At 45.1% G+C, this 72,089-nt stretch overlaps 2 protein-coding genes across 3 annotated transcripts; one reads left to right on the forward strand and one right to left on the reverse strand.

Moving 5' to 3' along the window:
* The first annotated feature begins 14,257 nt into the window (after positions 1-14,257).
* Positions 14,258-35,663, forward strand: PTK6 (protein tyrosine kinase 6). 2 transcript variants are annotated; one of them, XR_010091283.1, is made up of 9 exons: positions 14,258-14,534; positions 19,531-19,652; positions 21,162-21,325; positions 22,553-22,718; positions 26,059-26,217; positions 28,365-28,546; positions 33,180-33,333; positions 34,186-34,755; positions 35,015-35,663. XR_010091283.1 is itself a non-coding variant. In XM_063459550.1 (8 exons), the coding sequence occupies exons 1-8, from the start codon at positions 14,299-14,301 to the stop codon at positions 34,422-34,424; spliced, it is 1,422 nt and encodes a 473-aa protein (XP_063315620.1). In that variant the 5' UTR covers positions 14,258-14,298; the 3' UTR covers positions 34,425-35,663. The 2 variants fall into 2 exon arrangements, 1 of the variants encoding a protein (XP_063315620.1); XM_063459550.1 differs by having other exon boundaries at positions 34,186-35,663.
* A 10,786-nt stretch (positions 35,664-46,449) lies between these two features.
* Positions 46,450-56,655, reverse strand: PPDPF (pancreatic progenitor cell differentiation and proliferation factor). The gene is made up of 5 exons (XM_063459553.1): positions 56,522-56,655; positions 49,444-49,536; positions 48,285-48,362; positions 47,398-47,494; positions 46,450-46,824 (listed from the first exon to the last, which is right to left on the reverse strand). Exons 2-5 carry the CDS (start codon positions 49,496-49,498, stop codon positions 46,716-46,718), a joined length of 339 nt encoding a protein of 112 aa, XP_063315623.1. The 5' UTR covers positions 49,499-49,536; positions 56,522-56,655; the 3' UTR covers positions 46,450-46,715.
* Between the last annotated feature and the right edge of the window lie 15,434 nt (positions 56,656-72,089).

Here is a 72,089-nt window from a genome sequence, read left to right on the forward strand (position 1 = left end):
GCGCTGAGCTGGAGCCATTCCAATTTTTTATTTGTGGTGGATGAATTCGGGCAGGCATTGCTGTTTCCATCGCCACGGAGTAGTGAGACTTATAAAGCGGGTTTTTATAGGGGCACTACAAGGGTGAGGGTAGCGCAGACACTATTAGTGGGCTGCTGTGTTGAGGGAGGCTGGCGGAACTCGGACCGGTGTCAGTTGTTTTCCGCGGCTGCAGGTAGTGGAGACACTACGGGGTTGAGGGAGGTGACTTTGGAGTAAGCACACGAGTAAAGGAAAGGAATTACTGTTGATTTCATTTGAACTGTGATGCATGCACTGTATTTCAACTGTATTGTTGTCTTGTTTGTTTAATGAGGAGTCTCATGTACTCCTGTGTCTGTCTCTAAGGATTTTTCCTTGCCTTTCATCTTTTCTACACTTTCTATATTATTATACTATCCACTCCCATTCCTCTTAAAAGAGAAGTGATTGGTCACACACTTCTCACCTCGCTCCAATCCGTGTCTACCATCCCGGGTAGGCGGATTCAGTGACTGGTCTACGTTTTGGGAAGACGCACCTGAGAAAGTCCCACGATTCTCGGGTGGCAGTCGAGCATTGTAGACGTTCCTGTTCAATTTTCCTTCTCTCTCTCTATATCTAGGACGCTGGTATAGGGGTAAAGGGACTATGGGACAGGATTTAGATAAGCCCAGCAAGGGCTGGTTAGCATGTGATTTAGTAGAGAACAGAGAGGGTGAAGAGATGGTTAAAGGTGTTGAGAAGATTGCAAAAGTATGTAAAATTGCTGTACCGACATGTGGAAGATTGCAACCAGAAAGCTGGCGCAAGTTACTGGCAGAAATGAAAGGCAAGCTTACAGACAATGGTTTATTAAAGACTGCTGAAGCATGGTACAGAGTAGCGAAGGCTATTCAGTTAGAAGGTTGGGTTGAGGAAGAGATAAATCACAAAGGTGTGAAATTGTTTGTGTATCATAAGAATTGTGTTGCTGGGGTTTACCCTCAGCCAGCGCCCCAAAATGGCGCCCAGGGGATGTCTATCCCCAAGGTTCAGTCAGCAATAGGTGATAGCCAGCTGACTATGTTCCCCACTCCCGATCCTCCCGAATCCCATCCCACCACCTCCCCTGTCTGCCCGGTCCTGAATTCTGACGGATCTTTCTTTACCCCTTCCCCTTCTCTAACAGTCCCATCATCCTCAGCCATCCCCACGCTCCCTTCCATGCCTAATCCTAACATCTCATCTGCCATTTCCTCCCTGCAATCCCTCTCCATGGCTAATCCCCTCCCGTCAGCATCCGCCCAACTAACTACCCCTCCCTCCCTTGCTACGACTCCTCTTTCTGCATCCATCCCTACTAATCCCGTCCTGTCCCCTCCCATAACCAGCTCCGCCCCAGTCCAATATCCTACCTCCTTAAATGTACCCACCCTACTCTTCTGCCCTCCCCTGCCTGGCCCTACCCCTTCCCATATCCCATGGCCCTGCCCTACCCCGGTTACCCTCCCTTTCCCCAAGCCACTCCCCAGGTTCCGGTCATGCCCAGTCCGGCTCAGTCTGCCCCGGAAGTGCCCATATCAAACATGGCCGCCACTTCTTCCCTTAATCCTAATGCAACTCCTTTCCCCGCCTCCAATATGGCGGCCCCCAGTTCAGCCCTGATGCCGGTAATCCCCGGTGACTACCTGTCCCCAGGTTATGACTCGCTGGCCACCCCTGCATCTGGGGCTCATTCCCAACCCCCGATCCTTTCACCTCACGCGGGCCCTGCACCGCGTAAAAGAGCCAATATCATAGAGTTCGATGACGAGGAGGAGGACAGGGTGTCCCATGTCTCATCGGAGGTTGCTGCGGGAGCCTCAGCTCATCGTTCTATCGATGACCCCTTTGGCCACAAGGGTCGGGGAGAACGGGCCCCTCCTAAATATGTTGCTTTCAACCCCACTCAAGCTAGTGCTCTAATGAAATCACTCCCTGACCCAGAAAAGCAGCCTATGCCCTTCTACCGAGGGATAGTTCAGATTCAAAAGACTTATTCCGCCGCATGGCGTGATCTACTGAGCATTTGTGCTATTAAAGCAGGGGATGCATATTGGCCAAGCATGGCCCGACACCTCAGTACAGATCTGCTCAGCAGTGACGTTGATTACCCCTCTGGAGTAACTTTTTGCACCCAATTAAGAGAATGGGCTAAGGACAAACTTGCAGATCAGGCTGCTGGCCTTACTGATGTTATTCAAGATAAAGGAGAATCAGTGGAAAGGTTTCATGCAAGACTGTATCAAATGTTTACAGATTTGGGGTTTGATCTTACTGACAAGATTCATTCACAAATGTTGTCTGGTGCGTTTGTCCAAGGTGTTAAAGACTCTATACGCAAGGGAATTATTGCTGCCCGCCCAGAATATAAGGTTGTTCCTCTGGATACCCTGCTCTTAGTTGCCAGAGGGTTAGAATCTGCTCAGACCCCAAGAAGACCCACTGCAGCTCCTCTCATGGTCTCCCGCTCTACCCCTGTTCCCAAGGGCGTCCGACCGGAGGATGGCCATTGCTTTAATTGTAAAGCTAAGGGGCATTTTAAAAGTGATTGCCCAGAACCTAAGAGAGAGCCAAGAAAGCCATCCAGGCCTGCCCCGGCCCCCAAGGCCGAGAAAGAGGTTCCGATAATTGAGGAACCCGATGATTAGGAAATTGGCAAGCCTGTGTCTGTAACCCCTGTAATGGCAGTGTCTACAGGGGATAAGGGGGGGCCACTTGCCACAGTGACTTTGCCCATTGAAGGCCACCCTACCACATTTCTAGTTGACACAGGTGCAGCCCGTAGTGTTCTGCGAGAACAAGACCTGCCAGACCCATCCTTTCTGTCAAATATTGATGTCTCTTGTGTTGGAGTAGATGGCCAGCCAAGACATAGCCCTTTAACAACTCCATTACGAGTTGGCTCTAGCCTGCTTGCTCGCTTTGTGGTATCCTCCACATGCCCAATTAACCTGTTAGGTGCTGATGTCCTCTCACGCCTGCAAGCATCCATCACCTTCACCCCGGATGGGCAGGTAGAAATGTCCACACCTCTATCTGAATCAGACACCTCAGCCTTGTGCTCCTTGCCTCTAATGCTGCATTTAGAAAAGCCCCGTGAGAAAGCAGCAGAATTAAGGTCCAATTTCCCAGAGGCATTAAAAACACAGGTGCCCGCCAAGTTATGGTCCTCAGGCCCAGAGGACATAGGTCACCTAAATGTTCCCCCTGTGGTGGTAAAGCTTATTCCAGGAGCTAAGTTACCAAGAAAACCACAATACCCATTAAAACCAGCACAGGCTGCTGCCATTTCTACCCACATCAAGGCACTCTTGGAGAAGGGTGCCCTGGTGAAATGTAAATCTGAATGCAACACCCCATTATTCCCTGTGAAAAAGAAAACTCCAAAGGGTGAGCCAGAGAAGTACAGGATGGTTCAGGATCTCCGTGCTGTCAATGAAGCTACCGTCCTGGACACCCCTCTTGTACCAAACCCCCATACTCTGCTCTCTGGAGTCCCACCATCTGCAAAATTTTTCACAGTCATTGACCTAGCAAATGCTTTTTTCAGTGTCCCACTGGACCCATCCTGCCAATACCTGTTTGCTTTCACCCATGAGATGCAACAGTATACCTGGACTGTCATGCCCCAAGGGGCACAAAATTCACCAAGTCAATTTGCAAAGGCCATGGCCACCATCCTTGACCCATGGCAAGCTGAGCACCCAGAAGTTGTTCTGCTCCAGTATGTGGATGATTTGCTGCTCTGTGGAGATGATATACCCACTACTGAAAAGTGCTCAATTAGTCTGCTTTGTTATTTGGCAGAACAAGGATGCAAAGCTTCGCTCATCAAGCTACAGTTCTGCCAACCCTCAGTAATTTTCCTTGGACATTGCCTATCTCAAGGTACCAGACATCTTACTCGGGACCGGGTAAGAGCTGTACTGGATATTCCAACTCCAAGGACTTCAAAATCTCTCCATGCCTTCCTAGGCCTCATTTCCTACTGCAGAGCATGGATCCCAGAAGCCTCTCTGCTTATGCAACCTCTTTATGATGCTCTTAAGTCTGACCCATTCTGTCTGACCAATGAAGCTCTGGACAATTTCAATGCTCTAAAACGTGCCATTGCTTCTGCTCCTGCCTTGGGCCTACCTGACTACTCCAAACCTTTCAAATTATTTGTCTCTGAAAGACAAGGCCACGCAACAGGAGTTCTCACCCAAACTAATGACTTAAGAGGCCGCCAGAGGCCTATTGGATATTTCTCATGTCAACTGGACATTGTGGCCAGAGGGACTCCTTCCTGTCTCAGGGCTGTTTTTGCTGCAAGAGAGCTCATAGAAAGAACCTCAGACCTGGTCCTTGGCCACCCCCTGGTTGTTTTGGCCCCTCATGACATTTCTGCCATCATCAACCAAGTCCAGCTCAAGCACGTGTCTCCAGCCAGACACCTACGCCTCCAGTGCCATCTTCTTCTACCTGACAACATTTCCATCCAAAGATGTCAAGTTCTTAACCCATCCACTCTTCTTCCACTCCCTGAGGGGGGTATCTATTATGGATTTATCACAGATGAAACCTACATTTACCTACTTTGTGGATGTATCAAGAAAGTCATGCATCCACATTTGACATTTTATGAAGATGAGAAGCCTCTCTGTGAAGGCCCAGATTACGCCTTCTGTACCATGTGGTACAAACCAGACATTACTCCCGAACCTTGCTATGAAGATGAGCTTTACCACTGGACTGATGTGAAGCTCACTGCTCAAGATTTCTATTGTGACTCTGAAGGCAATAGCATGGTCTTGGTCCAACTACCTCAACAACTTAACTACCTCTACCGCCATTGGGACACTGCTATCCCACATATTCCTGTTACCAAATTGAAGACAAGGTCATGGGATGATCTTGGGCCCATGGCAAAGCTATGGGCCACCATGGATGAAGAACAGCTACAGGAAAATGGTATTGTCAAATACCCAACAACTGACCTTCTGGAAGCGTGGCCACGCCACTTCCTAGAAAAAGAATTTCAAGATCTGGTCATAGTGAATGATTATGACCCTGAAACACCTCATGACTGTTTTGAACAGATGAAAATGGAGACAGTGCACCTACCAACTGTGCATGAGAATCCATTACTAGATCCAGATTTTACCCTGTTTGTGGACGGCTCAAGATATGCTGATGAAGAAGGAAGATATCATACAGGATATGCCGTAACCACAACAGAGGAAGTTCTCAAATCATCATCCTTACCGCCAGCAATGTCTGCGCAAGAAGCTGAATTACAGGCTCTGACTTCAGCATGCAAAATTTCCGAAGGAAAACGTGCCAACATCTATACAGACTCAAGATATGCTCTGGGCGTGGCACATGACTTCGGCCTAATTTGGAAGACAAGAGGATTTCTTACCACCGCCGGTACACCAGTCAAGCATAGTACTGCGATCAAGGAGCTAATGGATGCCCTCCTACTCCCTAAAGAAGTGGCCGTTTTGAAGGTAAAGGCCCATGGGAAATTGGATACAGATGAAGCAAAGGGCAACCATTTGGCTGATCAGGCTGCTAAGCTAGCAGCCAGGGATCTGCAGGAAGTGGATGAAGAAGTGTCCGGACAAGAAGAAGAAGAAGTTCCTATTTTTGCTCTGCAAACTCTTCCTACTGATTTGCGAATTTTGCGAGAACAGCAAGCTGCAGTCACTCCTGAAGAAATCCAGAAATGGAAAAAGAAAGGAGCCGTCCAAAAGGACGGAGTATATTACAACAACTTCAAATTTTGTCTTCCAAAAAATTTATATCCAGCAGTTGTCCAGTGGGCACATGGGCCTGCACACCTGTCAAAGGAATTGATGGCCGCCCTCATACAGAAGTATTATGAAGCACCCGGAATCACAACATTGATCAGCAGCTTCTGTAAGGCCTGTGTCATTTGTGCAAAATGCAATCCAGGAAGACCAATCAAGGTGCCTGCAAAACACCTGGCAAAGCCCATGTACCCCTTCCAGCGAATTCAAATTGACCACATCCAAATGCCCAAGAGTGGGCCCCATGAATATGCACTAGTCATAGTGGACATGTTCTCAGGATGGCCAGAGGCCTACCCAGTGGCCAATATCACTGCAAAAACAACCGCAAGACGCCTACTTACAGAGATAGTATGTAGGTTCGGACTCCCAGAAGTCATTGAAAGTGATCAAGGCCCAGCCTTTACAGCAACAGTGACTAAAGAAATTTGGACTGCTCTAGGGGTGACCCTAGCCTTCCACACCCCTTACCACCCACAAAGTAGTGGTAAAGTAGAGTGCATGAATGGCACTCTAAAAGCCAGAATGTTAAAAATGTCACAAGAAACGAAAATGCCCTGGCCAGAAAGCCTGTCAATAGCTTTATTTAGTGTTAGGCACACACCTAGAGGGAAGCATTCACTGTCCCCATATGAGATTCTATTTGGGACAGCACCCAGACTAGGTTGTTATTATCCGCAGCAGTTACAGCTCCAATCAGATGTTTTAGTAGATTATGTAACTGAACTTGCAAGTGCCTTGAACAAAATACATGCCCAAGTTTTCTCTTCAATTCCAGATCCCGAATTGGATACAGGTACCCATAACCTGCTTCCCGGAGATTGGGTTCTGGTCAAGAAGTTTGTGCGGAAAAATACCCTGGAACCAAGATTTGACGGTCCATTCCAAGTTCTCCTGATTACCGCAACCTCCGTCAAACTGGCCGGTAGGCCAAATTGGATTCACGCTTCCCACTGCAAGAAATCTCCAGCCCCCGAGGAAGCAGATACCGCACAAGCATGTACCTCTGGTACACCTTCTCCTTAATTAGCCTCATAAAGGCCCAACAAGTAGCCATCACCAAAGATATTAGTGGGTATACCTTCTGGTACAATTCATCATGCACCCATGTGGCTACTTACACCTTTGACTATTGTGATATTGTAGAATGCCCATTCCCCACATCACAAATCCAGAGTATCTATAGAGATATCCCTCATTCAAAAGACCCATATGTTTGTGTAGTTGACAAGCAATGGGGGCACAATTGTAACCATTGGGGGGCGGCGGGATGGAATGCCGGGCCTGCCTGGGGTTACAAACCAAAAAGTGCCTTATCTAAAGTAGATGATCAAGGTAGATCCCTTCTCCAGAGAATGACTTTGAGAAAGCCTGGGGGAGGTACACCAATGAAATTAATCCTTAACATTGAGCATCCAAGCCCAACGGATGCAGACCAGTATGTGATGGGAATGTATTGGAAAAAGGGTTCCTACCGTAAATTAGGGCATTTCTTCCTAAAAGATATGTGCAACTCTTCTGAGTGGCAAGGGGCCACCCATATGGTCCCTAACCCATTAAAACCTCATATCCAGACCTTTCAAGACATGATGGCCATTGCTAACCCCACCTTTGAAGATACCATGGCCGCTGAAACAGGTTTTAATGATGTAAATTTATGGTTAGAATGGATGAAATATAATGCTAATAAGCATAATAAGACTGCATGCTATGTGTGTGGTGGTGCCCGGCCTCACCTGGGTACTGTACCTCTAATCCTGCCAGTAGATATAGAGGAATGTGTTTTAAGCCTTTTTGCCTATCACTATGATTTTAACAGGTCCATATGTATTGCATGGACAAAGGAGTATCCTCTCCTAACCAAGGATGTCAAACCCCCAGATGGTATTACCGTGTATAAAGGTAATTACACTTGTTATGCTAATTATGATGGAATTGGTAAATTCTTGGGTAACTTCTCTAAGGGGTATTGTGCTACCTACAGGAGTGTCTCTATGAACTTGTTGCAGTTTCACACCAGGTCATTAGGGGACATCTACTGGTTGTGTGGGGATTTACAGCTAAGATCCAGAATGGACAAGGAGTGGTGGGGGGAGTGTACTTTGGCTAAAGCCATTATGCCTATACATATCATCTCTGATACACACCTTGTCACCCATGAGTCCAGGCACACTAAGGTTAAGCGTGAAGCCCCAGTAAAAGGAAGTTTTGATCCTCATGTTTATATTGATGCCATTGGGGGGTGCCTAGGGGGGTGCCCAATGAATTTAAAGCAAGAGATGAAGTTGCTGCAGGATTTGAATCACTTTTTGCCATAGTTACCACAAACAAGAATTTAAATTGGATAAATTACATTTATTATAATCAACAGCGTTTTGTTAATTATACCAGAGACGCCCTCCAGGGATTGGCCGAACAATTGCAGGCCACATCCCAAATGGCTTTTCAGAATAGAATGGCCCTAGATATGATCTTAGCCGAAAAAGGAGGGGTTTGTAAAATTCTGCCCGACACTTTGACATGTTGTACCTATATCCCAGAAAACACAGGCCCTAATGGTAAAGTTACATTAGCCATAGAGAAATTGAATGACCTGTCTATAGAGTTGAAAAGGAATTCTGGGATACAAGATCCCTGGGAAAGATGGTTTGGTTGGATGACAGGATGGCAAAAAGCTTTAATGCATATTGGTATGGCTATACTAATTTTTCTTTTTATCTTTGCTCTTCTCTTTTGTTGTATCCTCCCATGTCTGAGAAAATCCCTCATGAAGACTGTTGACCAAGCGGCACCCACTTTCACCCATCTCGAAGTTGATGACCAAGATTTCCAAGACATCAACTCACCCTGTCTGCCGCTGCAAACAATCCCTTTCGTTGATAAAGTGCAGGAATTCTAGGAAGGGACTAGCTTAGGGACAGCATCTGTCAGTGAATGGTAAAGGCCCCGTGTGGAGAAGTGGTGGGTTAGCCGCCATGGGACACCCATGGGTGTGAAGTGTTCGAGAGCCATACTGACGGATGAGTCAGCCTATCAGGGTCAGATCTAGGGACAGTCTTGCACTTTGCATTAACACCTAGCTAGCGGCCACGGGGTTTCTGTGCCTTTGGGTTAACACGTCTTCCTGGTACTAACTTAATAAAGTTTTATCTCTTAGAATCTAACATTTCATAGGGGGGACTGATGTGGGATTATTTAAAATCCCTATTGTACGTGTATTCAATTATTGCACTAACTCCATTTTAACTTTATACTGTGACAATCCTCCATTTTGTCCTCCTAACCTGACTTCTTCAATCCTCCATTTTGTCCTCATAACCTAACTTGTTCATTTTAAAACTACCTTACATGACAGAATTTCCCAGCACATCTAATACAATAGACAAAGACTGTATTTTCTATAAAGACATGATTAACACAGGAATTGCTGACTTTTCCTTAGATTTGCAACATAGTATAATTTGAAGGCCATGAGAACACAGTAGTAATGAAATGTTCTATTCATAAGAGACCTTGCACCTGGCCACGAGGCCTGAGATCACCGACCGTGTAAAATGACGCTCAAGACCCCTTGTCCCCCACCCGTGTCCAGAACAATCCCACCTCTTGGTGGGTGGACACGGGACTAACCACTTAGTTTTTGAGCCAATTAATAATATTGATAGGTGGACACTAATCCCGACACTTAACAATTAATCCAATTAATGATGTTTATTTGCTGATATTCTAATAATCAATGATGACGTAAAATGTCTCTTAAAAGGGCCTGCGCGTCCGCTTTTTAATCACTTGCCAATAAATTTTCTCGAAGTTATTTTAACCTGAACCTTGTGTGTCAGACTTAATTACTTCAGCGTATATACGCAATTTAATTTTATTGATTTGGACAGGAACAGATAGACATTTAAACATTTTGGTTTACTGCTAAAAAGTACCATAACATGACAATGTAGCAGTTCAAGCACGTTATTGGCGTGGGTTTCTTTTGCTAACCGCTATACTAGGCACCAAGACCCGGTACTTTGAGTTGTGTTTCCACCGGCAAAGCGGGATATACTGCACTGAAGGCTTGGGTTCCTATAGGATATTCTATCCATCGAGTTCACTGTCTGAATATGAACATTTAGACCCATTTGCTTGGATTTAGTCTACCGGTATATGCGTTTTTGGATTTCCCTTGTATGTACTTAGGTAATAGCTATCTACTGCATATTAAGCTCCAACCCACAGCAACCTGGCACTAGTATAGCAACATATCATACCCATAGTCTGTAGGGCCACATCCTTGGGAAGTTGTCACTGCACAGGAACTGTTATGACATGTAATCCTTAACAATGACATCAGTGGCACTTGGTGAGTCACTAGACTCTATCTGTGGAATTACCTAGTGACAACCCAAGTACAATAGGCAGGCAGGGACAGATGAGCTGTAGGTCCCACTGAGGCCTTGGTTGCCCAAATTCATGGTCTGCAGCTCTGGCTGATGTAGATCCCTTTAATCACTCTATTATTATAGTTCTGGCCCTCAGACAGTGTCATAGTTCTGGCTCCTATGCCCTCTGGACACTGATTCACACGTATTGACTCTGAGCAGGTTTCCTGTGTAATTTTGACAAGGACCACTCCTATTGGCATTCCATTTATTTACCGATCCAGTGACACAAGTCACCTTGTTACTTAGTAACACACCTTCCAGAGGCAGGAAAAGGAGTCTTATGAATAGGTTTTTTATATATATATATATATATATAAAAATCCAAATGTGTGGCTGCACTCACGGTTTAAAAGTCCAAAGTTTAATGGAAAAACGATTTAAAACATCAGTGGATCAACGTTTCAGTCATGTAAGACTTTCATCAGGATCATAAATGTATACTGACAAAGAAGCTGTTTATATACGGTACATGTTTAACATTGATACAATTAAACAAATTAAGCAAATTAGTAATTAAGAAATTAAGGAAATAGCTTACCCTCAGTGTAAAAAACGCTGTGTTACTGGCGTCCCTTAGTGCCCAGTGCGCATGATCCGACTAGCTCCACCCCTCTAGTGACGTCACCACGTGGTGACGTATGACGTTCGTCGCCATAGCGATGGGAATAACTACAACGTCGCTATGGGAATACAGCAACGGACCGGCTGAACTGGACGTGCAGAGAAAAATAATACACCATAAACTAAGTGGTAGCAATCAAAGTGGACGAAAATCGATTTATTGTTGCTGTGATTTATAACAGACAACGAAGAATATTTGACTGTGATTGTATAGTGATAGCCCTATAGGCATATTATTAAAGGTGAACCTATTTATAGTGTACAGTATATATTGCACAACTGTGCAAAATCACCAATAAAGGATTATATATGGAGACTGTGTTGCCTATATCATCTATGTGTAGATGCCTAAAGTGACAAAGTGCTGAGTGTAAAAATTAAAAGTGCTGTACATGCAATTAAAGTGACAGTGTGAAAAAGTGACATTAGAATAATAGAGTGCAAAGAATGTATAATACAGTTGCTTATATATTGTTAACCAAAAACTATTAAAAAAAGAGACTAATCACTTATACTATATACAACAGACATATTGACAAAATGTCTCTGTATTCAATAATTGTAATATGGCACACTAGTTTCATATTACCAAAATATAGTGCTTTGATATAGCAGCTAACTAAGCTTTGCTCATATCAATGCTTCTAACTTATTATTTGTAGTTACTATATTAGCGGCCACTAAAATGGCCCAATTCACTAAACGGTTTTATTGAATATAGAGACATAAATTAAAAATAATAATAATGATAATGAACCTAGCTGAGGCTATACATTAATGAATTTGTTTGAAAGTAAGTATATGCCTTATTTGGAAATAGAATCCCTAACAATAAAATACCTAAATACAATAGTACAAAGAGTTATTGAATAAGGTTGATACTATACAACAGGAAACAGTTCTATACTGTATAGATTTTGTTTGTCATGAGGCTAGCCGGACAATAATCATAAGAAAGAGTGAAAAGAAATATGCTCATTAAGGCCTTTCGGGGAGACAGTACAAATAAGCAGTACTTCATCAAGAAGAGCATCACATGTAGAACAACACATGTTATATATAAGTTGACATGTCCGTGTGGCCTAGTATATGAAACTGAAACTGCACTGTGTGAGAGAATTAGGGGGCACAGGTCGAGCATTAGATTGGCATATCGTGATGGTTCTTCAGACAAACCAGTAGCAAAACATTTCTTGGAGCTTAATCATCCATTAACAGCGTTGAAGTTCATTGCTATTGACCATATCCCTTTGTCCAGTAGGGCAGGTGACCAAGGAAGAATTCTTCTTAATAGAGAGACCTACTGGATTTACGAGTTGGACATCTACTTTGATAAACAAGGTGTGTATCTGTATGTCAGTAAGTGGTGTATTTTGGTTTTGTGCTGCCCCCTAGGCCTGACAAAACACCGGCGCAACCTCTCCCCCTCTACCAAATAAATATATATATATATATATATATATATATATGAATATATATATATATATATATATATATATATATATATATATATATATATAAATTATAGATCTACTTTGATAAACAAGGTGTGTATCTGTATGTCAGTAAGTGGTGTATTTTGGTTTTGTGCTGCCCCCTAGGCCTGACAAAACACCGGCGCAACCTCTCCCCCTCTACCAAATTTCTCTTCCTGACAGACACACGCCCTCACTGATGCATGCACTGAAATACACTTACTGACCGATACACAGTCTTTGTCACACACACTCACCGACAGACGCATTCACTGACAGACGCACACTCCGTGTCAGACACACACTAACTGACACACATACTAACTGACAGATACACACTGTCAAACACACACTCAGTGACATACACACTAACAGACACACTCTCACTAACAGAATTTTTTTTTTAAAGTTCAATCCACCCAGCATCCCTACCTTTGGGAGTGCTGGAGTGGATACTTCACTGGGGTCCAATGGGGCTGGCTGCAGCTCGGCTGGCAAAGCATGCAGGCGTGGGAGATCGGGCAGGGAGGCAGGCTGGCTCACTTTGGAAGCAGCGAGGGAGCTCTGATCCTCCTGCTCAGCTCCCTTGCGCGTTTCTTAGTGATGCCGGAGCTGAGCAGGAAGAGCTCAGGGGAGAGTGCTCCCTCGCCACCCGGCTACAACCTAAGCAGATGCCCGCCTGAGGTGGCCAGCTCTTGGGCCCCTCAGCACAAGAGGCTGACAAGGCATCTGCCAGGGCGCTTGGGAAGGAGGTGGAAAAATGCAAAGGCCTTGTCAGCCGTGCGCTAAATACAGTGCTTGTGTCGGTTTGTTTATTTGTCACTGTGTACCTGAGTTTTTGTGTATGTGCCAGTGTGTGTATCTGTGTCAGTGGGTGTATGTTCCAGAGTGTGTGTGTATCTGTGTCACTGTGTACATCTAAGTGTGTATGTATGTGCCAGTCTGTTTATATGTGTCTGTGTTAATGTGTATGTTTATCTGTGTGAGCATGCATATATGTTGCAGTGTTTGTGCATACATCCCTGGAATCAAACACCAACACAACATGCAAACACAAACATTGCATACAAAACACCCTGAAATCAAACTCCAAAATTATATACAAACATTCAAACACCAACACTATACACAAATGTACATCTGCATGTAAAAGACAATACTATATCCAAATGCAAACATTTACATACAAACAGACCCCGGTATTAAAATGCTACAATTATATACAAAACACTACACACACACACAGAAGCGCACTTGCTTCTAAGTACTTCAATCTGTTTACTGTCTGTAGCAATTAGTGTATAAATAACAAACTAAATTTGTTACAAAAGAAAACATTGCACTCTGCTAAATAAATGCACAACATTTTTTATTGGGGTTCCACGATGGTGGCACACTATGACAAAGAGTTCCACTGGAAAAATTGATTGACTGTAGTAGACTATGCTTGAGAAATACTTTAACTTACACCTGTGTGCCAAGGATAAGAGATGCAACGTGTTATTATTGTTAATTTGTCTGTGACTAAAAACTCTAATAAATATAGAGAAATTAAAAAGAAACGCGCTGGCCAGTTTCCTTATCTCAGAAACCTGTAATTAGACTATTTTTGTGACTTGTTGTCCTCTGCTCTTTCCACACCCAAATATTATCAGAGCCTCCTTCCTCTCGAAGGTGTGTTACAAAGTAACAAAGTCACATAGTCCCAGCAGGAACAAGGAAGTCCTGTCAGGTTTTGATGTAGGGTAAATCTTAGGGTAATTTCCCTGTCAAACCTGTCATCCCAACCGCAAACTCTGCTCCCTTTACAGAACAAAGTCTTGACTCCAAAACTACAAATTATTGACAGACACTGCATTCTGCTTGTACGACGGTATATGCAAAAACCAGAGCAGCCGCAGAACCTCAAATTGTTCTCTCACTGCAAATATGGATGGGTATGTGGAAATGAACCAAAACTCCAAAATCTATGTTAGTCTGTGGGACTTTCAGAGCTCAGCACCACAGGAGATGAGCTTCAAGGCCGGCGATCGTTTCCACGTGCTGAAGAAGACTGGAGATTGGTGGAGCGCAGTGAAGCTGGACGCACAAGGCCGCAGAGTTGGCAAAAAGGGGTACGTGCCACACAACTATGTGGCAGAAGAAGGGACGGAGGAACAACAGCCGTAAGTCATTCCAGTGGAAAATATATAAAATGATGCTTTAGTGAATGTCTGGATATTTATAAAGGGACAAGCCAAACCCTTAGAGCAATTCAACAGGTGTCCTCTCTTTGCCACTTTAGCAATGTGCTTATTTCAAGACTATACCATCTTCCCAAATGTCAACCGCCGGGGGGGGGGGGGGGGGACTGTTCCTGATTGCATTCGGTCCCAGCACAAAGTGTAAAGCTCTATGGCAGTGGTGCCCAAAAGGTAGATTCCCCAGGTGTTTAAAACTACAGCTTCCATGATGTTTTGGCATTCTAAATACATTCTAAAGGCATGCAAAGCTTCATGGGAGTTGTGGTTCTACAACATCTGGGGGGTCTACCTTTCGGCACCCCTGCATTGCCGGTGCAGTTGGTGTTGCCATCCAGCGAAGCTGCAGCAAGAAACCACCTCAATACTGGATTAGAGGTAAGGAAGCAATTAGGAACGAAGAGGAGGAGGGTAGTAATCGACGTGGAGTTTAAAAACACTCTAATGTTACAAATAAAAACAAAGAAAATAAAGACAAATACACAGAAAAAAATGAATGAAAAACAGCCACTATTTAAATGATTTGTAATATACAGATATCATTTTTATTTATTTGTTTCTGTAAGATTTTTTCCTTCTCTCCATTCCAAACTGGCGCTACCCTTTTAAAAAGTGTCCGTATGGAGAAAGGTCCCAAGAAAGTGATTTATGTCTTTGCCACAGTGAAGTAGCCACCTTAGGCTGCAGCACAATGTATCCACTTGGGGTAACCGATACCCCACGGGGTACTTACTACTTCTGAAGTAACCCCAAAGTATGTCATTTGGGTCAAATCGTTTTTATTTTATTTTATGTTGATGCCACTTGTAGAGTACAAAATATAAAATTAGGGATACTTAAATAAAAATTAAAAAAGGTATTTGGGGGTAAGGAGCTATGAGGGTGCTTTTTACTAAAGGACCAGTCAGTACTGGACCCAAAATCTTTTCATTGTTAATACAGTATGCAGTTACTGTACATTCGTGCACATCCACACTACCATTGCCTTAGGTGTCACTGTCAGACAGAGAGATCCTGAGCCAAGCCATTACCTGGTATTAATGTTATGTTAAGATAGAATGTATGTTTAATAGATCAAAGCATCTAAATCTAAAGGTGTTATTTACTAAAGTTTGATTTGTCAGGAAATCAAATTGACTAAAATCGAAGTTATTAAATGACACGGACGCTCATATTATGCTTATCTGTTCTGTTTACTCACAAATAGAATCACAATAGAATGCTCAGGTACATTTGGTGACATCACAGCCTCCTACCAATCATCTCTCAGCACAGGCTTTAAATACCAGTGCCAACACTCCAAAATCCTCTTTATTTCCTGCTCCCTCAAAGAGATCAGTTTGCTTCAGTGTTTTATATATTGTGTATATCATGCTTTTGATTTAAATATTTACCATATTTAACTATGCCGTTTATTATTTCACACTGTACAGTGCTTATGGTGCTAGGATTGCACTGCCGCCCCTAATAGTTCTGCCATATTCAGGACTGACTATTCATCCATTACCCAAATGATACCTGTGACGGACTCCTCTGTGGCCTTCTGGGCGCCTCAGGACGGGGGATGCAGCTGATCTCTTGTTCGGAGGTGTCCTTGCTATTGTCTGTGCTCTGTTCCCCCTCTCTGGGCCAGTGGGGGGGGGGGGGGGCGGGGGGAGGGATCCAGCCTCTTATGTGGCCAACTCCTGAAGGCACTATAGTAACATGGCACAGCACTTACATGAAAGTCCCAAAATGGCTGACATGCGTGATTATGCCGAGCGGGACATACTGCAGGCGCTTGAGCATTTCTGCCGATCCTTCTGGATGAAACTTGCTCCGTCCTCAGCACCTACACTGCCTCTGCACCCTACACTGCTGCAGCTTAGATCACAGAGTCTGAGGCTTCGGATGGTAATGGAGTCCCATCGCTTGTAGCTGCGAAACACGATGGCGCTGGATTTGTGAGGCTAACTTTCTTCAGGCTGCGGGCATGTTGGGTTGAAGCTCAGCTCCCACATGCGGAGGATGCAGAAGCAACGATGGAACTGCCGAGCTATTCCATTGCATTGACGCAACACAACCCCTCGGGACGCCTCAGAACGCCATGCGCACTTCGACAGGAGAGCAAAGTGCCACTATCTGCAACAGGGCCTGGAGGCCGGTTGGTGCTCACCTGTGACTACAGAAGGCTGTGTGCCCAGAGATTGGGAGGTGGCAGGTTCCACTAATTGATCAATCTCAGGGGTCCCTGATTGTCTCTTCGAAAGTGAGTCGGATAGACTCTAGTAACTCTGCTTCTGCACATAGTTTGTTTTTGGTGCGGAGGTATTACCTTTTTACACGTTTTATCTTTATTTAGTGCTGATACCATGCCAGCTCAACCGATGACTAATTAGGCCGGAGAAAATATTCTGTCTGATTTAATGTCAGTGTCATGCTCTATCAGTTACTATCTAAGTGTTCTATATTACCTTCCTGCTAATATTTGTTTAGCTAACCTTAAGCGACCAACACTTATATATATATATACATTTTATTTTTCTGTGAGTGGGCACATTCCGGTACAAAAACACCTAGCACCAGACCTTCACTCTGTCACTGTTTCTATATGGTGCCTGGTAATATGAGAGCTCATAGTATCATGTCATTATAAAACGAGGTCTGTTTCTCTGATACATGTTTTTGTGTTTATTTTGTATTTACTATCATATTGTCTCTCTGTATTACCACGCATATACCTCAATAAAAAAGAGATTGACAAAAAAAAAAAGTCAAATAGTTCAAAACAGTTTGACTTTTTACATTGGGGACTCCAAGGGTATTCCTGTTACCATAACCACTACAGAACAAAAGCACGGCTTAGAGCACCAGCTGACATTCTCAGCCAATCACTGGCTGCCAATTGCGAGTACAGAAAATAGTTCCTTTAACTGTTTTCTTCTGTTTATTTTCCTAAATTTGACTTCAGTTATATTTCCCCCATTTTTTTCACTTAGACAGAGGCGTACATCTTTGATGTGTCGACTTTTTGTTTTTAGTGTATTCACTTGCAAAATGTTGGCATTTTTGCAACCTGTAAATTTTGTTGCTCAGCAGGCACCAACTTATGAGGAAATAACTACAGGAATAAACTACTGATCAATCGCACTTAATTAATGATCCCTCTATATCTAAGTCAGAACAAGAGGCTATCTTCGTAGTAAAGGGAGACGTGACTTACCGGTATATTTTATTTAAGTCTTTAATCCAAGCAGCTTTGTGTGCTAAACGGGGATTTTAGGACTCAAGGCTTAGTTTTGGCTCATGTTGTTGGATAACAAATCAAGTTTGTTGTTTATGAAAGCCGTACACTATATTAAAGAAAAGTTTGAATAACTCAAAACCACTTGTCTCCGGTACGAGGCAGAACTTTTCAGAAGATTGACCCTCTCACAGAGAATGTGGAAGAATCATAATTAAAAGGTCCCAATATGGTCTACTGGAGTGATGAGCAAGTAAATAAAGGCAAAGGCTCATGTTAGACGGTAGTAAATAAAACCGTATCCCATGTACAATATGAAGGGGGCAGAGATAGAAACATATAGTAACTAAAATATGGATTCTGATTATTCCAAAAAGACACAACGCCGTATTGGTTAATATTGAGCCACATGCAGCGTCGCACAAGCACGGTAATAAAAAAAACAATGATTTCTGATGACAATTTCAGCAATTTGATGAGCGAGCTTGTGAGCCAGTTTACACTCTTAGATAAGGATCTGCCATCGATGAAAACTTTATTAGTTATACATTTTTTATATGGCTCGTAGAGGTAGGAGGAACACTTACATCAGGACGGCCATACGGTAAATTTATACTTACTTATACGAAGGAGCAGTGAAGAAAAAGGATGGGAAGGAGAACGCCTTATATAGGCTGTGTCGGAGTATGATTGGCTGATCTTAACAATCCATTTTAACGGCAACGTTTGTGTATTAAGTTTGATTGATTTAAATGTTGCTGCTATTTGGAATACTAAGGGAATTTAAAGCATAAGATGAGCCTTTTGTCTGGAATAAAAATTTTCAATTATTTTGTATTCGGAAAATTCCCACTTTGGTGAATAATTCCTTAAAGCGGCTCTGTCACTTTATTTAACACTGCAACTCTTTCTTGGGGTCCCCTCAGTCTCCCTAACTTGCGTAACACTTGGTGATGACTTCGGGACCTACTGATACTTAAAAAATTTTCAGTCTTGGCAGCAGCGCCGTCTTGGTGAATCCACTATGGCGGTACTTCGGAAGTCTTTACCTAGGGCTTGCATGTAAACGCGCCCAGTTAATCCGGATTGCACGAGTGTCATCGGTAGGAGGAGGTGGTGCGATGCTGGAGGGAGGCGAGTGTTGACAACTGACGTGCAGCCGATTGAACCTCCACCTTTTGTCAATTTGCGGTTTCTACATGAGGATATGTAGTCACTACTTTTCCTTATGTATAACTTTACAAAACAACATCATTTCAGTGTAAAAAAATAAAAAAAAACAAAAAAAACAACCAAGACTACTCAGGGGGACACAGCAAAGCACCACAAATTAAAAAAAATTAAATAAACGGCAGAGCTGCTGTAAATGATTCTCATACCTGTAAAATGCAAATCTGGAACATGAAATTCAGTTGAGAAAGTTTCACCGGGCCCCTCTACCTGTCTTCACTACTTTCAAACTGTTCTAACGTGGTGTGACTACTTTAAATGTACTGTAGTGGTTTTGGTGCTTGGCGTGTTCGTTTTACTAGTTTACAGTCACAATGTCCAGTAATAATATTATCTAAAGCCAGGTCTTATTTCCATCCCAGTAATGTTTAAATCACATTATACTTCGATCCAAGTAACAGCTATGTGGGTCTGTCCTAATCTGACGGCATTTCTGAGGTTTTGGTGAAATACATTCTATTTGTGCAGGTGGTTTTTTGGTGACTTGTCCCGCACAGAGGCCGTGAATCTGCTGATGAAAGAAGGGAACCAGACTGGGTCTTTTCTAGTCCGAATTAGCGATAAGAATGAATTCTTCTATGCCCTTTCAGGTAAAAATAATCCTAATTAGAAAACAGTTAGAATGCACGCAAGACTCAGGAAATAAGCAGATTATGTCTAAGAGTGTGGGTGCTGGATTATGATGTCATAAACAGGTGACAAGTGGCCACGGCCAGAGTGAAGGAATGCCAGTGACGCAATGCGTGTCACTGGAGAGTGCGGTAAGTCGCATATTCAGAGAGCTGCTGAACAGAAAGGCTTTTCACTGGCTCCATGAAACGCAAGGGCACTGTCTCTCTGATTCTGCACAAGTAGGAGACCAGAGGAAAAAATACCAAAGCTGGCTTGCGGAATTTTATTCAAATATTGAGGCTTGAAGGGACACTAAAGTAACCAAAACATCTTTAGCTTAATGAAGCAGTTTTGGTGTATAGATCATGCTCCCGCAGTCTCACTGCTCAATCCTCTGCCATTTAGGAGTTAAATCACTTTTGTTTCTGTGTATGCAGCCCTAGCCACGCCTCCCCTGGCTCTGACTGACACAGTCGTCATGAAAACAATATGGTTTCATTTTCAATCAGATGTACTTACTTTAAAAGTTTTGTACCTCCTGCTGTGTAAATCAAACTTTTATCACATACAGATGGCTCCTGCATGGTCTAGCAAGCTATTAACAGAGCAGGAGAGAAGACAGTCTAAATTAAACAGACTTTTCAATAAAGGAAGTGTAAACATTAGCTGACTGTTTACAGGAAGTGGTTAGGAAGGCTGTGCAAGTCACATGCAGTGAGGTGTGGCTAGGCCTGTGTTAAGAAAGTCATTTAACTCCTAAATGGCAGAAAATGGAGCAGTGAGACTGTAGGGGCATGATCTATACAAACAAACTGCTTAATTAAACTAAAGTTGTTTTGGTGACAATAGTGTCCCTTTAAAATATGAATTTACATTTTAAATTGTGATATAAGTGAGTAGCTCTCTATAATGACAAAGATATTAATCTTTCAGAAACGAAGGGAGGAAACAGGAGCCTTTCGAAAGCTCTGGGGTTTATTCACTAAATGGGAAGTAGTGGAGAAACACATTGTAAAACATTCTTCCACGTGGATATATTGCCGCTCAGCTACTTGATACATTTTGGAGTTCCCTTGTCAAAGTTTTACGGGTCACTGTTTAGTTAACAAACCAATTTGGGGTCAATGAGTTAGCTTTCAGTTAGATTTTTTTCAGGATTCAGTTGTGCAATGAATTTACCGTCTGAGCTCAGTTACTCAAGGCGTTGTTGTAAATATCACAAATCGTTAAAACTAAACATATTGACGCCACTTAGTAATCTGAGCCCTTTATTTTAAATGTTATTGTTGAATATTAACTTCACTGCAGATTAGAAGTGTGTATTGTACAGCGCTACGGAATCTGTTGGCGCTTTATATATAATAATAATAATATTATAGCCAATCAGAGAGTCATTTCAACTCCTTGTTTCAGAGTTTACTCTCTATGTGTTATCCCTGCTGTGCCCTATAGATGTAACGTATCACACTGTGCGTTTTCCTTTACAGTTCGGAGTCAGGACGCCGTTAAACACTTCAGAATCCTACAGAACAACCAGGAAGAGTATTATCTGAACTGTGTGACTACCTTTCCTGCATTGCATCAGCTGATATCAGCGTATCATGCAAAGCCTGTGTCACAGGGCCTAAAACTCACTGCTCCATGTGTGAAGGTGAGCTAGATACAGGTTATAAACAATGTGAACACTTTAACGGTTTAGTGGAAAGAGTCACTTTTATAAATTAACTTGGCTACACCCCCCTGGCTGTCAATCAGACATACAGTCCTGTTACTTCCTGATTTGGTTAGCGCAGTGGAACTAATCTCAAGAGGCAGCAATTGCCCAAAGCTAGGACCGGATTAAAAGAAAACTGATGTGTTAACAATACAAAGCTGTATTCCTAATACTATAGTGTACCCTCTGATGTTGGGGGTACGGATTTGGTTGACAGATTAAAGCGATAGATGTGTTTTCTTATAGCTGCATCCTGTGAGTTTCCCTCTGCCACCACCTCCACCAGATACATGATGCTTAGGAAGTATGGCTGTTTCAGGGTTTTCTGTTGATAAGATTTTGTAATTGTCAGCACCAGGTCCAATGAGCTTTTAATACGGCCCTGCCCAGAGCACCTGCCTTGCAAAGACTTCTCATTGAGCTGCACTGGGAAGTCTTCATGGCTCAGTCTATGGAGAGCTGCTGAGTTCAGGTTTAGTCTATGGAGAGCTGTGAAGTTCAGGTTCAGTCTATGGGGAGCTGCTGGGTTCAGTATTCAGTCTATCGAGAGCTGCAGAGTTCATTGATCAGTCGATGGGGAGCTGCTGGGTTCAGGTTTAGTCTATGGGAAGCTGCTGAGTTCAGGTTTAGTCTATGGAGAGCTGTGTAGTTCAGGTTCAGTCTATTGAGAGCTGCTGAGTTCAGGTTCAGTCTATGGAGAGCTGCAGAGTTCAGTATTCAGTCTATGGAGAGCTGCAGAGTTCAGTATTCAGTCTATGGAGAGCTGCAGAGTTCAGTATTCAGTCTATGCAGAGCTGTAGCTTTCGATGTATAAGTGAACTCTGCAGTAGATAGAAGACAGAACCCAAGAACATGGTGGTACAATATTAACAAAATAATGATCTGACACCATATCAATGTTTCTTACATCATCACTTGGGAGGATACAAGAGTCTGGAGGTGGAAGAGTATAGCATAATAATTAAACCTCTCTTCAATAGCCACCAAATGTCCAGAATGTTGGAACAATCGAGATTGAGAAAACCTGGACAGATCTTTTATCACTGATATAGAGTAACAGTAGCAAGAAACCAGGAATGGTGTCCAAGAAGTACAAGATCTGCGTAGGTGGTGTCATAGTCTAACATAGTCATAGTCTAACAACAGAATGTTCTTCATTGGCAGCACGAGCCCCAGGTGACTGATCTGAGCCTCGTGCCCCTGGACGAGTGGGAGAGGCCGAAAGAGGAGTTTGCTTTGGGCAGGAGGCTCGGTATGGGGAACTTTTCCGAGGTATACGAAGGTTGCTGGAATGGACGCATCAAGGTGGCCATCAAAACCATCAAACAAGGTGACTGAGAAATGGTTAATATCACAAAAGCTACAAGGGTGTAGGCATTGAGGGTCAGTTAACAGGTCCACCATGATCTCCCCAACACATGTATGGTCATGGTTAGCACATGAAAAGTGCTGATTTGGGATTTTTTCTTATTGACATTTTATACAAGACTGCCATGACACAGCCAGAGCATAGTACCAGGAGCTGTTCTGCAAATAAACCCCCGGGAGGCTGGTACGATGCTCACTATAAAGTGAAAGGCAAGTAGTGACTCAGTGTAGGTTAAGTTTTCTCAGTTTGTATAATAAGAATCGTGTGTATTTGTTAGAGTTATGTACTAAAGTGAGAATTCAAGGTGAATTCAGGGTAAATTTCATATTTAACAACAGAGTCACTGAATGGAAAGCACAGATAGATCCGGAATGGTTCCAGCTGAGCTATTTTGAACGTAGGTTTGAAATTCACATTTAATTCAGATTGAATTCTCTAAATAACCCTGTTTGTCTGTTCGTGGGATATTGTTACTGCGCATGGTGAATTAATCCAATTTATTTTTTCTCTTGAGCATGATAGCAGCAGGTTCAAATTAAAGGTTCTGTCCAGCAGAGGGCAGCACATGCAAACAGTCTGAAAATATAAACAAGCATCACAGAAACCATTCACAACCCAGTCCACTAAATACAATCCATGCATACACACCACTTATAACCCACTAAACACAGCACCACTCATAACACACTAAACACAGCAGCACTCATAACCCACTAAACAAAGTGATCACCTATAACCCACTAAGCACAGCGCCAAACGTAACCCACTAAACACAGCGTCACTCGTAACCCACTAACCACATCGCCACTCGTAACCCACTAAACACAGCGTCACTCGTAACCCACTAAACACAGCGTCACTCGTAACCCACTAAACACAGCGTCACTCGTAACCCACTAAACACATCGCCACTCGTAACCCACTAAACACAGCGTCACTCGTAACCCACTAAACACAGCGTCACTCGTAACCCACTAAACACAGCGTCACTCGTAACCCACTAAACACAGCGCCACTCGTAACCCACTAAACACAGCGCCACTCGTAACCCACTAAACACAGCGTCACTCGTAACCCACTAAACACAGCGCCACTCGTAACTTACTAAACACAGCGTCACTCGTAACCCACTAAGCACAGCGCCAATCGTAACCCACTAAACACAGCGTCACTCGTAACCCACTAAACACAGCGTCACTCGTAACCCACTAAACACAGCGCCACTCGTAACCCACTAAACACAGCAGCACTCATAACCCACTAAACAAAGTGATCACCTATAACCCACTAAGCACAGCGCCAAACGTAACCCACTAAACACAGCATCACTCTTAACCCACTAAACACAGCGTCACTCGTAACCCACTAACCACATCGCCACTCGTAACCCACTAAACACAGCGTCACTCGTAACCCACTAAACACAGCGTCACTCGTAACCCACTAAACACAGCGTCACTCGTAACCCACTAAACACAGCGCCACTCGTAACCCACTAAACACAGCGCCACTCGTAACCCACTAAACACAGCGTCACTCGTAACCCACTAAACACAGCGCCACTCGTAACTTACTAAACACAGCGTCACTCGTAACCCACTAAGCACAGCGCCAATCGTAACCCACTAAAAAGAGCGTCACTCGTAACCCACTAAACACAGCGTCACTCGTAACCCACTAAACACAGCGTCACTCGTAACCCACTAAACACAGCGCCACTCGTAACCCACTAAACACAGCGCCACTCGTAACCCACTAAACACAGCGTCACTCGTAACCCACTAAACACAGCGCCACTCGTAACTTACTAAACACAGCGTCACTCGTAACCCACTAAGCACAGCGCCAATCGTAACCCACTAAAAAGAGCGTCACTCGTAACCCACTAAACACAGCGTCACTCGTAACCCACTAAGCACAGCGCCAATCGTAACCCACTAAAAAGAGCGTCACTCGTAACCCACTAAATACAGCGTCACTCGTAACCCACTAAATACAGCGTCACTCATAACCCACTAAGCACAGCGCCACTCGTAACCCACTAAACACAGCGTCACTCGTAACCCACTAAGCACAGCGTCACTCGAAACCCACTAAACATAGCGCCAATCGTAACCCACTAAATACAGCGCCAATCGTAACCCACTAAACACAGCGTCACTCGTAACCCACTAAGCACAGCGCCACTCGTAACCCACAAAACACAGCGCCACTCGTAACCCACTAAACACAGCGCCACTCGTAACCCACTAAGCACAGCGCCACTCGTAACCCACTAAACACAGCGCCACTCGTAACCCACTAAACACAGCGCCACTCGTAACCCACTAAGCACAGCGTCACTCGTAACCCACTAATCACAGCGTCACTCGTAACCCACTAAACACAGCGCCAATCGTAACCTCACTAAACACAGCGTCACTCGTAACCCACTAAACACAGCGCCAATCGTAACCTCACTAAACACAGCGCCACTCGTAACCCACTAAACACAGCGCCACTCGTAACCCACTAAGCACAGCGCCACTCGTAACCCACTAAGCACAGCGTCACTCGTAACCCACTAAACACAGCGCCACTCGTAACCCACTAAACACAGCGCCACTCGTAACCCACTAAGCACAGCGCCAATCGTAACCTCACTAAACACAGCGCCACTCGTAACCCACTAAACACAGCGCCACTCGTAACCCACTAAGCACAGCGCCAATCGTAACCTCACTAAACACAGCGTCACTCGTAACCCACTAAACACAGCGCCAATCGTAACCTCACTAAACACAGCGCCACTCGTAACCCACTAAACACAGCGCCACTCGTAACCCACTAAACACAGCGCCACTCGTAACCCACTAAGCACAGCGCCACTCGTAACCCACTAAGCACAGCGTCACTCGTAACCCACTAAACACAGCGCCACTCGTAACCCACTAAGCACAGCGCCAATCGTAACCTCACTAAACACAGCGTCACTCGTAACCCACTAATCACAGCGTCACTCGTAACCCACTAAACACAGCGTCACTCGTAACCCACTAAACACAGCGCCAATTGTAACCCACTAAACACAGCGCCAATCGTAACCTCACTAAACACAGCGCCAATCGTAACCCACTAAACACAGCGCCAATCGTAACCTCACTAAACACAGCGTCACTCGTAACCCACTAAACACTGCGTCACTCGTAACCCACTAAACACTGCGTCACTCGTAACCCACTAAACAGAGCATCACTGGTGGGTTTCTTCTTCCTTGAGGAGCGTGTTTTGATCTCTCACCACCCCTACCTTTTATTTCTAGGTGTGACCAACAGAGAAATCTTTATGAAAGAGACAAGCTTTTTAAAGACATTGCACCATCGTAACTTGCTGTCCCTGTATGCCGTCTGCTCTGTCGGAGACCCTTACTACATTATAACGGAGCTCTTACCAAGAGGAGACTTGCTCAACTACCTTCGAGGTGAATGGGGGCAAGTAAACCACAGGATAATGTATCCACTATGACCCACTATGAACTCATTGTAACAAGTTGTAAAATACAATCTATAGAGAGAGGGCGGACAAAATTCTGCAACTCGGTTATAGTCACAGCTCTGCTCTTTCATACCCCCCAATATTTCAAATGGACAAAAACAGTCACTTTAAGTTTAGGGGTGTGAGGTGGGGTGTGTTCAGGGGTGGGGTTGTTCTCATAAATATTAGGCTACTTACTAATAACAATGTATACCATTAAAATGTAATTTATAACAAGAACAATGTATCTTATTTACACAGACTAATTTCTAAACACATTAATTGCAGTTTAAAGACACATTACTGGGAGTATTATTGCTGTGGAGCTCTGTTATACACCCAGACACATTACTGGGAGTATTATTGCTGTGGAGCTCTGTTATACACTCAGACACATTACTGGGAGTATTATTGCTGTGGAGCTATGTTATAAACGCAGACACATTACTGGGAGTATTATTTCTGTGGAGCTCTGTTATACACTCAGACACATTACTGGGAGTATTATTGCTGTGGAGCTATGTTATAAACGCAGACACATTACTGGGAGTATTATTGCTGTGGAGCTCTGTTATACACTCAGACACATTACTGAGAGTATTATTGCTGTGGAGCTCTGTTATACACTCAGACACATTACTGGGAGTATTATTGCTGTGGAGCTCTGTTATACACTCAGACACATTACTGGGAGTATTATTGCTGTGGAGCTCTGTTATACACCCAGACACATTACTGGGAGTATTATTTCTGTGGAGCTCTGTTATACACTCAGACACATTACTGGGAGTATTATTGCTGTGGAGCTATGTTATAAACGCAGACACATTACTGGGAGTATTATTGCTGTGGAGCTCTGTTATACACTCAGACACATTACTGAGAGTATTATTGCTGTGGAGCTCTGTTATACACTCAGACACATTACTGGGAGTATTATTGCTGTGGAGCTCTGTTATACACTCAGACACATTACTGGGAGTATTATTTCTGTGGAGCTCTGTTATAAACGCAGACACATTACTGGGAGTATTATTGCTGTGGAGCTCTGTTATACACTCAGACACATTACTGAGAGTATTATTGCTGTGGAGCTCTGTTATAAACGCAGACACATTACTGGGAGTATTATTGCTGTGGAGCTCTGTTATACACTCAGACACATTACTGGGAGTATGATTGCTGTGGAGCTCTGTTATAAACGCAGACACATTACTGGGAGTATTATTGCTGTGGAGCTCTGTTATACACTCAGACACATTACTGAGAGTATTATTGCTGTGGAGCTCTGTTATACACTCAGACACATTACTGGGAGTATTATTGCTGTGGAGCTCTGTTATACACTCAGACACATTACTGGGAGTATTATTGCTGTGGAGCTCTGTTATACACTCAGACACATTACTGGGAGTGTTATTGCTGTGGAGCTCTGTTATACATTCAGATACATTACTGGGAGTGTTATTGCTGTGGAGCTCTGTTACACACTCAGACACATTACTGGGAGTATTATTGCGCTGGAGCTCTGTTATACACTCAGACACATTACTGGGAGTATTATTGCTGTGGAGCTCTGTTATACACTCAGACACATTACTGGGAGTGCTATTGCTGTGGAGCTCTGTTATACACTCAGACACATTACTGGGAGTATTATTGCTGTGAGCTCTGTTATACACTCAGACACATTACTGGGAGTATTATTGCTGTGGAGCTCCGTTATACACTCAGATACATTACTGCGAGTATTATTGCTGTGGAGCTCTGTTATACACTCAGATACACCTACAATATGGAGCTCCTAGAAAAGAGGGACAGAGGGTTTTGAGGCCAAAATAGGGACTGTCCCTCCTAAATCGGGACACTTGGGAGGTATGTTATTTTATCCCGAATTTCCTATTTTGGGTTTCAGTTTACTATAATTTAATATTTAGTAGTGAATAAAATCCTTTTATTTTTTACAGATGCACAGATACATTTTATCTCTGCTTTTGTGACAATTCTAAATAATTCTACTAGATTAACTTGTTAATAATAATTAATCCTAACAGAAGACACCACCTGGTAAAAGTCCTGCTTTAATTCTTCCAGGCCTTGAACACGACCAGGCAAGTATTGATGGCTTCCTCGATATTGCCATGCAAGTTGCGGATGGGATGCGGTACCTGGAGGCAAATAACTGCATCCACAGAGATCTTGCTGCCCGAAACATTCTGATGTCACAGAACAATATCTGCAAGATCGCGGACTTTGGAATGGCCAGGATCATTAAGGTGGGACCTTACAGAACTTCTAATGGTGGGATGTGTTGGGACTCGGATGGCTGCTTTATACATCTGGTTTCGAGTAGTGCTATACACAGTCTTGGTTATTACTGTATTTTTTTTTAAATGGCACTGGCAATAGAATCAGGGCCATTCACCAAAGTGAGAATTCAAAGTGAATTTCAAATTTGAGGCAAAATAGCTGAAATGGAAAAACTCTGTAAGCCGGCTGTGCTTCCTAAAATGTGAAATTCACTTTGAAACCTAACGTTACTGAATAACCCGGATAGCATTTTTTTTTTTTATAATTCTTTATTTTTGGAAGCGCAATGTACAAGCTCAAAATATGACATATGTATTTCACAAGAAGTATAGTCACAGGTATATGCTGAAAAGGTCGAGAGGTTGTGCGCTTTTTTTTGTATGGTGTACAAGTAAGATTATACATGCAGAAAAAACAAATGTCACTGAGTAGTCGATTTATACAAGATAGAACATTTCTAACTATGTGTTGCGCTTCACAGGCTGAGGATATATAGCTTAGGCAGTACGATAGTATAAATGCTGAGATGCTATGAATGAATGTCTGCTTATCGTGTGTGAACGCCCCAGGACCCCCACCGCAGGTGGTCAACTACCGGTATCCCAATTGATGGTTAATGCATTTCACATGTAATAAGGCTGAAGGTGCTATTAGAAAATGTGGTTAATTACCAGTATCCCAATTGATGTGTAATGCGTTTCACATGTAATAAGGCTGAAGGTACTACATAGAGTCCATGTTATGGATGCAGACAGCTGGAGAGTTCCTATTTGGCATAATGTTTGCCTCATCCAATATCCTCCAACTGTTAGGATTGTCTTGTTGCGAGTCAGGTGTCAATCCCTGCGGTGACGCAATGAACGTGCTGCGGGTCAGATCCAGGAGAGGGAGTGTTGCTGTGCACCGGTTGCCTGCAGCCTGGACCAACCTGAAGGTATATCTGCAGGGTCTGGTTAGTGTGAGCTGGGTCAAAGCTGTTTGCGGCTGCTCACCCCCCCCCCCCCCCCCTCATCCATTTCACGTGTTGCCCCGGGCTTTTCGGGAACATAAGTTGGGCTGGTGGCAATGCGGTGAGTATTTGTGTTCTCGTCGGTCTGGTTGCCCTTTGCATGTATTTAGGGCCCATCTGGGATTTGCAGTAGTTGTATCCCTCAAAGTGTAGCAGCTAGCAGTTTCCTTAGGGTGAGTTAGTGAGTGTGTGGCTGCCGTCATTTTAGACGTGGCTTGCGGCCTGGGCTGTGAGTCGGCAGTTCTGTGGGGTCCCACGATCTCCTCCCCGGTAGCGGCCCCAGGGCATGGGCCGGGATCACCCCCCGCCGGCCCAAAGGGGGGGGGGGGGGAACGGGGCCTGGTACATACGGTTAGGTGAGTCCAGTTTTATACCACTGTGCAGGATAGCGTGGCAGCGGCCGTTTGCCCCGCTCACCGCCCGAGTAGGCCTCATCCAGTGAGAACAGTATGTATCTCCCCGAGGGACTAAAACAGTTGCTGCTAGCCTCTCCTCAGGACCGGAGCTCCGATGGGTGTAAGTCCATAACGTTTGGTCGTCAGACTTGTCAGGCATGTTCAGGAGTTACTCTTTTAGGCTTAAAAAGTCAGGAAAGGTAGACATACACGAGCACCAGGGCATACGGACACTCCGCACACAATAACACTGCGCTACGCAATGGTAACTGACACTGTGACCACACTACCTCTGGATACAACACAAATGGCAACTCACTGGTAAGGACGACTGATAAATCCTACTTAGCCGTACAAATCGCAGGAGGCTATGACACGAGACACGGGAGGGGCGGAGGGAAGATCTGCTCAACCGGGACGGACCGGACAATCCAACACACATTAGGACCTAACACCACCCATTCTACCCACACCCGACAGCTAGACCAACACATTACTAGAATTGTTTACCCATGTTATTTCTCGTTGAACCGAACACATAAAGTGAAGAATGCAGACAATAGGAGAATACGTGTATAAGAGAAGGGACCTGCGAGTCCTCAACTGCTCCTGGCCTGCGTGCCACAACAATTACTTCACACAATTGCCTAATAATACTGAATGCATGTTTAAATACGGGACCTGCGAGTCGCCCACACGGTTCATATTATGCAAATATATAACAAACATTTGTTGTTAAAACTACAATAAAAACAAATTTACAAAAAAAAAAAGTCAGACAGTCGTTGGAGCTGTTGTTTCATGCGACCATGCAGCATGGCGGTCAGGCCCCCCTCCACCCCCCCCGGATAGCATTTTAAAACTGCCTACGTGTCGTGTTGATCATTTTAAATTCTCTTTTTAATTATTTTTTTTATTTTATTTAAAGTGAATAAAAAATAATATAAAAAACATTTCTAGTTATCATTCTCACTGGGAACAATGAGCATTGTGTATTATTTACACAATCCAAAGAAGCACTTTCCTTCGCTATAGAGTTCTTGGAGTTACTCAGGGTCAAACCCATTCTCTGATTGGCTGCCCACACAATTTCTCAACTTTTTTTTGCTTAAATTTAGGAAATGGTCACTGAGGGTTTGAAAAACAAAATGGAATTCCAAAATGGCTGCCCCCACACTCAAACACCAACACATGTCAAGTGGCTGGTAACGTGGTCTTACATGACTGCATAAACAGTGATTTTTTTTTTTTTTTTATAATTCTTTATTTTTCGTTGTGCATGTGGTTACAAGAGATTAACATATACCATAACAGTGTTTCACAAGAGTAACATAGGTTAAACAGTGGCATGAGTATTTTGCACATTTTTAAATTTACGTGTGTATCTCAAGCTTGGCCAAACATTATTTATGTCAAGATTAGATAAAGTAAGGTAGGTGACGCTTAACAAAGCTAAATTAAGTGTGGCAATGTCATTTTAACAGTTGTTTGTCTTGCAATGTGTCTATGGTTCGGCCTGTGTATGCCATTTATACATATTGTGCTGGACGTATATAGGCTGCGAATTATTAACAGACAAATAACATTGCTAAGTCTTGCTTGAAATTTAGATAAAAGTGGTGTGTCTTGCAATGTGTCTATAGTTTGGCCTATGTATGCTATTTATACATATTGTGCTGTACGTACAAATGCTGCGAGTTATTAACCAACAAAAAACATTGCTAAGTCTTGCTTGAACTGACTGGGGTAATTAGGAATACCCCACATTTGCAGATAACATTAGCTTGTCACAGTTGCATAGTACATTTGCTCATACCAGTTGCATAGAATAATAATAATAAAGCATAGTGGGGTATGTAGCTTGAGAGTGGGGTCGCGTGTGATGACAGACTGATCTGCTGGGAGGATGAGACAGGTACATCTGGCTCCGTCCGTGTAAGCCCAAGGTAAGTCCCGTTTTGTCCCTCAGGATGGGGGCTGCGTTTGCAGCGTGTGTAGCTTTGCGGCTCCCTGCTTTGCGGCTGTGGCTTGAGAGGGTACACCAGCTGTGCCTTCCCCTGATACCCTGGTCGGGTGAGTGGCTTGTGTGGCGTACTGGACTAGTGATTTCGCTCTCATGGATGTGGGAGTAAACATGTGGTTTGCCAGTATAGGTCTCCACTTAGGTGCAATCCCCAATCTCGCTTGTGTGCTGTGTGTTGCTCCCACTCAAGTGCCTTGCTGAGAGGCTGCAGCTTTCCCTCTGTCCTGGGTCTGGTGCGGTCGCTGTATCTGTGTTCAGACGGCTGTTGTGGCTCCATATCGCAGGAGCCGTTATGCAGGTGCTCTGAGCCGCCGCCATCTTGGGTTTGGGCCTCGTGTGTCCAGCGCCCTGAAGTCTGCTTGCAGGTCGGCTTGAGTGCGCCCCAGCGTGGACCGGGATGACCCCCCCGGCCCAGAGGGGGGGGAACAGGAGCCGGCAGGCATTCTACTATCCAGCGTGGGGCAGTATAGGAGGGAGACAGGGCAGCGGCCGTCCACCCCGCTCCCCCTAGAGTAGGCCGCGGCCTCCGAAGTCCCGTGCTTCCCGTGGGGGGATCCGAAACTCCCGATCTCGGGGTCCGCTACCCTTCCCACTGCTGTGTGAGTAGTCCCCTGCAGTTTGCTAGTTTGGATGGTTGCCTATGGTGGCTCAGAGATCGGGTTTCTCGGGAGCCCATCCACCATGCGACCGGTCAGCATGGTGGTCCGGCCCCGCCCCCCATAAACAGTGATTTAACTCCTAAATGTCAGAGGATTGAGCAGTGAGGCTGCAGGGGTATTATCTATACACCATAACTGCTTCATTAAGCTAAAGTTGTTTTGGTGCTTGGAGTGCCCCTTTTTTTTTTTTAGACCTTTATTGTAGCCACCACCATATGTGATAAGTGATATATTTCAGGCTGTTTGGGTTTCTGTAATGGCTCAGGGCTCGAACTTTAACGGAAGAGGTTAAGACACAATCAGGTCACCATACAAAAGGCTCATTAAATCTTTAATTACAAAGTCAAAAGGCTGATTAAAAATTTGAGAAGCCGAAATGCAATTACCTGGAGTGACTGTGCCAATCCTACTGAGGCAACTTGTGGAATAATAATGGACGATATTATTCATCTGAAATCCACAGCCTTCGTTATTGTGTGACCTTGTTTCATCGTCATTGTCTATCTGTTGCAGGACGAATTGTATGTATCCTTATCAAAGGAGATCCCTTACAAATGGACTGCCCCCGAAGCCTTAGCTTTCGGTCGTTACACCACCAAATCGGATGTCTGGTCTTTTGGCATTCTGCTGCACGAGATCATGTCTCTGGGGATGGTGCCCTATCCAGGTATGTATCAACGTCTGCTGTTTGGTTAAATGCGTCCATGTATGCTTTTCAACAAGCGCTCATTTTCAGATCCTTCTATTAATGGATCCAGGCACCAGCAATGGTGGCATAGTTTGTTATATTCCCATTAAATGAACAATCAAGGCACCATAACCGCTTCAGAACGATTTAGTGATTATGGTACCTGGAATGCCATGGAGTCCTGCCCTCTCTCCCCCACCCCCCCCCCATTATAAGAAGTCCAACCATTTTTTAACCGTTTGGCTTCTTCGCTAGGGTCCACCTGGCACCACTTCCCTCCTCCACTACCATGGTTAGAGTGACTACAATCTTTCCATTGCAGGGTTAGCACACCTCTAGTGGTGTCTTTCTGACAGCCACAAGCAGCGGTCTTAGAGCAGCATTTGATTGGTGCAGTGATAGGGAAGCATTGGATTGGCTGAGATCATCAAGTTTGATCATCTCAGCCAAGAAGGATGGGCAGCCATGGAGAAAGCAGCACGGCGATGAAGAAATTGTATAAACCGACCTTTTTCATGCTCTCCGACACCTAAACAGTTACAAGCCATAGCTTTAAAAATACATGTTTGTATTCCTAACACTATTATGTACCTTTACAGCATTTTAGGCATTTGGCCTCATTAATATTTTTGCACACACAGAAAAATGTTTTACAGAATTTTGCACCATAAGACAGCCCCCTTTGCCACACCCCGTCACTCTACAGAAAATACTTCCTTATTAAATGTATGTACACAGCTCAGTCACTTATAGCAGTGGGTCTGTGGGATTTAAGCTATTGGGTCAATATGGGTCCGTGTTATTTGTTATTTTGTTTTATGTTCTTTACAGAGATTCCTACCGGACAGATGCTTCAGTACCTCAAAAAAGGCTACAGGATGAAAGCCCCAGAAAACTGCTCGAAGAAGATCTATAGCATCATGTTGGAGTGCTGGAGTGAGAACCCACACAAAAGGCCAACCTTTGACGAACTTAAGACAAAACTTGAGAATTCGGCCAACTATGAGTTAACAGAGGTCTCTCCCAAACAGTCCAAGCTTAAAGGTATATTCAACATAGGAATGAAATGAGGACTTATGTAGGGGAGCTCGCAGGGGTCAACATTTCAAAGAATAGAGCAACGTATGGACAAAGATTAAGAGAGCATTGAGTGGGACCTCCGGAGACTGTGGAACATCTAACTGAATCCACAGAGATCAGTGAATCATTCCATCGAAGCCATAGAGAGCGGAAGAACTTGCGACAGGAGCCGCAGATATCAAGGAATTATTCCATAATAGTCTCAAATATCCAAAAACATGAAGAGACACACCAGGTCCTTAGATAAAAGAAAAAGATCATGATAGAAAATGCCAATTACACGGAGCTCAGATCATCATGGAACAGAGTTCGGCACAAGAAGTGGCCATGGGCCATGTGACTGCTCCCTAGACCAAAGCACTATGTGACTGCTCCCTGGACCAAAGCATGATGTGACTGCTCAATAGACCAAAGCACCATGTGACTGCTCCCTGGACCAAAGCATGATGTGACTGCTCAATAGACCAAAGCACCATGTGACTGCTCCCTGGACCAAAGCACTATGTGACTGCTTCCTGGACCAAAGCATGATGTGACTGCTCCCTGAACCAAAGCATGACATGACTGCTCCTTGGTCCAGAGCGTCATGTGACTGCTACCTGGACCGAAGCACAATCTGACTGCTCCCTGTAATAAAGCACCATGTAACTGCTCCCTGGTAAAGCACACCATGTGACTGCTCTTGAGTCTAGAGGACCCTGAGAATGGTCTCTTGTCCAGTGCGCCATTTTGGTGTAGCCCAATCCAGAGATCCTGATCCCAAGAATCACGAGACTTGTCACTGTGGAAGTTTGCACAGTATAATAGACACAGTCTAGAAACATAAAATATTTCTTCTCACCTCGTTTTTTATTTTTTTATTTTTTTATTACGATCCACTTAATTGTTTTCATTCTTAATTTATCAGAACAGTATTACCACTCTATAGCCTAATGCAACATGGCCCTATGCTGCTACCAGAGCCTTACCAAATATACAGATATTATTCAATAGGGTAACTTATTTAAGAATGATTTTATTTTACTGAAAGTATTCCAATTAAACCCTGATTAAAGCACATTTAAATAAAACTGATTACTTGATAGCAACTGACCGCGAGGCAATGCAACGGCAGTTAGATTACACACATCCCCTAATGCTGTGTGCATGCGCAGGATGCAATTTACATCTTATGTATTTCGATATTGTGGTATTAGGAACAAAATACACAATTCTCATGTCTGCTACAACATTTTACTGTGATATAAACAATAAAACATTTATGTTAAATATACAAAATAAAGTTATTTTAAGAATACAGTGCTGACTGGTAAACAAAGGGATCTGTTAGACTAACCAGTAAAATAATACACTGTTAAATAATTAAAACAAAACTCTTTACTCCAGTTGACTCCCAAATATACGAACCGATGCGATATATCTCTCCCATTAGACATATATTAACGTTAATAGGGGAGCCTTACAGAAGAGGCGGGATTTGAATGGCAGGACATACGAGAAAGATAATGCAAGCATGTTGTAAAGGTAAATGGAAGCATAAACCCATTTGTACAGCGTTACGGAATCTGCTGGCGCTATGTAAATAATAATAATAAAAAAAAGGATAGTCTTGAATGGTGATTCTTGCAGAATGTTTCCGCTGAGTCTTGGCCAGCCAAAAGGCTATTTCTCGGCCACTGTTGCTGTTTTAGAAAAATGTGGCATTTTTTAATTACAGCGGCCACATGAGAAGAGAAGGGGACAGAGAGGGGGGTGTTTTGTCATCACCAATGACAATTCACTTGCTCTCAAAGTGAGCACGTTGGTTCATTGCTCTTCTAGGGCAGTCCATGTGCAGAGCTCTGCAGAGAAAAGGCCCTGTATTTGTTCTGCGCAGCGCAAGCAAATTTAACGACGCGCTTTGCATTGTGTTTGCTTGTGACTCTGGTGTCTCCATAAGTGGGATAACAGAGAACAATATTTTTGGATGTTTGTAGGATTGCGTGTGTGTAGAGTTAGCTGATTGTGGTGTTTTGTGTAAATAGGTCGGTTTCAGTTGTGTTGTGTTTGGGGTATAATATGTAAAGTAGATGGTGGGAACCGCACTCATTCCCAGCGGCCACGGGTGCTCCAGAGCAGGACCACCAATCTCAGAATAATAGGCAAAGAAGAAAGACTCACAGGCACTCCGAATTCAAGCCGCAGGCAGTTTTATTGTAACAGAATGCAACGCAACGCTTTGAAGCTTGAAAAAGACCTTTTCGGTCAAAACGTTGCGTTGCATTCTGTTACAATAAAACTGCCTGTGGCTTGAATTCGGAGTGCCTGTGAGTCTTTCTTCTTTGTGGTATAATATGTCTGACTAGGAGCTGTGGAGAGTGAGATAGTGTGTGTGTGTGTATATTAGGGGCATAGTGTCTATAGGGGCTGTAGTGAGTGAGTGCATCTTTGATCTCCCAACCGGCCCATCATGGCACACAACAAAGCTGGCAGTGGCACTTGGATGGTGCCGGCCTTCCATCGACTGGCACGGGAGATCCTATGATCTCCCCTGTCGGCTTAGACTTGTGTTGCTGTATTGAAATATATATTGCTCTGAATAGGCTTAAAAAATATTAAACATTAATTTAAAATTTGCCCAAAATCACATCACACAATACAATATATATCCATGAAAAAAAACACAGATTTAAAACAATAAAACATAGTCTGATAATGGAAAATGAACTTTATTTGGAACACTTACACTCTGAGCAATTAAACTGCTAGAAGGTCAGTGGAAATAAGGCAAATAAACCAGTGAGACACTGTAATGATAATCCGTCCCAAAATCAAAGCCCACCAGTCCAAATATGGTACTCTGAGCATCAATACCTGAAGGTCTTGTTGTCTGGGGTGCAATCCACTATCAGGTTTATTCACCAGTTCTGACAAAATCCAGTGAAAATCACAGAATTCTGAAGACGAAGTCTGATGTGTACCCGTTCTTTGTTACGTCACAATTACGACTCTACCCAATAAGGACATCACACTTCATATATTTTTTTTTTTTAAATTCTTTATTTTATTGTGCATAGCAAGAAACATACAATGGAGCAGGTAATGCCACAACAGCAGTATCTGCCTTATCTGTCAACACATATGAACAATTGCGTGGCAAGTTAGAACATAGCACATTTTGTCATTTTATATAACAAAGTTTCCTCGAGTTATAGATCAGCTTGTCAGTTATAAGTGACTATTCGGTAGGTACACAGTGTGGTTTTCTAACTGACTATGGCATATAGTTGTGGGTTACAAGCTTATTAGAGTAAGTTTACACCAGGCATGGTGCGCCATCGGCATCTTAATACAGGAAATCAGCACAGAAGTGGCATTCACATTGAACATGAGCTTAAACAATAACATTGTCCTAAACATTAGCTTTAACTTTAGCTCTATCAGAGAGGGTGTGCAGCGGATTAACTTACAAGGTATACAGTGGCATGAAATTTAGCACCATTTTTATATTTAACAGCGTAACTAAACATTTGCTTTGTCCTAAGAAGGTTGAGTGAGATAGAGTAAGTAATAATGCTGGTTGCTCAGCTAGGTCGCTTGTACGCCATATTATGTTTTTGAGTGCACAGATATGCAGAAATGCAGAACGATATGCTCAACCACAATAGCTTCTGCCGGTACAAAATATCACATAAGGACCTTTTCCTGGCTTAAGTAAACTAGCACATTTTCAGTTTAACAAGAGTAATACAGTTTAACATGTAATTATGTCCCAGTGGTGAGGGTACGCTTAAACTGACAGGTTAGACGGGTAGCCTGGGCTTAACTAGTTAAAACAGTAGGAGTTAGTTACATGTTGGGAGATAAGAAAAATGAGACATCGCTACGTTATCTAAGAGTGTGTATGAGCTTAACCTATAATCTGTCAGGGTATATATTCAAACTGTATAGACAGGCTAGCTCAGTTGGTCCATTAAGAAAGAGAGTGAACCGGTAGAAAAATACAGTGCACCTTTTTATGTTAAGACGTTAAGTGTAAGCGTAAACGTGAGGGCAATGCATAGGGAGTACTGTTTCCCTCTCTAGTGCCAGGGAAACGGCGGCAGCCAGTGGAATAGAACTATAATTATAAAAAACACAGGGGTCCCTGAGTGAGAAACAATGATACAGCATAAGAGGAGCGGCTTAAACGGGAGTTATGCATCAGCAAACCAGTCTCTTTCAGCCCATGCCGGTCCGTGGCAGGCTGACGTCCAGGGCGAGATGGCACAAGATGTCGGAGCTGCAATCTCGGTGTGAGGATCCCCTCCAGCCCCAGGCCTGTGTAGAGGGTGGCATCTTCTTGAGAGGGTGTAGAGGGTGGCATCTTCGAGAGCTCGGTGAGTTCGAGGCAGTCCCTTTGTGGGTGTAGCGGTTGCTGCCGGTGTTCCATCGCCGCCATCGGCAGGCAGTCTTCCCGCATGGTGGCTGATGCTTCGGAGGCTCTCTCCGTACGGCCCTCAGCCTGGGCGGGCTACGTGTGTGTGCAGTCAGCTTGGGGTTTGTCATTCTGCCCGGAGTAGGGCGCCTCTTCCCCCCGACCACAGCCCCAGTCTTGCGCGCCAGCGGTGGAGTCGCACTCTGCTTTTTTTGTTTCCCGGTCAGCTTACCCTGAGATGGCAGGGTCTGTAGGCTGGTTTTAGTGGCCTGCAACTTTTTCCATAACTTGCGCCAGAATCGGGTAAAGGTGGCTTCTAGGCGTTGCTGGATGTCGCAGGAGCCCTCCATCTCAGGCAGTAAGTTTGAGTCGCTTGCTGCATCTGCCGCCGCCATTTTAGGCGCGCCATGCGTCCGGCTGCTCCGGAATTGCCCTTCATCGGGCTGTAAGATCAGCTTGTATTTGTTACTGCAGTCGCTTGTTTTAGACCGAGATGACCCCCATCGGTCCAGAGGGGGGGGGGGGTAGGAGGTGAGAGCCCCGAGGGGTCCACGTTCAGGACCATTGGCGTGGGGAGCGGCCGTCTCCCCATCACTCGACTCCCGGTAGGCCTCAGGATGTGATGTGGGGTTTCCAGGGTGTTACATGCTCGATTTGGGTGTCTAGGTATTGCCCCGGGAGTCCCTGTCATCACAGCTCTACTCCAGGGAGTTGGTGCGCTGTTTTTAGGGGGGATTGTCCCCGAAATCTGTAGTTGGAAGCGGGAGCTGAGGTGCAGCACAACCACTCAGCCTGGATGCTAGGCTCCGCCCCCCACACTTCATATTTTAACCCTCACAAGGGACAGATCTTTTCCCGGTCCTGTCGTCTGTTATGGTACCTAAGAGTGAATTTTTCTATTTTATTGATTTATTGGTATCTAACCCGGTTAGTCTTTCAAAATTCTTCTTGTTCTTCTTCAACCTGTCTCTGCCTGTTTTTGGCACAGCGTTCAGCCAAGCCACTATAAACAAAGTTAATTAACATCTTTCCTGACAGGTTCTGGCCATGCACCATCCTTACATTGGCATCAAAAGGTATTTAATAAAGCACTTTGTACAGTGTACTTGCAGGGCATAATGTGGCCATGATTTGAAGCCTCCCCAGTTCACCCCCATTAGAAAGCGGACGTATGTCACAGAGCCCCTAGCAGCCCCCCCCACAGGTTGCATGCGCTGCGAGCATGCTACGCAGGAAGTGGGACAAAGTTCAACCAAATTAGACATGGCTCCTTCTCTACATCGCCTTCACGGCCAATAACCCCTTCACCTCCAAACATTTCCTACATCATATACTGTAATATGTATTTAATATACAGAAAGCCTAACTAGAACGCAAGCTCAAAGACCATTTTTATTTCGTATAACATTACGCAAGGCGTGCACCGTGGGAATTGTAGCTTACGAACATCTGCCGTCTGAAGGCTAGCCAATCCTGACGTTAATAACTGATAGGGTGTGCGATTCCTGATAATAGCATACTTATTGCCCCCCAGGGCTTACTACTCGAGCCAGGCCTACATTTCACTAGCCATTACAAGCCTGGAGGGTCCATGTCACACTTACCAGAGGGGAATTTTTGCTTGCCAATGGCTAGTGGGTGAGAGGAAACTTTTAGTCAGTGACACTTTGGTGTATATTTTTTAATATAATTTATCATTATAATTGCTATTATTTTCATTCATATTTAAATTGCTCTCCCCAAAACTGTACAATGGGTGGGCAACAGTTGTTACCAACAGGCACAGCAGCGCAGTACACACAAAGAAAAGTGAAAAAAACAAATGTTTATCAGCAAATGTACGAACAGGTACAATACAGAAATTGTATTATTTTATATATATATATATATATATATATATATATATATATATATATATATATATATATATAAATTAGTTTCCTTAGTGCCAACACATTGCACAGCGCTGGATATAGTTTATCGTAAAAAGTTTACATATAGCGTACAGAGCAGAACAGATCCAAACTTGCACTCATGTTCCATAAATCTGTGAAATTCAGTTGCCTGCAAGTGAGCTGAATTTGGCGTAAACCCATATACTCTACGAGTCAGAAGCTGGCAAAGAAGCAACAGATTGACACCACTGAGTGAGGCATCTGCAGATCATATTACTACTGGCCATATAATTTATCATTCCATTTTTCAAAAGGTTACATGGCTCATTGACTGACTGTCCGAAGTTCCAGGGGTTACACGGCTGGGTAACTGACTGTCCGAAGTTCCAGGGGTTACACGGCTGGGTAACTGACTGTCCGAAGTTTTAGGGGGTTACACAGCTGAGTGACTAATTGTCCGAAGTCTTATGGGGTTACACGGCTGCGTGACTGACTGTCTGAAGTTTTAGGGGGTTACACGGCTGCGTGACTGACTGTCTGAAGTTTTAGGGGGTTACACGGCTAAATGACCATGAGGTTTCAATTGTTTAGTGAATAAACATTCACATTAACAGCTACAACTCACTTATGGTTATTCAAGTGTGAATTGTCAGAAAATCGAGAGAGTTTAATTAACACAAATTAACACAAACGGTGAATAATCTACTAGGCCAATAAAGAACCATTTTATAGCCTTTTTTAGTCAGCGTTTTATACTGGTTAATGTATCTGTAATTCCAGTAATTGTGTAGTACATGATAATTTTTGTTTTTTTGTTATCCTTTAATGCCCTTGAGCGGAATATGATATTTAGTTTGGCCAGTACATGTTTGTGTAAAAACGTGCAGAGCCAAGCACACTGTGTGCGTAGATAGGGAACAATGAATTAGGTGCTCGTACAATAATACCAGCCAAGTACAGTGGAACAAAGGACCTAATTAATGGCGTGTTGGATTTCATTACGTGTATTGTTTCCTTTTGTTGCAATTTTTATTTTTTTTAAATGCATGCATTCGTGATTATATATATATAGTATATTTATGTACTTGTGATTTTTTATTTATTAATTTGTAATTTTACCCATACGCTGTTTATTCTTTGTAGTATTTACCTTTGGCGTTTCTTTGTTTTTATGTGTGATTATCCCTGAAGTACTGGTAAGTTCTTTTGCCCCACCTCTCAAGATATGTGCAACAATTACAAGATCAGACTGTGCAAATCAAGAGAGGTTTGAACTGTATCCAACAGAAGGACTCATTTCGCATGCCCCTTAGGGGCGGATTTATATAGGCAGAGACGGGCAGGATTCAAAGATCCGAGGAAGCCATTGAAGGTGAAACGCGTCATCACATCCTCGAATTATGTCAGCGTATACTTAATACGTTAAGCACCGCTTCTCAGGACTTGGAAGTGGGCCCAAGTGAGATTGCTGGCGTTCGGAAGAGAAGTCTCCTGGGGGTGGTGAATAGAACGTGCTGTGGAAGGGATAAATCGGGGTAAATGTTTTATGTATTATTATTTATATAGCACCAACAAATTCTGCAGCGCTGTACAATGTATTGAATAAAGTTTGAAGTTTTATTGCTGCATCCCTGCCTGGGTCCCAGTGAGAGAGTGGTTTGGAGCTACTACAGTTTTGAGTAGACGTATACTGCTCTATATTTGTGAGTGGTCATTTATACACTTACCTTGAGATTTTCTTATCACTTTACAGTTTTGCACTATGTTTTGTTTTTCTTTTATGTTTTACAGCGTATTGTATGGAGTGAATACACAGAACACGTGTATATGAACTTACAGAAGATAGATATACATTGTAAGTGTTGGTAATTGCTGTGTGCACTTTACTGTCTCAATTAGCACAAGAATGTTTGCTCAAGTGAAATATTGCACGGATTCGTTTATGCACTTTATTTAACAGTGCACTTTATGTATAGCACGTTACATTGTTTGTGTGCACATTGAAATAGCTTTCTTGTCTTAAAGACACAACGCTCCTGATTTTTTAGTATAGTCTACAGTATCTGCCAATAAAGCCAGTACATGATGTTTGTGTAAAGACGTGCAGTGCCAAGCACACTGTGTGCTGATTGCTGAGATAGGGTACAATTAATTAGGTGCTCTAAAAAGTGAGGTCAGCTGAGTGCAGTAGAAGAAGAAAGCAGAATTACAGTCAGAACCACAGCCCTTTATAATCCTGAACTTAGCCACCTGTCAGTAATACCCAGAACTTGCAATATATAGGGACTAACGGTGAGAATCAAAACAAAACAAATGATAAACCGCTAAAATGTGTTTAACCCTTAAGGGTATTTACACATAAACACAGATACATACGTATATCCATCAGAGAGGGCCTTCTGTGGTATAATGTAAAATATCTCAAAAACAAAAATAAACAAACAACAGTGTAATACTGTTAACTGACAACGTTTTAGGAAATCCCAAGGTGAAATGCGTTGGGCATGGTTACATAGCTTATTTCTACTTTGTTTTTTTTTATTGTTTTATCAGTTTATTGTTTGATATACGTAATTGTAATTAGATTAATCCAACTGATAACTTTTTATGAAATCCCAAGGTGAAATGCGTTGGGCATGGTTACATAGCTTATTTCTACTTTGTCTTTTTTTATTGTTTGATATAATTGTAATTAGATTGATCCTTTTAAATGTAATTTCTTTTGGATTCTATTTTGAATTTATTTGGTTTCGCACATTCCAGGTGGGGATTGTAAAACCAGAGCCTCAAGTAAGGATACTTCCACCCGTCCTTCCGTATAGTTATTGTTTACCCATACTGTACCATTGGATATTTTTGTTTTTACATTTCATTCTACTTTTTGCAGATATAGCATCATCTCTGCTGATTATATATTCCGAGGCTGGGATTTTACCATCCACACTGAATACAGTAGAGCTCTTCGAAGCTCTATTAATATCACCAAACAACAATCCATTGGCTTTTATGCCTAGTTCTATAATAGCCATCACCACTCATTTAGACTCTATTTTTAATAACAGGATCTTTTGCCTCTTGGCAGAGACAGCGCATTGGATCCAACCTTGAAGAACATAGGGGTCTGCAGGCTGATTCATCGCAATGGCTTTCTCAGTCATTTCCAACATTGTTGTAAGTAGGCCCAACACACCCAGATATTTGTCCTGGCAATTTTCTAGGGAAAAATCAAGTCCCTTCTTGAGCCTCCAGCACTGTTTGGAAAGAAACTGGCCGATGTTGGGGTCCACTGCTGGAGTACAACAAATTGTGTTAGCCACTGTAGGTTGTGGGTATTCAGCCCTTAACTTATTAAAGGATGGTTTGTCCAAAGGCTTTCTGAGGCGATATTCTAAATATCTGGCGATATACTTTATAGTTAGTCATTCTGTTGACCTGGGGTGTTTTAATACCTTTAAGTCGAATAACAGTTCTCCCTGAGGGTCCTCCAAATCAGGATTGGGGAAATTAGTTGTCTTATTAGAAGAAAAGGCCTTGTCTTGATCCTTATTGGGACCTTCTGAGTCAAGGGATACTCCACATAAAACTCACTGAAAGCTCCCCCCATCTGTACTGTGATTTGACTCAGTACGAGTCTAGGAGTTGTGTTCTCTATAACTTTGCCATATGTATGCCACTTTTCCCAGCTGGAGTGGGCTCTGTTGCTGTAACTAGCCATTCTCTCACTGATCATGTTATTTTTGTCCCTCTTCGATGTTTTGGAGGCTGCTGCAGTGTGTTTTTGACCTTAGCGATCACTTTTTTTTTAAAATCCTAATTAGATTGTTTTGTCTGAACAGATTCATGGTGAGACATGAAAGACCAGAAGGTCTCCACGACTGGGAACCCGGGTGGAACGGAAGATTCATGAGACATAGAAGACCAGTAGGTCTCCATGACAGGGAACTGGGGTGGAACGGAAGCCTGACCCGAAGTGTTAGGGTATGGGGCGAGTCCACCGATTTCACCTGCATTAATAGATGATAGATTGATGATAGATGATAGATGATAGATAGGTGATAGATTTCGATCAGGTAGTGGACATTAAACCCATAGCAGAAAAAATAGCTTTGTTCATAGATGCATCAATGATTTTTCTTTCATTTGTATGTGATATTTTCCTGCTGCCATGAGACAGTAAGAAGGAGATAAGTATAAAAAGAGCATCAATGTCTTGTAATGAAATCAACAATGATAAAACAATTAATCGTACAATACGTTAGGAAACAAGAAAATAAATCCAAACAGATAATAAACAAAGGAAACATTATGGTCCAATAAGAAAGAAACCAACAATAAATAATAATGTCTTTAATAAATCGTCACTAATGTAATGATGAAATAAAATAATCCGTGACATTTAATACAAGACAAGGAGGCTGCTGTAATGCAAGTTTAAAGCTGGTCGATAAATGCTGGAATGGTTTACACTAAAACTCACAATGCAGATTCCTTAGATCAATCTGCTGATTTCAAACAATATTCCAAACGACACCCGGAAAGCAAAGCATTGCAAACTATAGATCCTCCAAACATCAGCACACTCACTGGCTCCGCGCAGGAGGAGTCAGACCTGCACAGAAAGGAGGTGGACTCACCCAGAGAGCGGACAGGTCCAGCCGAATTACTGGCATGTCAGCCAGGTGTGAATACCAGACTGCCGAACAAGCATTTCAGCGGGACCATTGAGGGCTAACCCTGCAGGGAGCATGTGGCGGACCTAACCACCCATTTCTTATGTCTTCCCTTACGTTGGATTGTGAACCCATTTTGGATGCTTTCCAATGTTAATTTGTGTGTTTATCCCCTTTGCCGTTCAGAAGATGGCCTACAAACAGAATTCATTCATCTCCTGAACGAGGACCACCCCTGTACCCCATTAGAATGTTGACACCAACCCTATAAGTGCAAAACCGCAATCAATGAGTGCTTCCCCTGGGTGGCTGCCATTTCGTATAACTGAACACGTGGCAGAGAGAGAATGGCGGCGGTACTTGGTCGTCGAGTGCCGAACGGCGTTCGGGAAATATAAACTACCGAACAGGGGGAGCATTCGTATCCTGAAAACAAGAGATTCCCCTGTATTGTGTTCACACTGGAACCTCACAACTTGAGACCGGTCAGGACACCTATTTCCCTGGAACTGTTTTGGGCTAGCTCCCCGGGTCTGGCCGGTCAAAACTTTACCTCGATGGCCTTTCAGTTCCACCAAACCGAACGTTTCTTGAATATTTTGTACCCTCAGATCGGGGCCATCATGTACTTTTTGTGGGGTTTCTGTGGACCGCGGGGACACTTTTGTGATACCTTAGATTTTGTGGGATTTTCTGTACCTGAGAGATAATTAAATTAAAGGAATTTTCTCATGCACTTCTCTCAGGCACAGAGAATTCTGGGATTGAAACCCTTGTTTTACTATTTTGTAAACCCCGTGTAGAGGACTGGGCATAAAAGCCAGCTTGACTAAATAAAAATCAGTTGACTCCCAGAACTGCACAGGGACACTGCACTCAGACCACTTTAATGAGACGACCTTGTCTAGATACCTAGAGTTTCCCTTTAAGCTAAAGTTGTTTTGGTGCTTAGAGTATCACTTTAATTAGTATCATTATTTTTTCCATTAGAAAAATAAAATTTTCAGCCTAAGGTGCCCCTTTATCTGTATAATAAAAGACAAAAACAAGTATGAACGACTGCCCAGATTTATTAGAACATATGTCAAAAAAAAGACAAGGCCTCTTTAAGGCAGGATAGCAGACAATTAAGAACGTTTCAGTGTTACTGATGTAGTAAAAAGCTTTTTTTTGGCAATTTTAATTTTTATATTATAAAAAAAAAAAAAATTAACAAGACTATGACTACAAACAGGGCAGTCTGGGGGGAGTGGGAGGAGGGGTGGAAAGGGTGGGCTCCACCACCTAGCGTCTTAGTGAGGAGGGGAATGCATGGAGGAATCAAGCAGAGGCGCTATTGTCAGTTTTTTCACCGACATTATTCTTCCTCACTGGCTCCTGAGGCAGGCCGCAAGGGATCAGGCCGTTGGTCACATGAAAGGTTCCTGAGCTGTAGAGACGGATACAGAGTTTGATCAGTGTTCACATGCCAACATTTAGTACATTATCCTGCACACCCACTAGAGGGTGAACAATTTTCAGTCATGGCATTCTATAGGGAGTTTTAAAAAGTTCCTTTTGAAAAACCCTTTATCGGGGATATATTGAACAAATGCTAAACAAAGTATGCAAGGAACATAAAATTGGGTATAATCATACCCGTTTTTACAATCATGCAACCCTTGTAACCTTTGTAGCATTCTCAACATCTCTTTAGAGCTATCTGGATGAATTGTCTTCTAGGTAGATCTGTCCAGACAGAGATGGGGCATAAATTGAAGGGTTTTAACTCCGTTAAAGCATGTTCTACAGCAGGAAGAGGCAACCTTCTGCACTCCAGATGTTGTGGACCACATTTCCCCTGACATTTCCCCTTTGTTAGCATTATGGATCTTAGAGCACTACAGGTGTCCACAACGTCTGGAATGCCGAAGGTTACCCACCCCAGTTCCATAAGATAAGAAGTCACATGCCAAATACACAGACCTTGCTAATAAGTGACCCATGTAGGCTACATACTTACTTCTCTGGGAATTCAGACAGAGTCGTCATGACAGGATGAGTGGATTTGCCAAAGAAGAAACTGGCCCACCAGTGACCAGGATCCGACTTGGGAAGACCTATGAAAGACAGATTCAGAGGACTGATTAATGTTTCCTAGCCTGACCAGGATAGATCCTTTTACATACACAAAATTTCAAAAGAAAAACCTTTAGCTTCATATTAGCAGGCAGGAAACCATCATTATAAAAGAGAACGACCACTTTTAAGGATTTATGATGTTTACCTATTCCCTATGTTTAAAGGGACACTGTAGGCACCCAGACCTTCAGCTCATTGGGTGCTGTGTCCCAGAGAACTGAAGTGTTTACATTGCAGCTCTAAGTCTGCCCACCAGACAGCCACTAGAAAGCTTCCGGAATCGTAATGGACTTTTGATCCATTATCTGATGCTGGACATCCTCACGCTCCACATGAGGACCTCCAGCGTCAAATGCCCCCCTCCCCATAGGAAATAATTGATTCAATGCTTTCCTATCAGGAGGTCTAATGCGCGAGCAGCATTTGTTGCGCATGTGCATTAGACCCTGCTCGTCGCAGTATGGAGGATGGTGGCGGCCATGAACAGGGTAAGATAGGGACTGTCCCTCCTAAGTAAGGACACGTGAATGTTCTATTGGACCAGGCCATCGTGATGATGGCTCCAAAACTCCTGTAAAGCAAAGACTATAGTTTCTTCCCACACATTAGAGTCTGAATGGATAGAATTATCTTTTATACACAGCTTGTCTTCTACATGCCAATGTAGAGACTTCCCTCAAATCCTAAAACAGATCTTTTTAGAGAGAGATGCTCTTTCACTAGGTCTGTTCCTCTCTGTCCCAACTAAGCTCGTGGCGTGATACTGACCTGGGTGGTGAGGGATCACTTCTCCTTGGTAATCCACACTCCCACATGAGCTGTTACTAGATGTGGATCCCAGGCGTCCTGTAAAGAAAACATTTACTACGTTACAAGGTGGAGCATGGTTCGTAACCAAAATGTTCTGGTCAGGGATATAGTACTGCTGGAAGTGGATTTACAGTTCAGGCTGCGGAGGAATTAAACTCTGTATGTACACGGTTTCTGAAGTGGTCATGGTGCTTGGAGTAACCCTTTCAGAACTGCATCCAACCCCTTTATAAAACCTGTATAAGACTGCTCAATATTGGTTTGTTTGAGACATTTATCACCATGGATTTAATAGAAAATATAGTCTTATTGACAGTGGAACTGGAAGAGCAATAGAATTTGTCCAGGTTCAAGTGGACACTAACCGCCAGATCGAATGCATTTGTTCTGGTGCAAAAAGCACGTCTCTGCAGTCTGAGAGGAACGAATATAAAGATGGAATTTCTCCGAAAAAGCAGTGTTTACAATTGTCAGACAGCCTCTAGAGGAGCTTCCCGTTGTGATCCTGCATTCTTTGCAGGACCAACATTTGGCATCTTCACACTCTACATGAAGACACTAAACATTTCCCATAGAGATGCGTTGAACCAATTCTGGCACTTGCTTACAAATCTCTACATAACGCTGCTCCTACCTACCCTCAGTAATACACAAGTATGTCCCATCTAGGCCTCTGCATTCTGCAGAAAACCTGCATCTATCCTCTGTTGGTACTTGCACCTCTAACGCCGACCTTTAAGATCTAGAGTTGCACAGATCCAATATACCTCCCTTTCCTGCTCCATTAGACTCTCACCCAGTCTCCATTCCTAAAAAAAAAAAAAAAAACCCTCACTCCGTCGGTGAAGAATATCAAGTGAACTGTTAACAGCTTTCCTTCTAAGAAGGGGGGGCCTGGATCAGGATATTACGCCAATGTTCAGATTACATGTTCCTTTTCAGAAGTCTTTGACAGACAATACTGTAAAGTCAAAAAAAAAAATAAAACCTTCCTGTAAACCAAGTGTTGCCCATGTTGCTTCCATACCACCTGCCATTTATGCAGATACTCCAGGATTTTTCTATTCCAATTAATACTTTGTGTTCAAGGAAGTTTCAGATGAGGGAACATACTCACTTCTGTAATAATCGTGCGTTGCTACGAGCGAGCCACTTGATGGAATGGATGCCATTTTCAGATCTCAGGTCTTTTAGAACGATGTTTTTTACCCTGCAGATTTAAACACAGACCATTAGTGGGCAGGTCGGAGAACGTTACCCCATTCCTTTAACAGAAAGTCAGATCCCAACAAAACCATTAACTGAAAAATTATCAGTTTTCCACCTTGGCACTTCAGATACATTCCCCAATGATGCTCAGTGATCAATATAAGAAACCGTTACATTGAAGCCATGATGGCCAAGGCTGACTCAGATATATTATAACCACAGAAGATAAGTGTCCCCCAACATATTTCAGCCCGGCCCGGGATCGAATAAGTAACACTGCAGCTATAAATAACGATTAATTATTAACACAGAACACGATCATGGCCAAAGTCTAGAAAAGGCTTTCTGCCTGGGCTGTGTGACATGGGTTGCTTGTCACCCCACGCTCACAGCGCACAAACAAGAGACGCTGAATGTTGGCATGGGACTCAAGCCGACATTAAAACCCTGTGGGGGTGGCGAATTGAAATCTCAACTGCAAATCAGAGGGGGGAAAAAGTTTGAGAAAAATTCTCCAACTTATCTCTTGGCCGCGTTAAATAGCTGAACACTCGCTTACTGTCAATAGCCCCTCTTCTATAGCTGTGTATTGAATGCTCACTTACGGTACCAGACAGCCCCCTCTATAGCTGTGCATTAAATGCTCACTTACTGTACCCGATAGCCCCCTCTATAGCTGGGCATTGAATGCTCACTTACTGTACAGGATAGCCCCCTCTATAGCTGTGCATTGAACGACCACTTACTGTACCCGATAGCCCCCTCTATAGCTGTGTATTGAATGCTCACTTACGGTACCAGACAGCCCCCCTCTATAGCTGTGCATTAAATGCTCACTTACTGTACCCGATAGCCCCCTCTATAGCTGTGCATTGAATGCTCACTTACTGTACCCGATAGCCCCCTCTATAGCTGTGTATTGAATGCTCACTTACGGTACCAGACAGCCCCCCTCTATAGCTGTGCATTAAATGCTCACTTACTGTACCCGATAGCCCCCTCTATAGCTGTGCATTGAATGCTCACTTACTGTACCAGACAGCCCCCCTCTATAGCTGTGCATTAAATGCTCACTTACTGTACCCGATAGCCCCCTCTATAGCTGTGCATTGAATGCTCACTTACTGTACAGGATAGCCCCCTCTATAGCGGTGCATTGAATGCTCACTTACTGTACAGGATAGCCCCCTCTATAGCTGTGCATTGAATGCTCACTTACTGTACCCGATAGCCCCCTCTATAGCTGTGCATTGAATGCTCACTTACTGTACAGGATAGCCCCCTCTATAGCTGTGCATTGAATGCTCACTTACTGTACCCGATAGCCCCCTCTATAGCTGTGCATTGAATGACCACTTACTGTACCCGATAGCCCCCTCTATAGCTGTGCATTGAATGCTCACTTACTGTACCCGATAGCCCCCTCTATAGCTGTGCATTGAATGCTCACTTACTGTACCCGATAGCCCTCTCTATAGCTGTGCATTGAATGCTCACTTACTGTACCCGATAGCCCCCTCTATAGCTGTGCATTGAATGCTCACTTACTGTACCCGATAGCCCCCTCTATAGCTGTGCATTGAATGCTCACTTACTGTACCCGATAGCCCTCTCTATAGCTGTGCATTGAATGCTCACTTACTGTACCCGATAGCCCCCTCTATAGCTGTGCATTGAATGCTCACTTACTGTACCCGATAGCCCCCCTCTATAGCTGTGCATTAAATGCTCACTTACTGTACCCGATAGCCCCCTCTATAGCTGTGCATTGAATGCTCACTTACTGTACCCGATAGCCCCCTCTATAGCTGTGCATTGAATGCTCACTTACTGTACCCGATAGCCCCCTCTATAGCGGTGCATTGAATGCTCACTTACTGTACAGGATAGCCCCCTCTATAGCTGTGCATTGAATGCTCACTTACTGTACCCGATAGCCCCCTCTATAGCTGTGCATTGAATGCTCACTTACTGTACAGGATAGCCCCCTCTATAGCTGTGCATTGAATGCTCACTTACTGTACCCGATAGCCCCCTCTATAGCTGTGCATTGAATGCTCACTTACTGTACCCGATAGCCCCCTCTATAGCTGTGCATTGAATGCTCACTTACTGTACCCGATAGCCCCCTCTATAGCTGTGCATTGAATGCTCACTTACTGTACCCGATAGCCCCCCTCTATAGCTGTGCATTAAATGCTCACTTACTGTACCCGATAGCCCCCTCTATAGCTGTGCATTGAATGCTCACTTACTGTACCCGATAGCCCCCTCTATAGCTGTGCATTGAATGCTCACTTACTGTACCCGATAGCCCCCTCTATAGCTGTGCATTAAATGCTCACTTACTGTACCCGACAGCTCTCTATAGCTGTGCATTAAATGCTCACTTACTGTACCCGACAGCTCTCTATAGCTGTGCATTGAATGCTCACTTACTGTACCCGATAGCCCCCCTCTATAGCTGTGCATTGAATGCTCACTTACTGTACCCGACAGCCCTCTATAGCTGTGCATTGAATGCTCACTTACTGTATCCGACAGCCCTCTATAGCTGTGCATTGAATGCTCACTTACTGTATCCGATAGCCCCCTCTATAGCTGTGCATTGAATGCTCACTTACTGTATCCGATAGTCCCCTCTATAGTTTAATAGAAGCTCAGTATGATTTAACTTCCGGCGTCGTTGAAAGCTGTAGATTGTTTTGCCCATGATAAACATATCATTCAACAGTCGCTGGACTCCATACGGCATCTTACAGCCATCGATACCGAAACCCCAACAGGACAGTGTTTATGGTTATTTGATTTAACGTGACTATTTAGTTGCCACGTGACAAGAACAGCAAGAGTCTCAGCCAAGGACAGCACCATTGAGCAGGGGGATCCCCAGATCCTTCATTCTAACGGCACGCAAAGCATCATGGGAGTTTTAGCTCTATAATATCTGGGGATCTACATTTTTCATGAAACGTGGCCGTTACCAGTAATTGGTACAAGACAATAAAGGCTATAGTACCACATGGTCTCCAAAGTACCAAAGGAGGTCTCCAAGCACCATAACAACTGTAGCTGGTCATGAAAGGAGGGCCCTGGCATCCTTACCCCCCACTGCAAGGAGTCAGTTTTTTAACTGTTTTCTTATCTGGAGTCCATTCCCCCACCTCCACTAACGGAGAACTGGAGGTTCCCAAGGAGAAACTTCCTTTAGCTTTTCTGCGCCAATATCTGCTATGCTCACTGGTGAGAGTATCAGCTGGTTTCTGTAGTGGTTATGGTGTTGGTTGTCAAACTGTTTTATGAACAGACTGACAGCTTACCTGGGTACCCTCTGCCTGCTTACAGTGAGAGTGCTCTCACCTCTCATTAACTGAGTGACAATTAAGTACCATCAGGCAGGAGATGCCTGGTGATGCGGCACGGGCGTCAGGGCACCGAGAGGAAGTTGTCGAAACATTCTTAAAAAGATCTGATAGATTACTCCCAGTTCTCCTGCATGATGAACCATTACAAAAGACTGCAGTGATTATGGTGCTTGGAGTGCCAATTAAACCCAGAGACAAGATTTTCTTGTTCTGGAATTGAAAACCGTCCCAATTAGGCCAGTTCTGCCTACTCATACTTTCCAACTCCTCCCTCCAGGTATCAAAAAAACAAAAATATTTAATGGCATACTGAACACTCACGGCAACCATGCTGCCTGAACTTAGGTAAACTAAGTCTTTCAGTCTTCCGAGGTCAATAAAAGTCATTTATAGAAACCAGTACACTATAGGTACCAGCAGGAGGGAGCGATTTGTGTTCCCAACCTGCATGAAAGTGTACAAACCAGGAATTCGAGAACATGGGCCTGGTCATTGGGCAAGCTATTTAGATACCTGGTGGGCCATTATAGCCATGGGAGAGAGGGAGCTCCAGGGCTAATGGGGGATCAAATCACCGGCCAGCTCGGGTTCCTTGACCTCATTAGAATCCCCATTCACCTCCCAGTGTACACAGCAAGCCATATTCCACCTCCCAGTGTACACAGCAAGCCATATTCCATGCCATGCACCCTACAAACACCCTTCCCCAGCTGCAACCCCGCATGCAGTCTCCAAATACACACATAGCACCCTGTCCTGTTGGTTTCCGCATACCCAATTTAGACATCCAAGACAGGTCACCAGCAAATGCCAAGGAAGCATGCCATTTAATGGCCGTTCACTGTGTAAGCTTCCCCATGTAAGAGTTTGTCAGCAGGACTGTGCATGGGCTGCGCAAGAGGGGGCCACGCATGGCATTGGTGATATCCCCACCCCCTCTGCTCCTATTAGACTGCTTTGCCTTTAAGTGTTCAAGCCAACATTTTTTCCTGTTCCACCTTGCAGAAATCACTGCGGGTTTTGCCAGTACATGTCTGTGTATATATAGGCAGTCATGCCAAGCAGGCACAGTGTTGAAATATTTGCACTTCTAAAACAGGTTATCTGCGTGTTAGCAGGATGCTTTGAGCGCCTGCTCTGTGGAAGGCCCACCTGTAGCTGGTATCCAAGTAGATATGACCAATATTAGCTGTGAACAACTTGTCCTATCAAGAAATGAAGCCCTTTCAGTATCTTTATGGGGAAATAACCAGTCCCTGGGAATCTGTGCCCTGAGCGCATGCGCGGCGCCCACAGTCACGAAGGACTCCACTGATCCCAGGTCTGTGAATAAGGCAGGCATGCTCACGTAGAGCTCAGGGGAGCTGGCAGGAGAAGGAAGAAAACCTCACTGGCTGTTTGACAAGCAGAGAAAGATTTCAAATACTAATGATAAAATCAAATCAACACTTTTATAAATTAGATTAAAAAATGGGATCTCCCATAGACATAAAGTACTTCGGCAAGGAGTGATCCTTTAACCAAACCAAACAAAGTACCCGGACTACGCGATGCCATAGCTCAGTGCCGTAGTCGCTGTGCTGTACGGTGCATGGCGATACTGCACCCCGACTGCGGCATGTCCGTACGGCACCCCAACTATGTCACTGAGCTACGGCATCGCGGTACTGCGGGCTTTGGGCCTTTAAGGGTCCTTTTCTGACAAAAGAACATTATATATTAGCATATTATACATCGTCTTAATTAGACCCCTACTCGATTACTGAATAAAAATGGAGCATTCAGCTCAGATTATCGATAAAGGGGGACCAAGCGTACAAATTCTGCAATTCATGCCAAGTTGCCATCATACACAGCATGCCAAGGCATGCAACACGTGTGTCCAGGTGAATGCTCTAGAATGTAAGCTCACTGAGCAAGGCCCTCCACCTCTGTCCCTGTACGTCCAATTGTCTGGTTAAAATTACATGTCTGTTAGTCCACCCATTGTACAGCGCTACGGAATGTGATGGCGCTATATAAATAATAATAAGCTCTATTCCTGTATGACGCGTGCTCATTACAAGCCCTGAGCCGTCTCCATGAAGGATTCAGACATGAAAGGGTGAGGCAGGATGTGGATGCTCGGTTTAGAGAACTGGTTTAAACTGGATGCAACTCACCAGGCAGTCCTCCCCCTCCACCCTCCACATGGCTGACTAACAGAAGAAAATCCCCAGCAACAGAACGAGGACAGCTAAAATTAACCCCAGCACTGCCACAAATAGAGCGCATGGAATCTCACCCCAGCAATTAACCTGATCTTTATCCGAATAAGGTTCCCTGTCACTACCATAAAAGAGTGGCTTTAACTACTCCCATCACTGCCACAATTAACCCCCTCGCTGCCAGAATGAGGGACTGCCACAATTAACCCCCTCGCTGCCAGAATGAGGGAGACTGCCACGATTAACCCCCTCGCTGCCAGAATGAGGGAGACTGCCACGATTAACCCCCTCGCTGCCAGAATGAGGGAGACTGCCACGATTAACCCCCTCGCTGCCAGAATGAGGGAGACTGCCACGATTAACCCCCTCGCTGCCAGAATGAGGGAGACTGCCACGATTAACCCCCTCGCTGCCAGAATGAGGGAGACTGCCACGATTAACCCCCTCGCTGCCAGAATGAGGGAGACTGCCACGATTAACCCCCTCGCTGCCAAAACAGAGTTGCCAAAATGAACACCTTGCCATGGTACAGAGAAAAATCAGAAACCTTTTACTACAGTTAGAGAGAGCGCATCTGTTCTAACTTAGCGTAGTGAGATATCGTAAAAATCTGACCCACAGAGCTAACAGTCTATATTCACAGGCAGTACCTGAGAGGTACCAGAGTTTGCAGAGACCAGTATTGTGGCTGTAGTAAATATTAGCTTTCGATGGATCAAAGAAATTAAAGCTATAACGCCAGCACCTTTATGGTTAACGCAGACAAAACATAAACAAGCTGTATTTAGTGCGCCTGCCCACACCCATTGTGATTTCCTCTCTTACAGAACCTCTTTGTTTGCAAACTGCCACACTGTTGCAAGATTATTAACCCATCACAAAACATTGTATTCAACAAAGGTTACTGAGATTTAAAGAGCTTTTAACTTGTTAAATGACTTGGCATCATTAGCATTGTATAATCTACAAATATAATATACCGTGTACACGATCTACGAATACAATAATATACTGTGTACGTAATCTACAAATAAAATATACTGTGTATGTAACCTGCGAATACAAGAATATACTATGTACATGGTTCATGATCTACGAATACAAGAATATACTGTGTACATGGTTCATGATCTACGAATACAATACCATACTGTGTACATGGTGTATAATCTACAAATACAATACCATACTGTGTACAGGGCTCCAGGTTATAACCGAGTCACTTATTTTATTTCCTCTGCCTTAACTTATTTAGTTTTTTTTTTCTTCTAACCCCAGTGTACAACTCTACAGACTATGTTGGTGTAATAATATAAAGTGGTCTAGACTGGCTCATTGGCAGAATTCAGAGTGTAGGGACCAGCACCAGTTGGTAGCTTTCCCTGGGAATAAAGGGGTATTTGCAGATATTTACCTGTTCCCTGACGTGTTGCACTTTCAGGAGCCTGGCTCTGTGGATTAGACGCTAGGCAGCGGAGCCCATTTGTAAAGGAGAAGCTGGGAGTTCTCTCCACGACCAGAGATTGAGTCAGTGACTGTATTATAAGAGAAGGGACAGGACAGGGCTTTATATAGCTGCAGCCGAGGAGGCGGGGAAAGGGGCGGGGCAGCAAGTTAAAGGGACTCCTTGTTTCACAGAGAATGGTGGAACAGCAAGGTTTGGCCTAAATGTTAAATAACATCACAATATAGCCATTACGTAACCGGGCAAATGCCTGGTGGGCTGCGATGGCCATGGGCCAAGGCTCACAGAGGAGATCAAAGGGGATTCAGGGCCCAGGGGGTCCATGTGTATGGCTTTCAGACCACTGACATGGGTTACCATGGCAATTCTCAGATACAGATCACACGCTGAGAGAGAGAGAGGAGAAAACTTCACTTATCCCCCACAAACACACAGAACAGACTCTACTTCCCCCACACAATCGCTAAAGTCACTATCGAATCCCCCACACTAAAAGCCTCATCTCCCTCACCACATACTACAGCCCCTACCAAACTCACAGTAATTACACCCCTACCAAATTCACACACATTACACCCCTATTCCCCCCACACACATAGCATAGTCTGTATCCCTCTACACACACATTACAGCCACTGTCACACCCTCACATACATTACATCCTTATTTCCCAATCACCACAAATACTACAGTGCCTGTCCTCCTCATGCACACTACAGCCCCTATCCATAGACACTACAGCTCCTATCCACAGACACTACAGCTCCTATCCACAGACACTGCTGCCCCTATCCACAGACACTGCTGCCCCTATCCACAGACACTGCTGCCCCTATCCACAGACACTGCTGCCCCTATCCACAGACACTGCTGCCCCTATCCACAGACACTGCTGCCCCTATCCACAGACACTACAGCTCCTATCCACAGACACTACAGCCCCTATCCACAGACACTACAGCTCCTATCCACAGACACTGCAGCCCCTATCCACAGACACTACAGCTCCTATCCACAGACACTGCAGCCCCTATCCGCAGACACTGCGGCCCCTATCCACAGACACTACAGCTCCTATCCACAGACACTACAGCTCCTATCCACAGACACTGCTGCCCCTATCCACAGACACTGCTGCCCCTATCCACAGACACTGCTGCCCCTATCCACAGACACTGCTGCCCCTATCCACAGACACTGCTGCCCCTATCCACAGACACTACAGCTCCTATCCACAGACACTACAGCCCCTATCCACAGACACTACAGCTCCTATCCACAGACACTGCAGCCCCTATCCACAGACACTACAGCTCCTATCCACAGACACTGCAGCCCCTATCCGCAGACACTGCGGCCCCTATCCACAGACACTACAGCCCCTATCCACAGACACTACAGCCCCTATCCACAGACACTGCAGCCCCTATCCACAGACACTACAGCCCCTATCCACAGACACTGCAGCCCCTATCCACAGACACTACAGCCCCTATCCACAGACACTACAGCCCCTATCCACAGACACTACAGCCCCTATCCACAGACACTGCAGCCCCTATCCACAGACACTGCAGCCCCTATCCACAGACACTGCAGCTCCTATCCGCAGACACTGCAGCTCCTATCCGCAGACACTGCTGCCCCTATGCGCAGACACTGCAGCCCCTATCCGCAGGCACTGCAGCCCCTATCCGCAGACACTGCAGCCCCTATCCGCAGACACTGCAGCCCCTATCCACAGACACTGCTGCCCTATCCACAGACACTGCAGCCCCTATCCACAGACACTGCAGCCCCTATCCACAGACACTGCAGCCCCTATCCACAGACACTGCAGCCCCTATCTCTCAGACACTGCAGCCCCTATCCACAGACACTGCAGCCCCTATCCACAGACACTGCAGCCCCTATCCACAGACACTGCAGCCCCTATCCACAGACACTGCAGCCCTTATTCTCAGACACTGCTGCCCCTATCCACAGACACTGCAGCCCTTATTCTCAGACACTGCAGCCCCTATCCACAGACACTGCTGCCCCTATCCACAGACACTGCAGCTCCTATCCACAGACACTGCAGCCCCTATCCACAGACACTGCTGCCCCTATCCACAGACACTGCAGCCCCTATCCACAGACACTGCTGCCCCTATCCACAGACACTGCTGCCCCTATCCACAGACACTGCTGCCCCTATCCACAGACACTGCAGCCCTTATTCTCAGACACTGCAGCCCTTATCCACAGACACTTCTGCCCCTATCCACAGACACTGCAGCTCCTATCCACAGACACTGCAGCCCCTATCCACAGACACTGCAGCCCCTATCCACAGACACTGCAGCCCCTATCCACAGACACTGCAGCTCCTATCCACAGACACTGCAGCCCCTATCCACAGACACTGCTGCCCCTATCCACAGACACTGCAGCCCCTATCCACAGACACTGCTGCCCCTATCCACAGACACTGCTGCCCCTATCCACAGACACTGCTGCCCCTATCCACAGACACTGCAGCCCCTATCCACAGACACTGCTGCCCCTATCCACAGACACTGCAGCCCCTATCCACAGACACTGCAGCCCCTATCCACAGACACTGCTGCCCCTATCCACAGACACTGCTGCCCCTATCCACATACACTGCTGCCCCTATCCACAGACACTGCAGCCCCTATCTCTCAGACACTGCAGCCCCTATCCACAGACACTGCAGCCCCTATCCACAGACACTGCAGCCCCTATCCACAGACACTGCAGCCCCTATCCACAGACACTGCAGCCCTTATTCTCAGACACTGCTGCCCCTATCCACAGACACTGCAGCCCTTATTCTCAGACACTGCAGCCCCTATCCACAGACACTGCTGCCCCTATCCACAGACACTGCAGCTCCTATCCACAGACACTGCAGCCCCTATCCACAGACACTGCTGCCCCTATCCACAGACACTGCAGCCCCTATCCACAGACACTGCTGCCCCTATCCACAGACACTGCTGCCCCTATCCACAGACACTGCTGCCCCTATCCACAGACACTGCTGCCCCTATCCACAGACACTGCTGCCCCTATCCACAGACACTGCAGCCCTTATTCTCAGACACTGCAGCCCCTATCCACAGACACTGCTGCCCCTATCCACAGACACTGCAGCTCCTATCCACAGACACTGCAGCCCCTATCCACAGACACTGCAGCCCCTATCCACAGACACTGCAGCCCCTATCCACAGACACTGCAGCTCCTATCCACAGACACTGCAGCCCCTATCCACAGACACTGCTGCCCCTATCCACAGACACTGCAGCCCCTATCCACAGACACTGCTGCCCCTATCCACAGACACTGCTGCCCCTATCCACAGACACTGCTGCCCCTATCCACAGACACTGCAGCCCCTATCCACAGACACTGCTGCCCCTATCCACAGACACTGCAGCCCCTATCCACAGACACTGCAGCCCCTATCCACAGACACTGCTGCCCCTATCCACAGACACTGCTGCCCCTATCCACAGACACTGCAGCCCTTATTCTCAGACACTGCAGCCCCTATCCACAGACACTGCAGCCCCTATCCACAGACACTGCTGCCCCTATCCACAGACACTGCTGCCCCTATCCACAGACACTGCTGCCCCTATCCACAGACACTGCAGCCCCTATCCACAGACACTGCAGCCCCTATCCACAGACACTGCTGCCCCTATCCACAGACACTGCTGCCCCTATCCACAGACACTGCTGCCCCTATCCACAGACACTGCAGCCCCTATCCGCAGACACTGCAGCCCCTATCCCCAGACACTACAGCCCCTATCCTCAGACACTGCAGCCCCTATCCTCAGACACTACAGCCCCTATCCACAGACACTGCAGCCCATATCCTCAGCCCCTATCCGCAGACACTGCAGCCCCTATCCGCAGACACTGCAGCCCCTATCCACAGACACTGCAGTTCCTATCCTCCGACACTGCAGCCCCTATCCTCAGACACTACATCCCCTATCCGCAGACACTACAGCCCATATCCACAGACACTACAGCCCCTATCCGCAGACACTACAGCCCCTATCCACAGACACTACAGCCACTACAGCCCCTATCCGTAGACACTACAGCCCCTATCCGCAGACACTACAGCCCCTATCCGCAAACACTCCAGCCCCTATCCGCAGACACTCCAGCCCCTATCCGCAGACACTCCAGCCCCTATCCCCAGACACTACAGCCCCTATCCTCAGACACTGCAGCCCCTATCCACAGACACTGCAGCCCCTATCCACAGACACTGCAGCCCATATCCTCAGCCCCTATCCGCAGACACTGCAGCCCCTATCCGCAAACACTGCAGCCCCTATCCACAGACACTGCAGCCCCTATCCGCAGACACTGCAGCCCCTATCCGCAGACACTGCAGCCCCGATCCGCAGACACTACAGCCCCTATCCGCAGACACTACAGCCCATATCCACAGACACTACAGCCCCTATCCGCAGACACTACAGCCCCTATCCGCAGACACTACAGCCCCTATCCACAGACACTACAGCCCCTATCCGAAGACACTACAGCCCCTATGCGAAGACACTACAGCCCCTATCCGCAGACACTACAGCCCATATCCACAGACACTACAGCCCCTATCCGCAGACACTACAGCCCCTATCCACAGACACTACAGCCCCTATCCGTAGACACTACAGCCCATATCCACAGACACTACAGCCCCTATCCGCAGACACTGCAGCCCCTATCCGCAGACACTACAGCCCCTATCCACAGACACTACAGCCCCTATCCACAGACACTACAGCCCCTATCCACAGACACTACAGCCCCTATCCGAAGACACTACAGCCCCTATCCGACGACACTACAGCCCCTATCCGCAGACACTGCAGCCCCTATCCCCAGACACTGCAGCCCCTATCCACAGACACTACAGCCCCTATCCTCAGACACTACAGCCCCTATCCACAGACACTGCAGCCCCTATCCTCAGACACTACAGCCCATATCCGCAGACACTGCAGCCCCTATCTGCAGACACTGCAGCCCCTATCCGCAGACACTGCAGCCCCTATCCGCAGACACTACAGCCCCTATCCGCAGACACTGCAGCCCCTATCCTCAGACACTACAGCCCCTATCCGCAGACACTGCAGCCCCTATCTGCAGACACTGCAGCCCCTATCCGCAGACACTGCAGCCCCTATCCGCAGACACTACAGCCCCTATCCGCAGACACTGCAGCCCCTATCCTCAGACACTGCAGCCCCTATCCTCAGACACTACAGCCCCTATCCGCAGACACTGCAGCCCCTATCCTCAGACACTACAGCCCCTATCTGCAGACACTACAGCCCCTATCCACAGACACTGCAGCCCCTATCCACAGACACTACAGCCCCTATCCACAGACACTACAGCCCCTATCCTCAGACACTACAGCCCCTATCCGCAGACACTACAGCCCCATATCCGCAGACACTACAGCCCCTATCCACAGACACTGCAGCCCCTATCCACAGACACTACAGCCCCTATCCACAGACACTACAGCCCCTATCCACAGACACTGCAGCCCCTATCCTCAGACACTACAGCCCCTATCCGCAGACACTACAGCCCCTATCCGCAGACACTGCAGCCCCTATCCACAGACACTGCAGCCCCTATCCTCAGACACTACAGCCCCTATCCGCAGACACTACAGCCCCTATCCGCAGACACTACAGCCCCTATCCGCAGACACTACAGCCCCTATCCACAGACACTGCAGCCCCTATCCACAGACACTGCAGCCCCTATCCGCAGACACTACAGCCCCTATCCGCAGACACTACAGCCCCTATCCACAGACACTACAGCCCCTATCCACAGACACTACAGCCCCTATCCACAGACACTGCAGCCCCTATCCTCAGACACTACAGCCCCTATCCACAGACACTACAGCCCCTATCCCACCCAACGGTGGGAGGTATGAAATCAGGACAGGGGGTGGAGGGGTCTAAAGGGGTATGCCAGTGACACTATTTGTGTCATTAACAACCCTGGTGTGATGCCAGGATGACTGACAGCCATCCTGGTTGCCCCCTTTCAAGGCAGAGCATTGCTCAAGCTCTCTGTGCATCGCCTGGTACTCACAGCGTGAGCGGATCTAATGGCTGGGGTCAGTTCTCTGGTTCGTCGTATGTGGAGCACCAGCAAACACAATTGGTAGTGCATGATTTAGATGACGCGGTTGTGGAGTTGTTATGGTGCTGGTTAACCTGTCAATGAATACAATAGTTAACACAACATAAAGTGTGATATGACAAAGATTGATCTGATGCACAATGTATGAAAAAGCTAATAAAACATATCTGTTGATAAAAAAAAATAATGAAAACTAAACAATAAAAAATATTGCCTGCAAATTTACATACAATTAAGATGAATAAATAAATGTGATAGAATAAAAAGGGCATACTTAAAAACTGTTGCATAATAAACCCCCTCCAAAATTGTTGAAATTGGATCCTGGGCAGTAGACCACACAAGAATCAAGTCCAAGAATAAGAGCTCCTCCTAATCGAGAAACTATCCTCAGTGGATAAAATACATACTGGATTTAGGGGTTCCCCCCGGTTGAGGGGCCCAGTGGTCACCAGGTAATAGGTTTTAATGACATGAGGGGGCAAGCCTAACAATCATGGCCGACAGATGTGTTTAGTGTGGGCTCCTCATAGAGTTCCTGTAATCCACACTCTTAAAGCAAAGTGACATCCCCAGAATATAACCAAACGGCTATTTACCTGATTCTGACTGCTGGTGAGCCCTTTGGTGTGATTTTGGAGCCACACTTTCTAGTCTGTGGCCTGCCAAAGCTACTGCTATCTCCTGGACACAGAGGGCTTAACACAAAAACACCCCAAAAACATGATAAAACCACACAGCTCTGATCTGAGCGCCCACGTTGGCCAAATAGCGCCGGGATCAATGAAGAGACTACAAATCATCACTGGGGCCACACACTTGATCCATGCCCAAAAGAGTTCCAGAGTATAGCAGACTTTGGTCGGTCAAATATTGGGAGCTTCTGCAGACAAACAAACAGTGGCTCCCCTGGACTCCCAGGGAGCGATTGGTCCTTGTTGTCCATAGTACCTCCCCTCCAAATAGCGCTCTCGTGGCAGGTTGGGAAGTGGTGTAAAACATTGGGGCAAGTTGGTCGGACATTGGCAGCGACGTGGTCAAACCACGAAAGTAGGTGCTAGGTACCACTGGGGATCAATCGGCTATCGGTAACAGAATACCTGCCAGGATAGAGGTGCTTTTTAGTGTCTTCAATGGAGGGTACACAGCGCTGAGCAAGGGGTAGTGAAATAGCTCTTTCGGGAGAAAATACGGGTAAAGTGGTTCATATTACATCACAATGCTTGTGACATGTTTCACTTGTGTTCTTTAGCTCCCAGGGGTAGCCTACTACTTATTATTTCATTTTATGTCTACTGTGTTATACTCGACTGCCGCACAGCGTATCTCTGTCCTACTAAACGGATCTGTGCGGTGCCCACCATTTTACTAGCACTACTGCAACGCCACCGATTACTCTTGCTAACCCGCTACTATCTGAGTTTGGCGTGCCATGCAAGTTTTTATAGCATTGTTAACTTAGCTGTTTAGACATGCTAGTTTAGTATAAATGAGACAGTCTTCTCTGGAATGTAAAAGCTATATACGTGTTAGATAACTGCTCTTTTCATGTCTTTATTTTCTATAATATATTCCCCGATGTCTCAATAAAAAAAGGAATAAGGGAGGGCTCACATATACTGTATGGATAACATGGAAAGCAGTTTCTTCATCTTATGTGAGTTTAAAGGAAAAGAAGATTTAAGAAATTCCAGGAATCCATGTTGCTCTCTGCACCTTCAGGTGATTTAATTGAAACATTGACACATTCTTCCCAGAAGCTATCTCGTAATTACCAGGTAACACGAGACTGTTCTAATTCCAAACACTCCGCCCTTTCTGAGATCTGAAATACAAAGTTAAATTTTATAACATGACAGGAGGCTTCGTATTTGCTTAAGTCTCTCTTTACTAGAACTCCACAGCAGCACAGAAAAACAACCAATCAGAAAAAAGTTAGGTACTATAAAACTCCCCTCCCCAAGCATCATTTCCTCTTTCTTTGCTGCTCCGCATCAGTACAGGTCAGAGTACCTCTGCCTCCTGCTTATAGTGGGTGGCTTTGGGTCTTATTATGCTTTCTTTAGGTTATCATTATATCTATCTTATGTGTTTTTGTATTTTGTCATTTTTATTATATTGATATCATATTTTATTTATTATATATATTGCATGTATATATTTTTTGCTATGTTTTTAGTTATAGCCTTTCTCCTTTTTTATGTTTTCTTTGCAGATTATTCATAGTATTTTTCGTTGTTTTATTTATTGATTTTGCTTCAGGTCTTCCCCTTTCCTACTCATTCCCCCTGTGTCTTTGGGGATGTTTTTTCCCGGAGATGTGGTGTTTTTTGGGGGGGTCCCCCTGCGGTTTACTTCCCCCCTCCCTCCACCCTCTCCCTGGCGCCATTTTATTAGTTTCCCCCCCCTTCTGGGGCTGCGGGCGCTCCGCTCGGGATGTCAGGAGACTAGCCGCTTGGCTGCCTCCTCTGACTCCCTGAACTCTGGTGTGAGCCAGCCGGCGCCCGGGGTTTTTCCGCGGCCAGACGCGAGTACCCCGCGACCGGTCCGCTCACACACGTGGCCGCCTTGCTGCGGCCGGGTTCCTCTCAGCCACGTGGATCCGACCGGCTAGAGAAGGGGCGCCTGCTCGCGGCCCCTCCTCCCTCCACGGTCGGAGCTTGGCGTTTTGCTGCCCTGCTGGGATCCCCCGGCGGATCTCAGCAGGTCTACCTGTTTTCTACACATGACTATATTTTACATACAGTGTATATCTGGCTGTGAGCCTTATGGTTTTTTATATCACTTTTCTTTGCATATGAGGCTTATGTGTTCTACGACAGTTGCTTATTTTATTGCTAGGTGTTTTACTGTGTATGTGTATGTCACTGTTTTTCTGTCAGTGTATGTCACTGTTTTCTGTCAGTATATGTCACTGTTTTCTGTGTGTATTTCACTGTTTACTGTCAGTGTATGCCACTGTTTACTGTCGGTGTATGTCACTTTTTTCTGTCAGTGTAGGTCACTTTTTTTTTTTTTTTTCTATCAGTGTATGTCACTGTCTGCTGAGAGTGTATGTCACTGTCCGCTGAGAGTGTATGTCTCCGTCTGCTGAGAGTGTATGCCTCCGTCTGCTGAGAGTGTATGTCTCCGTCTGCTGAGAGTGTATGTCTCCGTCTGCTGAGAGTGTACGTCACTGTTTACTGAGAGTGTACGTCACTGTTTACTGAGAGTGTGCGTCACTGTTTTCTGAGAGTGTGCGTCACTGTTTACTGAGAGTGTGCGTCACTGTTTACTGAGAGTGTGCATCACTGTTTACTGAGAGTGTGCGTCACTGTTTACTGAGAGTGTACGTCGCAGTTTGCCGAGAGTGTACGTCACAGTTTGCCGAGAGTGTACGTCGCAGTTTGCCGACAGTGTACGTCGCAGTTTGCTGACAGTGTACGTCGCGGTTTGCTGACAGTGTACGTCGCGGTTTGCTGAGAGCGTACGCCGCAGTTTGCTGACGGTGTGTATCACGGATTTCTGCGTGTTTTACTGTTGGCGTATATTGCAGATTGCAGTGTGTCTTACCGACAGTGCATGTCACATTTTTCTGTGAGTTTTGCTGATAGTGTATATCGTGGGATACTGCGAGTTTTACTGACAGCGTATATCACAGATTGCTGTGAGTTTGGCTGACTGTCTATATCTCAGGATACTGTGGGTTGTTTGCTGACAGTGTCTGTCACGGTTTCCTGCGAGTTACAGGTATTAGGATCTAGGATTCATGTGCTTCATAGTATATTTTTCGGGTCCAGCCATGGGGTCTCAGAGGAGATTTTTCTGGTACGAATTCACCGTCCATGGCATAGATATAAGGTTACCAGACCTGGATCTGGCTCACACTGGCTTGGGAAGACCAGTCTGCACTGCTACTTTATATATTTTTAGAGATGAGGATGGTATCTATATTAATGATGAAACATCAACAGATCTGTGTGAGCAGGTGCATTCCGCTTCACAGTAAGGAGCGTATCGCTCAATGCATCTTACTTTCATGGACTTGGTAATCACTCACACAACTTCCGCTTATACCCAATGCAGCTGGGATACCGCTATTTGCCGTCTGGGCATTTAGGGACTGCCCGGCCCGGTTCAAGTTATTCACACGGCACTACGCTGTCTAAATGGGTTGATGTCTGGGGGCCTATGTCAGAGTGCTCTGAAGATCTGCAATTTTTTGGGGAACTCTACCCCAGCTTAGAGGTCCCCATTACTCATGCAAGGCTCATGGTAAAGCGCAGCGGAATTGGATGGCGCTATATAAATAACACATAATCATATGATATAATATACAACCCAGGATTGGCCTGCTATGTCTGTGCCCATAAGAACGGCCTGCTATGTCTGTGCCCATAAGATTGGCCTGCTATGTCTGTGCCCATAAGATTGGCCTGCTATGTCTGTGCCCATAAGATTGGCCTGCTATGTCTGTGCCCATAAGATTGGCCTGCTATGTCTGTGCCCATAAGATTGGCCTGCTATGTCTGTGCCCGTAAGATTGGCCTGCTATGTCTGTGCCCATAAGAACGGCCTGCTATGTCTGTGCCCATAAGAACAGCCTACTATGTCTGTGTCCATGAGAAAAGCCTACTTGTCTGTGCCCATTATAACGGCCTGCTATGTCTGTGCCCCATATATTGGCCTGCTATGTCTGTGCCCCATATATTGGCCTGCTATGTCTGTGTCCCATGGAATAGCCTGCTAGGTTGGTGCCTACTTGAATGGCCTGCTAGGTCTGACTTTTGCTTGGCTAACCTTTCTTTGGCCTGCTGGGCCTGTGCCCTATTGGCGGACCCGCACTATTGGTACCGAACCCCCTTTGGCCTGGGGTAATATCACTGAGGTTAACCCAGTGCCCACCAGTGATATGGAGATAGGCAGGTGTCCAGACAAACACCTTTGCCGTAGTGTTCTAGAGGACACCAGTATCCGGCCATCTGATTATGGTGGGAAGGGTGAAGGCCCTAAACCTCATGCCTGAAGGGCAATGTTTCTTATGTGGACCCGGACACATCCACGGTTTACTCCAAACCGGCGAAGGCACATCTCCAGGGAGAATTTTCGCACAAGCTAGGACCGGTACCCAGACTCCTACAGGAGTAAATTGATTTTCCTTGTCTTTACAAGCTACTCCGTAACTGCCTTCCGGAATCCTTATAGGTTCAGTATTTTTTTTCCTGCATTAGGTTAGCTCCTGGCCCTGTCCAGTGGGGCTTACTTTTCTTACTTTCCGGCCTGCTGTTTGCCTTCTAGCTGAGATAGAATTGGTGTATTTTCTCTTATCTACGTTAGTCGTTGCGTTTTTTGTTTTTTCAGGACTTCTTTTCCTTTTCGCTCGGGTCGTCGTGAGGCCTGACTTGGCCTCCTCCGACCTCCCGGGCACTCGTGGATAGCGGAGAACGTCTCCAGCTTTCCTCAGGCTACCAACGGTCTACCTGGACCCCGCGCGCGCGCGCACGGGATCCGGATAGTCGGTTGATAGTTTTCCATAGTTGTTTCCGAAGATTGCCCTCAGCCTTATGCTGACATTAATTATTGGTGCGCCCTAAAGTTTGGTCACCCTGAATCTCTTGGGACTCTAATTGGCACCACGGGATGGTGCGGCCCTCCGTCACCTCAATCCGAGGATATTTACTTTCAGGAACAGAGGGCGATCCCTCTCGTACAGAACCGGATACTGATTGTTATTAGAGGGCGCAACCCCTCGCTCGTTCTCAACCATATACTGGGCTGGATTCAGAGGACAGGTTGGGAGGACCCACTCGCATAAGGAGAACCGGTCACGGATGTAGACTCTGCTGTTGGTTACTGACGGGTGCGGCCCGCTCAGGCTAGCAGCCGGACGCTCTCGCGGTATGCGATCACGGTAGTACCGGCCATTTGTTCATCACACAGGCTTGTACTTGTGCAAGACTTCGATGACTACCTAGAGGGGCGTCCCTCCTGCATTCAATTAGAGCTGACATCCACGCTACTGACTTTGTTCTAGAGGCCTGCTTGGTCATGCAAGAATTACATGTTTAGACTAGATCCCTGGATCCTGACCGCTGTAAAACGCGCTAGAAATACTCAGAGGTTTAATGGGAGGAGTCTCCCACTTATTTGCACACATCCCTGGAGATGGTACGACTAACGGATGGCCCTCCGGTACTAGGTGTGTGCAGATTTTTTGGCATATTCTGCACCATGTAATACAGAGATTGCTTTCTGTTTTTGCATATTTTTTCTCCCATGTCAAGATGTCAGGAGAGGTGGAGACCTTCATGGAGCAAACGGGCACTGCCTTGCTCAGCTACCAAGATTATGGGAGGCCTATTTCCCGGTCTGGAGGTAAATCAGTACGTATGGATCACAGGGTGAGACCGGAAACCCCGGTTGTCTTGAGTCCCCCGGTCTTTATGATCTTGGGATAAGACGGCTGGACTGCCCCGTCTCCTCGGAGGAGGACCCTCCGTCTATGCTCTATTTACCCCTCACGAGAGCCATTTTGTTGGATTTGCGCTAACCTACTTTTCTACGACCGTCAAGGAGTCCTACGAGGCTTCATGGAGGTTCCTGGGGTGCCCCGACTCCTACACAGACATCTTTCACTCTTGGACAAGGGCATTTCTGGATGGAAATCTGCGTTCCAGTTTGCTTTTCCCATTCCTTTGAAGTTTTTCTGGGATTCACTATTCCCAGAGTAGTCGTCCACCGTTTCCTCCACACAAGTTCAATTCGGAACCCTGAATGGACGTCCTTTGGAGTCTTTTCTCTACTGCGTCCGAGGTTTACACAGTCCATTTGGAATATTGGTATCACTTAGAGTAGGGCTGGTTTGGCCACACTCTTGCCTGCATTATGGTTTTATCCTCGGATGAGACATCCCACCGGGTAGGACAGGAAGGAACGGAAGATCTTCCTCAGTTTTTCTGTTGCGATTTTGGTGGGGGACTAAGGCGCATTCCTCGAGATTGGAGATCTACCTGCAAGGCCGCATCGCCGAAGGACCCTGGCACGATCGGAGGAGCCGCCTTACGAGTCGTGAGTCCGAGCTTGACCTTCAAGATTTTACAACTACAGGAATAGGGCTAATAAATCAGCTTGCCAGCTCATGGACCGACTGCTAGGAAACAGGTCGCTAGACCGCGTACAATGGATTTACCAGCGGATGGTGCTTTTTTTCTGTATTGGAGATGCTTCATCGACTGGCATCTCTTTGATCCGTCTGCTGTCGTTTATCGTTCTTGGAATGTCCGATTAGGTTTATTCTGAAATTTCCTGGAATAGATACCAGCGACACAAACAGCGTTGGATTGGTGAATTGAGCGTTGAAACAGCAAATACGAAGCCTCCTGTCATGTTATAAAATTGTAGATTATGCTAGCTTTAGTGTACCTATAATCTTAATTTTATTAATGACAGGAGGCGAGTATTTCCCACCCATTCTGGTCCCTCCCTTGTTTAATGTTTTAGTCTAGATTATCAGGTACGTATGCAACTCTGTTTGTTGTCTCTACTACCTGTCGCTTGTTTCTTATGTCTGTTTTCATAGTTGGGCTGGGATATCTACATATTAGTGTAATTTTGGTTGCTACATTGGGTGCACACATGTTTATTCAGAGTACATTTCATTGGCTAATCAACCTGTTCGATTCTGTTTTTCTCTCGTTTCAGTTTACGGTCCATCAACGTTATCTGGTTTGACAGTCTTTCTCGGAAGGTGGACATCGTTGTATCTAGGACTTCGTTTCTTCCCCATGATGTTTTTCTGCCTTTTGTTCTGTTTTGTCGCAGCTTGAAAGAGGAAATGATGCATGGGGAGGGGAGTTTTATAGTACCTAACTTTTTTCTGATTGGTTGTTTTTCTGTGCTGCTGTGGAGTTCTAGTAAAGAGAGACTTAAGCAAATACGAAGCCTCCTGTCATTAATAAAATTAAGATTATAGGTACACTAAAGCTAGCATAATCTACAATTATTACAGATCAACAACAATTAAAAACTGTGGAGAAATTTGCCAATGGCAGCCAACATTTGTTTTTTTTCCCCGCTGCATTTATCATGTCAGTCATCCCGTTTAAGGACAAACATCAAAAGACAAGACTCGTTTCATTTACTCTGCCCTTGAATTCTAAATTCACTTTCAATTCTCACTTTAGTAAATATTCCTCCTAGGAAACAATAAAAATAAACAGTCAGTTCATGCAGTTCAGATGATGTATGGGTTGGACAGATTAAGATCAATGACAAATGGCATGTATACGACATGTCTCAGGGATATCCAGGGATATCATGTATTCTCATCATGGTCTGTAAGCTTGGTAAAATCCAGACTAACATACAGGTAGCTGGTCCGGGTCTGGAAAACATTGAGATCATTGGCTGAGATCTCCACATGTCTATGAGATCCATCAATGACAAATAACATGTATACGACATGTCTCAGGGATATCATGTATTCTCATCATGGTCTGTAAGCTTGATAAAATACAGACTAACATACAGGTAACTGGTCCGAGTCTGGAAAACATTAAGATCACTGGCTGAGGTCTCAACATGTTAATGAGATCCATCAATGACAAATGGCATGTATACGACATGTCTCAGGGATATCCAGGGATATCCAGTATTCCCTCTGAGAATCTGCCCATTCCCTCTGAGAATCTACCCATACACCCTGAGAATCTGCCCATTCACTCAGAGAATCTACCCATACACCCTGAGAATCTGCCCATTCACTCAGAGAATCTACCCATACACCCTGAGAATCTGCCCATTCACTCAGAGAATCTACCCATACACCCTGAGAATCTGCCCATTCCTCTGATAATCTACCCATACACCCTGAGAATCTGCCCATTCCCTCAGAGAATCTATCCATTCACCCTGAGAATTTGTCCATTCACCCTGAGAATTTGTCCATTCACCCTGAGAATCTGCCCATTCCCTCTGAGAATCTACCCGTACACTCTAAGAATCAGCCCATTCACTCTGAGAATCTACCCATACACCCTGAGAATCTGCCCGTTCACTCTGAGAATCTGCCCCATTCCCTCTGAGAATCTTCCCATACAATGTAAGAATCTGCCCATTCACATAGACAATCTGCCAATTCACATAAATAATCTGTCCATTCACTGCCAATTCACTCTACGAATCTGCCCATTCACCATGAGAATCTGCCCATTCACTCAGAGAATCTATCCATTCACCCCGAGAATCTGCCCATTCACTCCGAGAATCTGCCCATTCACTCCAAGAATCTGCCATTCACCTGAGAATCTGCCCATTGACCTTGAGG

The sequence above is a fragment of the Pelobates fuscus genome, chromosome 6, assembly GCF_036172605.1.
Source record: "Pelobates fuscus isolate aPelFus1 chromosome 6, aPelFus1.pri, whole genome shotgun sequence".
In the NCBI taxonomy this organism is placed as follows: Eukaryota; Metazoa; Chordata; class Amphibia; order Anura; family Pelobatidae; genus Pelobates; species Pelobates fuscus.

What these genes read in the sequence shown, in the direction of transcription:
- PTK6 (XM_063459550.1), top strand. Translation starts at nt 14,299, where the DNA reads ATGGATGGGTATGTGGAAATGAACCAAAACTCCAAAATCTATGTTAGT. An exon ending in GGGACGGAGGAACAACAGCC is followed by an intron (nt 14,535 to 19,530) that starts GTAAGTCATTCC and finishes CTATTTGTGCAG; the next exon opens with GTGGTTTTTTGGTGACTTGT. An exon ending in CTTGCTCAACTACCTTCGAG is followed by an intron (nt 26,218 to 28,364) that starts GTGAATGGGGGC and finishes TAATTCTTCCAG; the next exon opens with GCCTTGAACACGACCAGGCA.
- PPDPF (XM_063459553.1), bottom strand. Translation starts at nt 49,498, where the DNA reads ATGGCATCCATTCCATCAAGTGGCTCGCTCGTAGCAACGCACGATTAT. An exon ending in AACGCACGATTATTACAGAA is followed by an intron (nt 48,363 to 49,443) that starts GTGAGTATGTTC and finishes TTTTCTTTACAG; the next exon opens with GACGCCTGGGATCCACATCT. An exon ending in AGTGATCCCTCACCACCCAG is followed by an intron (nt 47,495 to 48,284) that starts GTCAGTATCACG and finishes TGTCTTTCATAG; the next exon opens with GTCTTCCCAAGTCGGATCCT.